At 43.8% G+C, this 72,089-nt stretch overlaps 1 long non-coding RNA gene and 1 pseudogene across 1 annotated transcript; both read right to left on the bottom strand.

The window, feature by feature from the left end:
• Positions 1 to 13,987: 13,987 nt before the first annotated feature.
• LOC106608609 (pre-mRNA-splicing factor ATP-dependent RNA helicase DHX15-like) lies at positions 13,988 to 56,308 on the bottom strand (annotated as a pseudogene).
• LOC106608617 (uncharacterized) lies at positions 45,600 to 49,759 on the bottom strand. Its single transcript, XR_006770576.1, has 3 exons — positions 49,341 to 49,759; positions 48,033 to 49,014; positions 45,600 to 46,061 (listed from the first exon to the last, which is right to left on the bottom strand). It is a non-coding gene; the product is annotated as an uncharacterized lncRNA (long non-coding RNA).
• Positions 56,309 to 72,089: the final 15,781 nt, after the last annotated feature.

Raw genomic sequence — 72,089 nt, 5'->3', positions numbered from 1 at the left:
AGTATACTTGGGGTCATTGTCCATTTTGGAAGACCCATTTGCGACTAAGCTTTAACTTCCTGACTGATGTCTTGAGATGTTGCTTTAATATATCCACATAATTTTCCATCCTCATTATGCCATCTATTTTGTGAAGTGCACCAGTCTCTCCTGTGGAAAAGCACCCCCACAACACAATGCTGCCACCCCTGTGCCTCACAGTTGGGATGGTGTTCTTCAGCTTGCAAGCCACCCCCTTTTTCCTCCAAACATAACGATGGTCATTATGGCCAAACAGTTCTATTTTTGTTTCATCAGACCAGAGGACATTTCTCCAAAAAGTACGATCTTTGTCCTCATGTGCAGTTGCAAACCGTAGTCTGGATTTTTTATGGCAGTTTTGGAGCAGTGGCTTCTTCCTTGCTGAGCGGCCTTTCAGGTTATGTCAATATAGGACTCGTTTTACTGTGAATATAGATACCTTTGTACCTGTTTCCTCCAGCATCTTCACAAGGTAATTTGCTGTTGTTCTGGGATTGATTTGCACTTTTTGCACCAAAGTACGTTCATCTTTAGGAGACAAAATGCGTCTCCTTCCTGAGCGGTATGATGGCTGCGTGGTCCCATGGTGTTTATACTTACGTACTATTGTTTGTACAGATGACGTGGTACCTTCAGGCATTTGGAAATTGCTCCCAAGGATGAACCAGACTTGTGGAGGTCTACAAAAAAATTTTGAGGTCTTGACTGATTTCTTTTGATTTTCCTATGATGTCAAGCAAAGAGGCACTGAGTTTGAAGGTAGGCCTTGAAATACATCCACAGGTACACCTCCAATTGACTCAAATTATGTCAATTAGCCTATCAGAAGCTTCTAAAGCCATGACATCATTTTCTGGAATTTTCCAAGCTGTTTAAAGGCACAGTCAACTTAGTGTATGTAAACTTCTGACCCACTGGAATTGTGATACACTGAATTATAAGTGAAATAATCTGTCTGTAAACAATTGTTGGAAAAATTACTTGTGTCATGCACAATGTCGATGTCCTAACCGACTTGCCAAAACTATAGTTTGTTAACAAGAAATTTGTGGAGTGGTTGAAAAACGAGTTTTAATGACTCCAACATAAGTGTATGTAAACTTCCGACTTCAACTGTATGTGTATGTATGTATGTATGTATGTATGTATGTATGCCTGTATGCCTGTATGCATGCATCTCTTACATTTTTTTTTATTGGGGTGTGGATCAGAACCAGTCAGTATCTAGTGTGACCATTTGCCTCATGCAGCGTGACACATCTCCTTTGCATAGAGTTGATCAGGTTGTTGATTGTGGCCTGGGAATGTTGTCCCACTCTTCTCAATGGCTGTGCGACGTTACTGGATATTGACGGAAACTGGAACACACTGTTGTACACGTCGATCCAGAGCATCCCAAACATGAGGTGATGGCAGTGGATGAATGTTACGACAATGGTCCTCAGGATCTCTTCACAGTATCTCTGTGCATTCAAATTGCCATCGATTTAAAATACAATTGTGTTTGTTGTCCGTAGCTTATGCCTGCCCATACTATAACCCCACCGCCACCATGTGGGCACTCTGTTCACAATGTTGACATCAGCAAATTGCTCACCCACACAACGCCATACACGTGGTCTGCGGGTGTGAGGCCGGTTTGACGTACTGCCAAATTCTGTAAAATTATGTTGGAGGTGGCTTATGGTAGAGAAAGGAACATTCAATTCTCTGGCAACCGCTTGGTGGACATTCCTGCAGTCAGCAAGTCAGTTGCACGCTCCCTCAACTTGAGACATCAGTGGCATTGTGTTGTGTGACAAAACTGCACATTTTAGAGTGGCCTGTTATTGTCCCCTGCACAAGGTGAGCCTGTGTAATGATCATGATATTTTAATCATCTTCTTAATATGCCACACCTGTCAGGTGGATGGATTATCTTGGCAAAGGAGAAATGGTCACTAACAGGCATGTAAACAAATTTGTGCACAACATTTGAGAGAAGCTTTTTGTGTGTATGGAAAAATCATTTATTTTTGATCGGTGTAGTTTGTTAACCAATTCAGTGGTAAAAGGTTATACGGACACTCCTGACCTGCAAACCAATATTTAATTTCAGAATTTGTTAAAATTAGGTTATGGTAAGGTTGAAGGATTGGTTAGGGTCAGTTTTAGATTTTGGTTAGTCGTTTTGCAGGTCAGCAGTGGCCTTGTCTATCCCAATTCAGTGTCTTAGAAGTAAAGAGGCCTCGATGAAAGAAGAGAGGGGTAAAAAGAGTGATGCAAGCGAAATGAACACTGGGGGGAGAGTGGTTTGTTCTTTAGCTCTGTCTCAATCTCCATGATCTGTCCTCTACTGTAGATTCATTTAAAGATTGCGGCGCACCGTGCATTTGCACGGGGAGCTGCACAGAGAGAAATCACGATAGTCTGAGCAAGCTTTTTCAAAACAAATGGTGTACTATACCACTCGCTACCTACACTTCAGTGTCCATTGGTATACTGAATATTTGCTTTCTGTGATCTGTCTAATTCTAGGGACATATTTGTTTTTCAGAGAATCGTATTGACAGGTTGTAATATTCCACGGTGACAATGTAGCGATCATGTGCGTTTTCAATAATTCCCATGGTTTTTCCATAAGTGGATCACACCAGTGAACAAGCGTAGATATCCTGATATCACCTATCTATGGAGGAAATAAAAAAATATATATATTTTCCTGCCAGCACAGATCTTTCTGCACAGATCCCTCTGTGAACATACTTTGGATGGTGTATCAATACACCCAGTGACTGCAAAGATACAGGCGCTCTTCCAAACTCAGTTGCTGGAGAGGAAGGAAACCGCTCAGGAATTTCAACATGAAGCCAACAGTGATTTTAAAACAGTTCGTTTAATGGCTGTGATAACTGAGGATGGATCAACAACATTGTAGTTACTGCACAATACTAACATACCTGTAAATTACAGTGAAAAAAAGGAAGCCTGTGCAGAATAAAAAACTATTCCAAAACATGCATCCTGTTTAAGTCACTAAAGGAATACTGCTACAGATGTGACAAAGAAATAAACTTTTTGTCCTGAATACATGCAGGAAGCCTAGTGGTTAGAGTGTTGGGCCAGTAACCGAAACGTTGCTGGATCGAATCCCCAAGCTGACAAGGGACAAAGTTAACCCACTGTTCCCCGGTAGGCCATCATTGTAAATAAGAATTTGTTCTTAACTGACTTGTCTAGTTAAATAAAGGTTACATTTAAAATGTAAATTAATTTTTGGGGGAAAATCCAACAACACATCACTGAGTACCACTCTTCATATTTTCAAGCATGGTGTAAGCTGCATCATGTTATGTGTATGCTTGTCATCGGCAATGACTAGGGAGTTTTTAGGATAAAAAAACAAAAACAGAATAGAGCTAAGCACAAGAAAAATCCTAGAGGAAAACTTGGTTCAGTCTGCTTTCCAACAGACCCTGGGACACGTTCACCTTTCAGCAGGACAATTATCTAAAACACAAGGCCAAATATACGCTGGAGTTGCTTACCTCGACAACAGTGAATGCTCCCGAGTGGCCTAGTTACAGATTTGACTTAAATCGGCTTGAAAATCTGTGGCAAGACTTGAATATGTCTGTCTGGCAATGATCAACAACCAACTTGAGAGCTTAAAGATTTTTTTAAAGAATGTACAAATATTGTACAATCCAGGTGTGCAAAGCTCGTAAACTTTACCCAGAAAGACTCACAGCTGTAATCGCTGCCAAAGGTAATTCTAACATGTATTGACTCAGCGGTGTGTATACTTATCTAATCAAAACATACTACTGTTTTCCATTAATAAAAGTTAGATTTTTTTTCTACTTTGACAGAGTATTTTGTGTAGATCATTGACAAAAAATGACAACTCCATTTCAATCCCACTTTGTAACACAACAAAATGTGGAAAAAGTCAAGAGGTGTGAATACTTTCTGAAGACACTAGCCAATCTCAGGCCTAACACAGTGGTTCATGCATATATATATGTATGTGTGTATATATATATATCACAGAAAAGGCTGGCAAGCGACTGTCAGATGGCATGATTGAATTGTTCCGTCTCACTGTCACCAGAGAGGCTATTACTTCAAATTAGCATACACATTCAAACCAGAACAGATGGATTTGTCACATTCCAGTCGCCATCTTCCTGTGAGATTGGCTGCTCTTGTGCTGCGTGATGGAGATAAGACACCTGTCCGGGAGGAAAGGCTAGTGGAAAATACCCCCCTCCCAGCCCCGCCCGCCGCCCAACGCCCAAACTGATGAGGCCTCCATCCAGCGCCCCATGGGAGGTCCAGAAAAGCAGTCGTTCCCATACAAACTGGTGATTTGTGTGCCGATTGGCTAGTGGGGAACAAAGCCATTCCATCAGTACATTTGTCTCAGAGTTTGTGATTTTGGGAAGTTATGTTTGAAGACAGCTCTTGAACGGTGCCTGTCCTCTGTCACATTCAAAAGGGGGCACATCAGCAAAGGCTGAGAATGACTGTGTCAGCAGGTGAGGGTTGGGTGAACAGTGATGCCCAGGCAATCTCCTTCCTCTACATAATAATGCATCCATGGCTTCTTATCACCCAGGACTCAAGGTTAAGCCTCTAAAAAATGCATTTGCTGAAATTATACAACTCCTTTTCTATTTAAACATGAGATTACTGAACTTCGATCATGCATAAATGCCTAGGCATAGATTTATGTGATTTTATTTTTTGTTGTTGAAAATATCAGCTAGTACGTGGACGGGCCATGTTGTCATGCAATTACAATTCAGACACAATCATTGAAAACATCTGTGTTTACCTAAAACACATTTCACCATTGGAATGAACTGTACACGCCATTGTCTTCCGATTTGATGGCGTCATTCTAACGCAACAAACGTCTGACTGACGTAAGACAATGCTGTACACACTAGAAAAAGGACATACGGTGAATGGGTCTAAAAAGGAAATTGGTTAAATATGTTTTGCTTTCACTGTGATTCATTAGCCACTCACTAATAAAATGATTTTTAGATTTTTCTTTTGTAATTATGTATGACAGAATGGATCAATTGGAAATATTGAGAATGAAAAATGCTCTTAGCTACCCCAGGATCAATACCATATAATTTCCAGATCAGCTTAAACTAATGGCTTTTCTATTGGCTTCAGTTAGGGGTGCTAATCTCCCTGGCACCATTTTCATGGTTACATTTACTTTCCTTTGCAAAAAGCAGCCTATTTAAAGACTGAACCGCTTGCCTCCCAACAGTCTGAAAATATCAAAATAAACATGCTAATCTCCTGCCTTGCATATTGCGCAAGCCATAGCAACTCCCTCAGTCATATATAGGAAGCCATATTCCTCTCCTCTCGCTAATAAAGACAGCTCAGAGAACACTTCAACTGCTCCTCCCCACTTAGTTGACTTCGCTTTGAAATGTCAAATCGGGGCAAATGCTAAGGGCCGGTTATGAAGTTCCCATGTCTTTCTCAGTCATGCCTCATCGTACAAGACTCATCCCTTCTCGGGCACGCACGGCTGAGATGTATATTATGCCAAAGGTGGTCCTCATCTACGATTAATGGATCAACATGGAACTAAAACAAAAAGACCCCCTGGGTGCCCTGGCAAACCGTGTTCTCGTACAGTCCGCTGCATAAACATCAACTGTGACGCTGCAAACGCTTATGTTTTTGCCCAGCAACACAAGACACAAAGGCAGATTTTTAATATTTTTTTAAACAAATGGACAAAGTAACTGAAATGGCAGAGGTGAGCCGGTGGAAACTAGACCACCTACGCAGACCAACTGAGAATATGCAATGAGGGACAGGAAGATAAATGTCACAAGCGAAATGTCCCGCAATGGCCAGTTTATAAAGCACCATATTCGAAAATAAGCAGTAAATTTCAAAGACCATATCCACAACCATTGACATTTTTCTTAAAGCAAAATCCACCATGGGGGGACTAAAACGCTAAAGTTCATATAACTGTCAGGAGGCTTTAACTCTGAATAATACTGAGATTTTATGGAAGTCAACGAGCTCAGACAGAGCCAGTCGAAGCTGCCTTGAACACACGCTGTGAAACGCCCCTAACCCAAAGCAACCATGAGGGAGCCTTCAGGGGTGAAAGGACCCAAGATGCTCTCCCAGTTGGACTAGCCTTATTTGGGACCTGGGCTGACCTCAGCCTGTGGGACAGCCCCGGCTTCATGGCTGTCTTCACTGAGGAGTCCTCCTGACGCCCAATTCCTTGTGGCTTTATGCTCTGCCTCACACTGCAGCGTGCTTTATTTGGGCTCCTGACCCATAGGATGACAGGGGAGCTCTCGAAGAAACTTCTCCAGGGCTTATCCAACTTCCTTGAATAGGGAAGTAAAGAAATGTTTGGTTCATTTCTGTTCAAAGTTTGATCATAAGAACTAGTTGTCCAATCCTGATGACGAATTAGGAAGTGTACTGAAGAATGTTTAGGGAATGTTTATGGGTCCTGTTTAATGATTATGCAGCCTCGTCAGTGGCTTGCCAAAAACGTGAAACATTTTATGCATCCTATGATCCTACCACTCCAAGAGAGATAAAAATACATTTTCATATCGATTTCGCTCTCAAACATTTTTAATTAACCAATCTCTGATTACTTTCAAACTAACAACGATATCTGGAATTATCTGAAAGAATCTCATTATAATGATTCAGGAAGATATTGTTATTCACTAGGGATAATGTCTTAGCCAGATAATTCAATCAAAAATGTATAATTTTGGTATATAATTCTGGAAGTTTTGTTTGAATAAATCCTCTTAAGGATCCACCCTTTTTTAACCCAATTTTCGCCTGAAATTACATACTTTAGTCTAACTGCCTGTAGCTCAGGCCCTGAAGCAAGGATATGCATGTTATAGACTGATCCAATGAACTATTGCATTTCCATTCAAAGTTTTGTATCAAGACTGCCCAAACATACCTAATTTGTTTATTAATAACTTTTTATGTTCAAAATTGTGCACTCTCCTCAAACAATAGCATGGTATTATTTCACTGTCATAGCTACTGTAAATTGGACAGTGCAGTTAGATTAACAAGAATTTAAGCTTTCTGCCAATATCAGATACAGTTTAAGTCGGAAGTTTACATACACCTTAGCCAAATACATTTAAACTCAGTTTTTCACAATTCCTGACATTTAATCCTAGTAAAAATTCCCTGTCTTAGGTCAGTTAGGATCACCACTATTTCAAGAATGCGAAATGTCAGAATAATAGTAGAGAGAATGATTTATTTCAGCTTTTATTTCTTTCATCACATTCCCAGTGGGTCAGAAGTTTACATACACTCAATTAGTATTTGGTAGCATTGCCTTTAAATTGTTTAACTTGGGTCAAACGTTTTGGATAGCCTTCCACAAGCTTCCCACAATAAGTTGGGTGAGTTTTGGGCCATTCCTCCTGACAGAGCTGGTGTAACTGAGTCAGGTTTGTAGGCCTCCTTGCTCGCACACACTTTTTCAGTTCTGCCCACACATTTTCTATAGGATTGAAGTCAGGGCTTTGTGATGGTCACTCCAATACCTTGACTTGTTGTCCTTAAGCCATTTTGCCACAACTTTGGAAGTATGCTTGGGGTCATTGTCCATTTGGAAGACCCATTTGCAACCAAGCTTTAACTTCCTGAATGACGTCTTGAGATGTTGCTTCAATATAGCCACATCATTTTCCATCCTCATGATGCCATCGTTTTTGTGAAGTGCACCAGTCCCTCCTGCAGCAAAGCACCCCCACAACATGATGCTGCCACCCCCGTGCTTCACGGTTGGGATGGTGTTTTTAGGCTTGCAAGCATCCCCCTTTTTCCTCCAAACATAACGATGGTCATTATGGCCAAACAGTTCTATTTTTGTTTCATCAGACCAGAGGACATTTCTCCAAAAAGTACAATCTTTGTTCCCATGTGCAGTTGCAAACCGTAGTCTGGATTGTTTATGGCGGTTTTGGAGCAGTGGCTTCTTCCTTTCTGAGCAGCCTTTCAAGTTATGTCGATATAGGACTCGTTTTACTGTGGATATAGATACTTTTGTACCTGTTTCCTCCAGCAACTTCACAAGGTCCTTTGCTGTTGTTCTGGGATTGATTTGCACTTTTCGCACAAAAGTACGTTCATCTCTAGGGGACAGAACGCGTCTCCTTCCTGAGCGGTATGATGGCTGCGTGGTCCCATGGTGTTTATACTTGCGTACTATTGTTTTTACAAATGAATGTGGTACCTTCAGGCGTTTGGAAATTGCTCCCAAGGATGAACCAGACTTGTGGAGGTCTACAATATTATTTTCTGATGTCTTGGCTGATTTCTTTTGATTTTCCTATGATGTCAAGCAAAGAGGCACTGAGTTTGAAGGTAGGCCTTGAAATACATCCACAGGTACACCTCCAATTGACTCAAATTATGTCAATTAGCCTATCAGAAGCTTCTAAAGCCGTGACATAATTTTCTGGAATTGTCCAAGCTGTTTAAAGGCACAGCCAACTTAGTGTATGTAAACATCTGACCCACTGGAATTGTGATACAGTGAATAAGTGAAATCATCTGTCTGTAACCAATTGTTGGAAAAATTACTTGTGTCATGCACAAAGTAGATGTACTAACCCGACTTGCCAGAACTCTAGTTTGTTAACAAGACATTTGTGGAGTGGTTGAAAAATGAGTTTTAAAGACTCCAACCTAAGTGTATGTAAACTTCCGACTTCAACTGTATGTCCTGGGAAATTTCCCGTGGAAGGGACACTGATCCCGAAGAAGGTAAAATATTTGGCAACAAGAATAAAAATAAAAAAACACAATTTCAATGGTCTTGTTATTGCAATAGTAACATTCCTTCATGTTGAAAAAAACATGGGTAGTGTTCATAATGGTAAATAAGTATTCTGCAAGATTTTCCCAAAATTCGGACACAAATTTACATTCAAAGAACAAGTGAAAACACATGTCATCAATAGCCACAAATTTGGACAACATAGGATATATCAATGTAATTCTATGTAGAATTTTAAAGTGCACTTCCTTAAATTTGTTTGATATACAATATTTGTAAGGCCTTAACCAAGCTTTTTTTCCAGACAATGTCAGGAATAAACATGTTCCCGAAAATGTTTCCTCTAGGCGTAAGTTGGTTCCGTGAATGGAGAATTTGTTTTATATATTACAACAAGATTTCTCAAGTAAGCCCACGCCTTCCAAACTGAGTTCTGAATAAGCTTTGTGATCATCAACAAAGCTAAAATGAGTTTTCATTAGTGTAGTTAGACCACTGGGAATGGCTTTGATCACAGAAATAAACTCTCTGAAAGGTATTGGAAACTCATTCAATGTTATAAATTGTTCCTATGTACGAATATCACCCCTGTTGTCAAAAACCTCAAGAACAAAGTCAATATTCCTCTCAGGATAGCTGGGGTAGAACAATGACTTATTCCTTGGAGTTACGTCTGAATTATTCCACAAAAGAGCTTTCATTTTCCAGGACATTAAAGCTTGTTGGTGAAACCTAGCCAATTTAGCAGGTAATCTTTCAGGAATATAATTACATTACAGTACAAATCTAAGACCTCCCAACTTATTAAACACATTATTGGGAATGAAATACCATATTGAGCAAACATCCTTTCAACCAGTTGATCTTGAAAGTGTTATTTATGTCAACAAAATCCAACACTTCCAGACTGCCTTCAGCTCTTTTATTAGAGAGGCCTGACTTGTTTAGTTTGACTTATTTTCCAGATGAAGTCAAGAGTCTCGTTGATCTCTTTACACATAGAAGGATTTACAAATAAAGATAATGAGGGGTACACAAAGTGAGACAGTCCCTCTGCCTTGGACAGAAGAACTCTCCCAAGTATAGAAAGATCCCGTTGTAGCCAATTATTAAATATATTTTTGGTTTTCTTAATTTAAGGAGAGAAATTCACATGTTGTCTGACTAAGTGGTTTTTTGACAGAAGTATTCCTAAATATTTAACACAGTCCTTTTATAGGAATACTTTCTACTTCATCAGACTCAAACTCAACAAAAATAGAAACGTCCTCTCACTGTCAACTGCGTTTTATTTTCAGCAAACTTAACATGTGTAAATATTTGTATGAACATAAGATTCAACAACTGAGATATAAACTGAACAAGTTCCAGAGACATGTGACTAACAGAAATTGAATAATGTGTCCCTGAACAAAGGAGGGGTCAAAATCAAAAGTAACAGTCGGTATCTGGTGTGGCCACCAGCTGCATTAAGTACTGCAGTGCATCTCCTCCTCATGGACTGTACCAGATTTGCCAGTTCTTGCTGTGAGACGTTACTCCACTCTTCCACCAATGCACCTGCAAGGTCCCGGACATTTCTGGGGGGAATGGTCCTAGCCCTCACCCTCCGATCCAACAGGTCCCAGACGTGGTCAATGGGATTGAGATCCGGGCTCTTCGATGGCCATGGCAGAACTTTGACATTCCTGTCTTGCAGGAAATCATGCACAGAACGAGCAGTATGGCTGGTGGGATTGTCATGCTGGAGGGTCATGTCAGGATGAGCCTGCAGGAGGATGTCTTCCCTGTAACACACAGCGTTAAGATTGCCTGCAAACAAGCTCAGTCCGATGATGTGACACACCGCCCCAGACCATGACGGACCCTCCACCTCCAAATCGATCCCACTCCAACTCTCATTCCTTCGACGATAAACGCGAATCCAACCATCACCCCTGGTTAGACGAAACCGTGACTCGTCAGTGAAGAGCACTTTTTGCCAGTCCTGTCTGGTCCAGCGACGTTGGGTTTGTGCACATAGGCGACGTTGTTGCTGGTGATGTCTGGTGAGGACCTGCCTTACAACAGCCTACAAGCCCTGAGTCCAGCCTCTCTCAGCCTATTGCGGACAGTCTGAGCACTGATGGAGGGATTGTGCGTTCCTGGTGTAACTCAGGCAGTTGTTGTTGCCTGTACCTGTCCCACAGGTGTGATGTTCTGATGTACCGATCCTGTGCAGGTGTTGTTACACGTGGTCTGCCATTGCGAGGATGATCAGCTGTCCATCCTGTCTCCCTGTAGCACTGTCTTAGGCGTCTCACAGTACGGAAATTGAAATGTATTACCTTGGCCACATCTGCAGTCCTCATGCCTCCTTGCAGCATGCCTAAGGCACGTTCATGCAGATGAGCAGGGACCCTGGGCATCTTTCTTTTGGTGTTTTTCAGAGTCAGTAGGAAGGCCTCTTTAGTGTCCTAAGTTTTCATAACTGTGACCTTAATTGCCTACTGTCTGTAAGCTGTTAGTGTCTTAACGACCGTTCCACAGGTGCATGATCATTAATTGTTTATGGTTCATCGAACAAGCATGGGAAACCAGTGTTTAAACCCTTTACAATGAAGATCTGTGTAGTTATTTGGATTTTCAAATTATCTTTGAAAGACCGGGTCCTGAAAAAGGGACGTTTCTTTTTTTGCTGAGTTTATAAACATAAGATTTCACATAGAAACATTCCGTTTTAATCCTGATGCAATAGAGAATGCAGTGATATCGTTAAGGGCATGGGCGACCTGGTCTTTGTCTATTAAAAAAGAGCAGTATCATCAGGCAGTTGGGAAATGTTGATTTCTTTGTTAAAAATGGTTATGACATGCAGATTTGCATTATTCAGAAAATCTAGAGATAGACGTTCCATAACCAAAATGAATAAAAATGGCGAAAATGGGCATCCCTGTCGTACACTTCTGTTGATAGTGAATCTTTTGGATGTATTAAGGTTTAGAAACACAGAACTATTTATATCTTTGTAAAACATGCGAATGACTTTGATAAACTTTTTGGTTTCAGTGAAAATTGTAAGTGACCTAAGAGAAATTCATGTTCAATTGTGTCAGGCTTTACAGAAGTCCAAAAATAAGACAACCGCATCTGAATTAATTGCATCTGAATAATCTAGAAGGTCCGAGACTAAACGAATGTTAGAGCTTATGTGACGGCCCTTCATAAATCCTGTTTGAGTCTCATTTATAATGGTATCTATTCCATTCTTTAATCTTTTGGCATAAACAAGAGCAGTCGATTTGTAGTCAGTATTTAATTTAAAGTAATTGGTCTCCAATTGTCAGAGAAGGGTCTTTATTGGGCTTCGGAATCACTGAAATAATAAGGCCCTGTTTCATAGTGGAGACCATTTCCCCATTTTTAAAGCAATCTTGAAACATCTTAAAAATAGGGTCTTCTAGTAACTCCCAAAACTGCCTATAGAATTCAACTGACAGGCCATCTAGGCCAGGAGATTTCCCATTTTTTCATTGAATCCAGAGCCTCTAATTTCTTCAATTGACATAGGTGAATTGCAAACTGAATGGAAATCATCAATTACAGGGACATAATTCTGAATGTGGCAAATGTAGCTTTCACAACTATCTTCCTGAAATTGTGAGTTGTAAAGGTTTTCATAAAAGGAATTGAAAAATGTAGATTGTAATGGGATCTTTGCATTACGTATCCTTCATTTTGAGTGCAGTTAGACTTTCTTTTGTAGTTTCTCTTTTCAAGTGCAAAAAAGTAACTAGTGTTTCTTCCCTCTTCAATCCATTTAGCTCTTGATCTGACAAAGGCATCCTTTGCCAGATCTGTGTAAAGCTGTTCTAAATCTAGTTGTAAAGATTTAAATACAGACTCTTCTTGAGATAGATTATCTTTCTTTAGAAAACTGTCAAGCGTGCTGATCAACTCTCTTTCTCTAAGTTTCTTTAAGTGCATCAGCTCTTTGGCATATTTAATGGCTACAACTCTGACTTTATATTAGAAAAATTCCCAAGTCTTTTCTTGCAACAATATCTTTGGCTAACGATTTGATGTTTCCAATAAGAATAGGATCTTTAAGAAGTGTGTTGTTTAATTTCCAATATCCTCAAGTACCTTTTATTTTTTTTAGTAGCTTGTAAATTCAGGGAAATCAAGTGATGATCAGAAAAGGGAGCTTTATAACTGAATCCGTTCGTCCCCTCAACTCTCGCTGTGCGACTTACGTCATAAATGTTGGTCACCAGGCGTGTCCATATAGCCTCCCCCTTGCGGAAACAAGCAAGATGTTGTAGCAAACAAGTCTTTGGTTGCCTAGGCAACACCTCCCACAATGCAGCAGTAGCATACATTGAAATAGAATGGCTTGGAACCTCTAATCCTGACAATTTGACTGATAAACTCATGGGTACACTTGCAATGACTGCCTGGTATTGTGACGCAATCATTTCCATGGTAATGTAGAAGGTTCATTTAAAATATGCTAACTGCTGCCGCTCATGCAATGGAGGGTGCGTTTGTAAATTCGCTCTGGCTATCTACTCCGATTTCAGAGCACTCTCGCCTGAGTTTGCCAGAGTGCAGAATAACTGATTTAATGAATTTACGAATGCTCAACACCGGGTGAATATGGCCAGTGTCAGTAAACATCGACAAAAAAGTGTAATTAAATTGTTGCCAGCAGCACAGTTAGTCACCAAGGATCTGCATAACATAAAAACAGCCTAACCATCTCTGCTAGGGTGAGTAAAATTGTCAGAGTCAGCTGTTCTCTAATTTGTGCCTGGAAGTAGCTAGCCAACATTAGCCAGTTAGCTTGAGTGCTTGACTACCGCTGCGAGGTCAGAATGCTTGGGTCAACCCTACTCCTCGACCAGAGTGTCCAGTGTGCGCTCTGAGAGCGAAATGCTCTGAATTTATGAACGGGCAATCTGACAAAGCTCTGAATTTACGAACGCCCAGAGCGCACTCTCTGGTACTCCAGATTTAATTTATGAACACACCTGGAATGTATTTTTTTGTAATGTCATTTGGGTTGAATCATACGATCAAAGCCGATATTGATGGGTACACTTCCTGCTTTGCTGCTATTAAAATATATTTAATATTTCAACCTTCTGAGCTCCCCCCCCTCTTGTCTGGACAAGCAAGACGGTGGGTTCTAAACCGTCAAAGCTGAGATGTATTTTTTCCTTTAATTGATATCAACGTTTGTTCAACGAATTAGCATGGACATTCTGTACCTAAGTACATTTTGGTAAGAGTTGACACGTTCTGAAGAGGAATGTCAACATCTACATAAATGGTCATGCTTTAACATGGTCAATGACGGTAATGGTGTTGACCGCTCACTCCCAACCCGGATCAACCGCAATGCCAACCACCTGTTAATCACAATGACCACAGGTGGTTAAAAAAAAACGACATTAAACAAATCAGAAAATTGAAGGCTCAGATGAAGAGTTCCTGAGTGCTGGTGGTGATGGTATTGTTCTCATGCACACTATAGTGTTAGTACAGAGTATTCCTTGGTTGAGAGTTTAGCGACGATGCGCTCCAACTGTCTCTTGGCTTCACAGTTGGGGAAGTTATCCATCTCTTAGTACTGCGGGGCGATTTTCACCAGCCTGGGAAAGGAGACAAGTAAACATATTAGTCATGACGTGTGTGTGTGTGTGTGTGTGTGTGTGTGTGTGTGTGTGTGTGTGTGTGTGTGTGTGTGTGTGAGAGAGAGAGAGAGAGAGAGAAGGCTTTCTCTCCCGCGTTCGGACACAGAGATTGCCGCAGACACTTCATCCGAAACATAAATGCGCAAGCACACACAGACAGATGAACAAACACCCACGTAATCCAACAATGTGCACACTGTCTCTCTCTCTCTCTCACACACACACACACACACACACACACACACACACACACACACACACACACACACACACACACACACACACACACACACAAGGAGCAGGCTGACTGCTTGTTCACACACGTGTACACACACATTCTCACAGGTCTAGAGGAATATCGGAGCAGGCAGGTTGACTGCAGGCAAGCACATAGACACACACCTAGCAGAATCTAGGAGAGGACTGACTATAGGCCTGCACACACTCACTAGACAAGATGGATATAGGGCTAGGCAGCCCGTAAGCTGCTGACAGCTTACCAAATCTAATTTTATTGGTCGCGTACACGTATTTTACAGAGAGGTGCAGCGAAATGCTTATGTTTCTAGCTCCAACAGTGCAGTATACCTAACAATGCAAACAATACACATATGTTTTCTAAATACCACTCTGGTTTGATGTCGGTGCAGGTGCGGATGTAGTTCTTGGTGGTCAGCACAAACTCATTGTATATCACCAACTCCGGCTTGTGGTCGCGCACAGGACTGGTGCAGCTGGACCACCTGGTTGTCCTTCACCGTCAGGTAGTGGCCTGTGTGCTCCAAATGGGCTACCTGGTAGACACACAGACAGACAGGAAAAAGTAGGCTAGATATGAGCCAGACAGGGCACACAAGACTAACTACAGTACATGTCAAGATCACTTCCACAGACCTGTATTATCAAAATCCAACCCATACAGTATATCATAAAGTCCATACGCATTTAACACGTTTCCTGACCGAGCGATCCTGCTCTGTAGGTTTGTTTTCTAGCCTGAAGTGATGCAACAATCGAACAGTTATTACCATGTAGGATACTTGATGCCAAATAGGACAAGCACGGTTGAACAACACTGACCTCATGGAATGTAGTGCCTACCTTGATGTACAATGAACACAATCAATTCCACAGAAAAGGGGGGGAAAGCGCCAGCTCTGGGCGTAGGCGATTTAAACTTTGCCAAGTTAAGAGGGCGGTGAGTTTTCTTGTTTCCTTTCGTGGTACTTTAATATGCAGACGACGGCTGTTGCGATTAACCAGGGCAATCAGTCTCAATAAAGCCCTCTCGGAACAAAGACGCGCGTTCAAACGCCCCTAAACTGCAACATGAGCTACAAATTTGTCTTTGTGATAAAGGTTAATGTTGACAAATATTTAAATATTAATGTCGTAATTCAACTTGTCAGGTCGCATGTTTTCAGGTTCCCTCCGGAAATGGACTTTCAACAAAATGTCATTTATTTTCCCTGAGTGGGCAGCAAATTGACTTGATTTCTTATTATGTGTTTAACTGGTAGCGCCTGTGTGTGTACACCTAGGGGAGGCTATCCATTACAATAAGTATCTTGACTTGTTGTGTTACAACGACTGATATGCATTTTTTTTGCAGGCCGATACAGATTCAAAAAATATATATATATAAAAAATGGGGGTGGGGGTCAAGGAGGCCGATGTCTGTCTATTTTATGCCGATATTCAATAGCATTACAATAGAACACTTTGATGACAACAGTTGGTCCAGAGATTATTCCATTTTTTAATAAACCAAATGGAACTTTGTTTTAACTAATATAACAACATAATGGTAATAATTTGATTTCAATGGTAAATCTCTATTGATAAACTTGGTAAATCAAGATGTACAGTGTCGAAGGAAAGTATTCAGACCCCCTTGACTTTTCCCACATTTTGTTACGTTACAAAATTGCTTTTTCCCTCAATCTACACACAATACCCCATACTGATAAAGCAAAAACAGGTTTTAATTTTTTTTTGCTCATTTATTAAAAATAAAACTCATGTCACATTTACATAAGCATTTAGACCCTTTACTCAGTACTTTGTTGAAGCACCTTTGGCAGCGATTACAGCCTTGAGTCTTCTTGGGTATGACGCTAAAAGCTTGGCACACCTGTGTTTGGGGAGTTTCTCCAATTCTTCTCTGCAGATCCTCTCAAGCTCTGTCAGGTTGTGTGGGGAGCGTTGCGGCACAGCTATTTTCAAGTCTCTCCAGAGATGTTCGATCGTGTTCAAGTCCGGGCTCTGGCTGGGCCACTCATTGGACATTCAGACACTTGTCCCGAAGCCACTCCTGCATAGTCTTGGCTGTGTGCTCAGGGTCATTGTCCTGTTGTAAGGTGAACCTTCGCCCCGGTCTGAGGCCCTGAGTGCTCTGGAGCTCTCTGTACTTTGCTCCATTCATCTTTCCCTCGATCTTGACTAGTCTCCCAGTCCCGACTGCTGAAGAACATCCCCACAGCATGATGCTACCACCACCATACTTCACCGTAGGGATGGTGCCAGGTTTCCTCCAGACGTGATGTTTGGCATTCAGGCCAAGGAGTTCAATCTTGATTTCATCAGACCAGATAATCTACACTTAGTTTCTCATGGTTTGAGAGTCTTTAGGTGCCTTTTGGCAAACTTCAAGCAGGTTGTCATGTGCCTTTTACTGAGGAGTGGCTTCCGTCTGGCCACTCTACCATAAAGGCCTGATTGGTGGGATGCTGCAGAGATGGTTGTTCTTCTGGAAGGTTCTCCCATCTCCACAGATTAACTCTAGAGCTCTGTCAGAGTGACCATCAGGCACTTGGTCACCTCCCTGACTAATGCTCTTCTCCCCCGATTGCTCAGTTTGGCCGGGGGGCCAGCTCTAGGAAGAATCTTGGAGGTTCCAAACATCTTCCATTTAAGAATGGACCCTCAATGCTGTAGAAATGTTTTGGTACCCTTCCCCAGATCTGTGCCTCGGGGCTCAACGAACAATTCCCTTGACCTCATGGCTTGGTTTTTGCTCTGACATGCACTGTCAACTGTGGGACCTTAGACAGGTGTGTGACTTAACAAATCATGTCCAATCATTTACCATAGGTGGACTCCAAGTTGTAGATGCATCTCAAGGATGATCAATGGAAACAGGATGCACCTGAGCTCAATTTCGAGTCTCATAGCAAAGGGTCTGAATACTTATGTAAATAAGGTGTTTCAGTTTTTTATTTTTTATAGATTTGCAAAGATTTCTAAACCTGTTGTCGATTTGTCATTATGGGATATTGTGTGTATATTGCTTTAAGACTGGTTGCAGACTTCACTCTCAAGACACTCCTCTCACATGCAACAGTTTGTCAAGAAAGTGAAATACCAGTCATGTAACCCAGTTAATGTTTTTGCAGCCAATCAGCATACTTTGCGTTATGGTTTGCATTAAACAAATAAAGTTTTAGGGTGAAGTGATAAGCTAGCTAGCAAAGTTAGCTTTTTGTGACTGAATGTAACCTATTTAACTTACTTCATACTGGATGCAGATACATAAAAATGGTATCCATGAGTTCATCTTACTCTGGGGAAGTAGATAAAGGGCTTCATTGCCAAAATTCTGAAGTATCCGGTATCTTGTTTTGGAAAGTGCTATAGCCTGTATATGGGCATATTTGTTTTTCACCAAACAGTACATTTAATGAACACTGTGTCTACATGGTGTGTGTCATTATTCCGGTGTTCATAAGCTTAACTAGACGCACCGGCTAGTTTATTAGATTCACTACACCGTTCACGAAAATGGATCACTTCTACAGTCAGTGAGTCATGTGGCCATGGCTTGCAATATAAAGCTGGCAGACAGGCATCGAGGCATTCAGTTACAGTTCGATTGAACATTAAAATGGACAAGAAGAGTGACCTAAGTGACGTTGAGCGTGGTATGATCGTCGTTGCCAGGCACGCCGGATCCAGAAACGTCCACCCTCCTGGGACAATTGAGGAGTGGAAAAACATCGCCTGGAACATGACATCGAGTTCAGTTTACTTGGGTGGCCTGGTCAGTCCCCAGACCTCAACCCAATAGACCATCTTTGGGATGAGATGGAACAGGCTGTTCACAGCATGAATGTATTGCCCTCCAATCTGCAGCAACTGCATGATGCCATCCCGTCTGCATGGACCAACATCCCTGTGGAACGTTTCTGACACCTTGTTGAATGCCCTGAAGAATTCCGGCTGTTCTGGAGGCAAAGGGGGGTCCGACCCAGTACTAAACAGGTGTACCTAATAAACTGAATGCGTCTCTAACAGGATGCAGTCTCCAGCCAGAGGTTCCTCATCAGCTTGCAACAGTTTGTGACAAGAGGCAAGGGCACTCGTACTACAAGTTGTCGAAAGCATTCCACAGGGATATTGGCCCATGTTGACTCCAATGCTTCCCACAGTTATGTCAAGTTGGCTGGATGTCCTTTGGGGTGTGGATCATTCTTGATAGACATAGGAAACTGTTGACCATGAAAAACCCAGCAGCTTTGCAGTTTTTGACACACTCAAACCAGTATGCCTAGCACCTACAACCAGAACCATTCAAAGGAACTTCAATCTTTTGTCTTGTCCATTCACCCTCTGAATGGCACACCAACACAATCCATGTCTCAATTGTCTCAAGGCTTAAAAATCTTTATTTAACCTGTCTCCTCCCATTCATCTACACTGATTTTGAAGTGGATTTAACTGGTGACATCAACAAGGGATCGTAGCTTTCACCTGGATTCACTTGGTCAGTCTGTAATGGAAAAAACATGTTTTGCACACTCATTGACTAGGGCTGTGTTCGAATACCCAGACTAATATACTACATACTTAATGAGTGTATACAGTATCTACTATTTACTATTAGTTAATTTTAGTATATTGTAAACAAACAGTATCCTTTCAGTTGAGCATACTAGCGCTATGCTTGTCTACCGGAACTTGATTCTGTTGCTATGCAACCTCTTGCTAGCATAACAAATTACTAGCTAGTCATTTTTGTGTTGGTAAATTCAATCTTGAGTGTCAGAGTGTGCTCTGGGCATTCTTAAATTCAGAGCGTTGTCAGATTGTCCATTCGTAAATTCTGAGCGTTTCCCCTCTCGGAGCGTTCAGTGCGCACACTGGCCGAGAGGGTAGGGTTGAGCCGAGCGTTCTGACCATCACAACTGCACTGAAGTCAAGCACACAAGCTAACTGGCTAGCTACTTTCAGACACAAATGACAAAATACCTCACTCTGACCATTTTACTCACCATAGCAGATCTGGTTAGGCTGTTTCCACGTTATCCAGAGCCTTGGTCACTGTAACTGTGCTGCTGGCAACAATTTAATTATGCTTTTTTTGCTGAAGTTTACTGACACCGGCCATATTAAACGGGTGTTGAGCGTTTCTTCATCAGTTATTCTGCGCTCTGGCACACTCAGACGAGAGTGCTCTGAAATTGGAGTAGATAGCCAGAGCAAATTTATGTCCATTGAACGCACAACGACTATACCACTGAGCTAAGAATGACATGAATAATCAAGTCAATAAACGTTGGATAGCTAGTTAGATAGCATATAGTTAATATACTGGCAAGTTCAATGTATTATTAGCCAACTAACGAGGTAGCTAGCTAACATACCAGTAGTACCTACTGCTGTAATGATATGCTATGCGGTTCGTGAGGATGAGCATACAGCACATTGTCAGCCAACATAACGTGTAGCGTAACTTATTTGAAAAGTAATTACTTTATTACATTGCTCAACATTTTCTTAACATTTGTCATAATTAGTTAAAGCAATTCATTTGTATCCGCTCGTCGGACTTCGGCTGCATATTTTCTTCAAATCTGGAAATATTGTGAAGCTGTGCCCATTTCCTGAAGAATTGCATTATGGGCCCTAAAAGTACAGAAATACTGTCCACTGTGTGTATACTTCATATTTTGGTGAATTTAGTACGACATCCGGGAACTTTTTGCATACAAACTCAATCCATACTATGACCAGTAAGCATACTACATACTCAATTTAAGTCACAAATAGTACGGCTAGTGCGGTTAGTATGAGTATTTGGACACAGCTATGGTGTAGCTGACTAATCTACATACTCTGGTCTGTGATGTTTTGGGAACAAGGTACTTCTGCCTAAAGGTCAAAACCAAGTGCTGTGTTGTTGGGGAACATGATGGCACCGTCAAGCAAGATGACACATACTGAGACAGAACCCTCTGGGCCCTTTCTCTGTTTGGCCGGTGAGCACTGACCTGCATGAAGAATCCAGTGACCAGTGCTCTGTGAATGTTGATATAGTAGTGTCTGATGGTGAACTCTGTGCTGCAGCGGGGAAGGTTGAAGAGGTCCATGATCCGGGACAGCTGCTGGTGCACGTTTGTCAGCGACCGGTAGTTCACAAAGTTGTCGTAGCACCACTGCGTCAACTCGTGGTCTCTGAGAGGCGAGAGATTTATGTCAGGTGACATTAAGGTTGGTTTACCGGAGACAGATTTTAGTCTAGTCCTGGGTTACATGGACATTTTAGTGAAGGACACATACACTGTTTGAAGGTGTGATAGACGTTGAGGAGGGTCAGGTGATTTTCATCAATGTGGGTGAACCTTCTCTTTGACTCCTCGGCCGCCTTCCTAGCCTCCGTGGGTCACACGAAACACTGTGGGACTAAACGAAGTTGGTATGGACTCCAACACAACCACCCATAGGTACGATTTAATCAGTTCCCACAGAGAGGAACAAGGTCCGAGAGAGCACTTCACAGGGCATATAGGTGCATATTGGAACAGGAGGTGAAGGGAGGTGGGAGAGTGTGAAGGAGGGATGGCTTTCTGCTTTGCGCAGGACTGAGTTTGGCTATTTGATGAGCTGTGTACTGCATAACTGAAAGTCAACCAAAGGGATGAGAGGAGGGGCATGGAAAGGGGCTGCAACCCCCCCCAAAAAAGTATATTTACTCAAACTTGTTGGCAAAAGGGCATCTATGAAACTAGCCTGCATCTGACTCAAACTCTTTAAGCGGTGGTGCAGAAAGAGACCAAAGGCAAAGTGTCCTCCTAACCACTCAATCTGGGCCTGAGTAATTAAGAGAGGGAAAGCCCTGGTCTTGCACCCAAGCGGAAAAGCACTCGTACATCAAGACTGCATCAAACACCTCCCGCCCTCCCACAACTTGCTCGGAGCCGCCTCACGTCAAAGCGTGCTCCGTCATGGACTTAACTGGTGAAAGTTGAGTGTTTAACGAACCCCTGCACTTGGTTGCCTGTGCGACGCTAGGCCTAGGTTCCACTGCTGACTCAATTGGCATAGCGCACTTTTCTCCCTGACTACTACCCATTATAAATGTGTGGTGTGTCCAAACAGCTAGCTAGTTAAATTCCCTTTCCCCCCATTCAAAAGTATCGGATTCATCTCAATGAGGAGCATTCTGCTATGGCAAGCCTAAAGTGCAATTACTGCCACAGCACATTGGTCCTGCTGAGACTAGCCTATAAACTCATTAATTTACTGTAGACACAAATGTTTCCTGCCTGACAAATATTAACTGACTGACACCTCCAGCTCCTTTTGCTATCCCTCTTTTTTTCAATAGTGCCTTGCAAAAGTATTCACCCCCCTTGGCGTTTTTCCTATTTTGTTGCATTACAACCTGTAATTTAAATGGATTTTAATTTGGATTTCATGTAATGGACATTCACAAAATAGTCCAAATTGGTGAAATGAAATGGGGAAAAATAACATGATTAAATTATAGATTTTTTTAAACAGAAAAGTGGTGCGTGCATATGTATTCACCCCCTTTGCTATGAAGCCCCTAAAAAGATCTGGTGCAACCAATTACCTTCAGAAGTCACATAATTAGTTAAATAAAGTCCACATGTGTGCAATCTAAGTGTCACATGATCTCAGTGTGTATATATACACCTGTTCTGAAAGGCCCCAGAGTCTGCAAAACCACTACGCAAGGGGCACCACCAAGCAAGTGGCACCATGAAGACCAAGGAGCTCTCCAAACAGGTCAGGGACAAAGTTGTGGAGAAGTACAGATCAGGCTTGGGTTATAAAAAATATCCAAAACTTTGAACATCCCACGGAGCACCATTTAAATCCGTTATTGAAAAAATGGAAAGAATATGGCAACACAGCAAACCTGCCAAGAGAGGGCCGCCCACCAAAACTCACAGACCAGGCAAGAAGGGCATTTAATCAGAGATGCAACAAAGAGACCAAAGATAACCCTAAAGGAGCTGCAAAGCTCCAAAGGACCACTTTAAGCTTGTACACTCCACAGAGCTGGGCTTTACGGAAGAGTGGACAGAAAAAAGCCCTTGCTTAAAGAAACAAATAAGCAAACACGTTTGGTGTTTGCCAAAAGGCATGTGGGAGACTCCCCAAACATATGGAATAAGGTACGTGGCATCGTGCTGTGGGGATGTTTTTCATCGGCAGGGACTGGGAAACTGGTCAGAATTGAAGAAGTGATAGATGGCGCTAAATACAGGGAAATCCTTGAGGGAAACCTGTTTCAGTCTTCCAGAGATTTGAGGCTGGGACAGAGGTTCACCTTCCAGCAGGACAATGACCCTAAGCATGCTGCTAAAGCAACACTCGAGTGGTTTAAGGGGAAACATTTAAATGTCTTGGAATGGCCTAGTCAAAGCCCAGACCTCAATCCAATTGAGAATCTGTGGTATGACTTAAAGATTGCTGTACACCAGCAGGAACGCATCCAACTTGAAGGAGCTGGAGCAGTTTTGCCTTGAATGGGCAGAAATCCCAGTGGCTTGATGTGCCAAGCTTATAGAGACATACCCCAAGAGACTTGTAGCTGTAATTGCTGCAAAAGGTGGCTCTACAAAGTGTTGTTTTTTTTGTCTTATTTCTTGTTTGTTTCACAAATATTTAGCATCTTCAAAGTGTTAGGCATGTTATGTAAATCAAATGATTCCCACCCCCCCTAACTATTTTAATTCCAGGTTGTAAGGCAACAAAATAGGAAAAATGCCAAGGGGGGTGAATACTTTCGCAAGGCACTGTACATCACTGTGCCCAGTGGGGTCGTGGGTGAGCCTTCATGCCCTCTCCCGTCTACATGTAGGGAGCAAAGACTAGTCTGTCTGTAGTAGGCAGATCTAAATCACCATGAGATTACATTTGCTATCAGCCGCAGTCAAATCACATTCATCAACATCGTTTCTGAGATTACACCTCCTTTACACAGCTCTTGTTGGAGCTCATTGTAGTCTCAGTGCTAGAGAGATGGCATTGCTACACTGACAAAGAGGCATGGTTTTACGATCTTTCCCGGACAAATATATGTTTTTCTAAGGAAACAGCTGGTGTGAAATGGACCAGCTCTAGACACCATACAAACACATTTAGTGTCAACAAATGTTGTCTGCAAACTGAAGCACATCAAAATCTTGGGTTTCAGGAGAAGTTCATTACTTGAACATATCATCTAATTATCTCCAAAAAACTGTCTGGTCAAATAGACTAAACAAGAAAGGGGTCAAGTTTGAAAGGGAGCATCATCTAGACAACTAAGGGGAAAAGTAGCAACAGGTGCAGTTCACTGAATCTATATTTTGTGGGGGATGGAAGGCAAATTTGCCATGAATATACGTTGTCTTGTGAAAAGTTGTATCGCCTACAATAGTGACGGAGGCTTGTGATTGGCATAGCGCACTTTTCTCCCTGACTACTACCTGACAGCATGGCTGTGATGGACAGGATCTCGTTGGAGCAGTTGAATACATTTTGAAATTGGAGAGAAAACAAGGAAGAATAAGGGATGGCAGAGGAGGTAAAGAAGAACAGAAGGAAAGCACCTGTGTGTGTGTGTGTGTGTGTGTGTGTGTGTGTGTGTGTGTGTGTGTGTGTGTGTGTGTGTGTGTGTGTGTGTGTGTGTGTGTGTGTGTGTGTGTGTGTGTGTGAGAGAGAGAGATGGCAGTTACCCTGGACGCCAATTTTGTAACCGTGGCGGAGAGCCTCATTTTTAATCCTCCGCTCCCCCGATTCAAAACAACTAATGCAATTACAGGGGAAGCCTTAACTTAATGCATCAACACAAGGCTCCCAATGTTTGGTTAAAAGATTTTCCCCCAAGATGCAATTATTGACCTTTGGCTCGGGAGAATTGAAGCCTAATGACCAGTTGCATGTTAACTGAAAATTAGCTTCAGCTGAGGGCCGTGTTGTTCGCTTTCATCTCTCTCAAATAAGGAAGAAAAAAGCCTCTTTCAAAATGCAAGGGGGTATATTCTTATGATGAACAAATGTCGATTTGGGGCATCAACCCTACTTTTTATACTAAAGTGAGAGCTAGCCGCATCACTTCCCACTGGGCACAGACATCAATTCAACGTCTATTCCATGTTGGTTCAATTTAATCAAATTGCTTTTATCAGTTAAGAACAAATTCTTATTTACAATAATGGCCTACCGGCCAACGCTGGGCCAATTGTGCACCGCCCTATGGGAATCCCAATCACACCCGGATGTGATGCAGCCTGGATTTGAACCAGGTACTGCAGTGACGCCTCTTGCACTGAGATGCAGTGTCTTAGACCACTGCGCCACTCGGGAGCTAATATGAGTTTAATGATGTTGATTCAACCATGTTGAGGCCAGTGTGTTACTACACCGATGGCTTGTGGCTCACCCACTCCTTGTGGACGAAAATCAGATTTTACAGATTGTGTGGAAATGCAATCTATGGCTCACCTCATCAGAAAGAAACTATTGACCGCCTCAATACACGAGAATCCGATATATTAACCAAGGGCCAAATCAATGGGACTAAAGGCTAAAAGGTACATTAAACTCACATTGGCTTTGAAATGTACTACTCTTCAAATGTCACGAAGCATATTAATCCCACCCAGGGCCAGCCCTTCCCAGGGCTGGCCCTTCCTGGCTGGCCCTTCTCTTAGATTTTCCATATGGGTTCACGCCACGGTACTTATTGAGCGTGGAGCGAGGCAGGTCAACAGAGAAATAGACAGGCTGTTCGTGTGCTCCCTGGTTACAACGAAGAAACTCAATTTCCACCCTAAGATTCAGGCCTAACTCCAATCTAGCCTAACATAGACTAAAGGCCAATGGCCTTCATGCCTGGGTTCTTTGATAACCCTTGATAATCCTAGCCCACTCCTAGGTATCAGCCTGCCTGTTCCGTTTCATGAAATACAGCCACAATGGACAGCAGCTCCATGACAATATTCCCACTTTGTCTTAATAACAGTAGCACAAACCCAAGTCACGATTTAAATCATTTTAATGTGCCCAAATTAATGACAAATAAAAACAAAAGGCTAATGTGAAGCATCCCCCCACACCATTATCGAGCAACAGAGGTTTTCAATTGTCTCAAGGAAGCATTTCATCTCTCAAGTCCTTTGTTGAGCAGACGCTTTGTTTTTTGTGTGTGTGTGTGTGTGTGTGTGTGTGTGTGTGTGTGTGTGTGTGTGTGTGTGTGTGTGTGTGTGTGTGTGTGTGTGTGTGTGTGTGTGTGTGTGTGTGTGTGTTCCCATGTCTCCTAATGAAGCGAACACCCGGACAATCAAACCGGCTAAGGAGAAAAACATGTTCCAATCATGCCCCTCTACCTGGAGATCCAATACCATGGCTCTCTTTAACCAGGTCCAGAGATTCACTTGGCTGAACCCACAACTCCGGCGTAGCCATCTAGGGAGTGGTTCTTCTGCACCGCATGTCAAATTGACCTGTGTGCCAGCGAGATACAAAGGCTTTTCTTGGAGGAGAAGCTTTGCAGTGCGTTGGAGCGATGGCACAGCCTCCGCCTCCACTGACAGCGTGTACAACTTCCATATATTCCAAAATATAAATGCAACGTGTAAAGTGTTGGTTTCACGAGCTGAAATAAAAAAAATCCCAGACATTTTCCATACGCACAAAAAGCTTATTTCTGAGGACTATTTATGTCTGTAAAAAAAAAAAACATTCTGATTGGCTGGGCCTGGCCCCCCAGTGGGTGGGCCTAAGCCCTCCAATAGAAAGTCATGTGAAATCAATAGATTAGGGCCTAATGAATTTATTTCAATTGACTGATTTGCTTTTATGAACTGTAACTCGGTAAAAAAAAAAAGTTGCATTTTATATATATTTTTCAGTATAGATGAATAAGGTCATCATTCCTTCGCCTCATTTCCAATTAGACTTAATGGACAGGGCTTGAGTGGGCCGGCGGGGGCTAAAGCTTGCGTGCTGGGAGACGCATAGCAGTGGATGAGTGGGTGAGGGGGGTGGGTGGCGGAGGTAGGGAGAGTAGGTCAGTCACGTTTCATTGGCGGAATATAAAGAGAAGGCAATAGCCAAGGTGATACCGGGGCTATTGATGTAACCAATTTCATTCTCAAAATGGCGTTTGCCGCAGCGGATGGGGAGAGATGGGTTTAATCTCGGAGGGGAGATGAAAACTGTATTAAGGTGGAGAGAGAGAGGGGGAGTGTGTGTGGGCTTGAGGCTAGGTAGAGAGAGGCCGAGGGAAGGGGGGTTCTCCTTGGGGAGAGTAAGAACACACACGGCACATTGGCTCTAGGGCTGCTGGGAAGGGAAGGAAGTTAGTGGCCTGGCTTAGTGTCTCTCGAGTGTGACATTGGGATGAGACAAAGTGCCTCTGTGTGTTCTGTCCAGGCTCCAGCCCAGTACGGATGAACAGGGGGAGCGCTTGGAGAAGTAGTAGCCCAAACACAACGACTGACCAGCCACAGACTACACCATGTACCCACAGAGTGGATAGAAACAGACTTGTTTTGACACTGGAGTTTAACCACCTATTCTGACAAAAGAGCAAAGAACCACAAGGTCCAATCTGACCATTCTGCTCAACTTCCAAGACTGCTAAATTATTATTAACTACTCCAGAATGTGATTGATTTAAAAAATATATATATTTAAGCTCTCAAGTGACATAGCTGATCCAGATTGGTTGTCATACATCAAACATCTACAGTTAAACAAAAGGTTTTGTGGACTTCAGAGCAACAGTTTCTACCGGTCTATGTCTGTTCATTAGATCTTAACAGATGGTTCTCTGATCAGTGAGACAAATTCACCATGATGTTATTTATCAAAGCCCACAATATACAACTTGGGGCCCTATTCAATCAATCGTAACAGGGTTTCCAGGATGAGTCAAGAACATTCACCTTTTTTTCTGTGAAAGAAATGCATGTTTGGCTTTGTGATTTACACTGTGAAACAAACTGTCAGCAACGTATACAATCACACTGTATACACACGCAATGCGCAGCAAGAATGTTCATTTAGCCTCGACTGAGATTGACTGGATAGGGCCCCTAGTATCACAAAAACAAAATGGATCCCTTTTGTCAAAATGCAATATAAGACCTCTTACCTGGTGGGTCCATGAAGTTGAAATGTACCAAGTCGTCGGTACCTAGCTTCTTGAGCTGCAGCACGACCGAATCCAGGTTGGACCTCAAAATATCTGGATACGTTTTGTCCTGTCAGAGAGTAAGAAGAGGGGAAACCGGAGGGGTCCAAATCAAAACGAATTAGTCAGGGTGCCGATTATCTCGTACGTCAAAGTGAACAGAAAATGGAAGTCTGGGGCTGTTTTGAAGGGCTATTTAACTTGTTTTCAAATCCCTCTGCCAGTCGGCGTGACGTGAAAGAATTACCCTGTTAAAGTGGAGGACTGGGTCTTTCACGTGTTCATTTGTCACGGGGGGGGGGGGGTCCATGTCACTGGCGCAGGTTATTAAAAAGGCTGTGGGTGATTGGTGGGGAAACCAGATCTCCGAGTGAAAAGGGCTGAATAAAGAAAAGGCGACTTTTAGTTCTGGGTGGAAATACTGGATAACTGAGATATTTCTATGTACATAGGCTTTTTCTCTGTATAGCCTAGAGGTACAAGTGCACTACGCTTATATGAATCACGGATGTGAGTAAGCGATAAATGAAGACTGGAAATAATGTACGATGTAGGTATGGCTAAACCACCGGATATTAGCATGCCCATGCCTTAAGCTTTGAAGAATCAATCGGTTGTAGACATCAATTCGTCTGGGAACAATGTGATTCTTCTAGCTGTGCCATGACGAACCTGCATCTCGGTCTTGTAGGCCTTCTCTGTGTTGGGCCGATGCTTTGCTGATGGCCGTCACCAGGAGGGACTCCGCTCAGATATGAGGATTATACACCTGGCAAGAACAGCAAGGCAGACAGGTGCGGCATAGACTGGATTCAAATCACTCTTTCATAAACACCCAGGTAGGGAGGGTAGCAGAAATCTGGGAAATAAATTCCCTGGTTTAACAGAAATCCTGGTTGGATAATTCTGGATTTTCTGCTTATTCCATCCTGATTCCAGGAATCCTCCAACCGGGATTTTGGGGAAAACCAGGGAATTATTTTGCAACCCAAAACACAGGTACACTAACATCTAGAAAAGGGATGCGGCATAGGGGGCATCAAGGTTACGAGGTGGAGAAATAGACCAGCGTTTGTGTGCAGGTTACAGGGGCAATTTTCACACACAGAGAACGAGACACTAACACACATTCCCAAATCACATACGCACACACACAAACGTGCACACACACACACACACACAATCCGCCGGGTGCATATATCATCTCTGATTGAGTCACATGTATGACTTGGCTCCGTGCTGGAGAAATGTCAGCAGAATTAATAACTGGCTTTTCTATCTCTGCCGCTGTCAGGTGCAGCGCTGCTCTGTTTATCTGGGGATTTTCAGGCAACAGAGGCAGACGATCGGAGGAGATTAGGCTGGGGAGGGTGGATGGAGGGGAGGGGGGGGCAGCAGAGGTGGGACGGCAAATCCGAGATCAATAACAAACACCATGCCGTCGATGGTCAGGGAAGTCTCTGTGATGTTTGTCGACACCACGTCCTGCGGAAATGAGCACAGCTGGGTGTAGTCAGTTGTTAGGGGAGGGGTTGTAGAAGAGAGAGTGTAACATGGGTTGAGGCCCTGCAATGGAATGGCACTATTCACTCAGACAGTATCTTATAATGAGATGGAGAGAGCAAAAAACATTTTCTAATAAAAGGAAGAAAGATCATTTGTGGCCCTATACATATCACCCTTTAGTGGATAGGTGACTTGAAGCACTGCTCAACACTAGTCACTAGACACTACACTTCCGCAGCGAGCAAGCTGCAACATCTGAATGAATTAAGTCCTGCAGATACCGCTGTGGTCTATCGCAGACTCACTGTTTAATAGATCCAACAGGAGAGGACCGTAACAGTTGCTGCAATCAAGTCGAATGAGGCATCTGCAAACTGCGGCAGGCTGCCTCGCCGCGGAGTGTCCCTTCCGCATGCATTAGCGCTGCCCGTTTTGGAGGGGGTGCCGCTGTCGGCTCGCAGCATGCTACCCGTCTCCACGAGATGTCATCCTCTCTCTTCTAAAAAGCCCTTCCCACAGGTCTTCAAAATTAGAACAAATAATTTATGTAATAGTTCCTTTTCCAGCAGGTGGTCTGCATTTAAAGTGCAGTCCTTTCAGAATCACTGTGTGCGTTCATCCTCCGTGATGATAGTTTGACAAGACTGGAGGAATTTCTTTTAGGTGAAAAAAAATGAAAGGAAATTCAATTCTGCTTCGCTTGTGAGTAACCGTGCCTGTCGACTTCGACAAACAAAGCAAAACACGCGGATGATTCATGCGCCCCAAGGTGCAGGCATCGTGTGTCAGAGCGAGAGCGCCCACCAAATTAAAATCCCTGACAGAGGAGTGCTCCAAACCCACCTCGAAATAGGAGTTAAGTTGCATTAAAATTAATAAGCTTGGAGGATTGCTGCAATTATGTTTTGAGTCACAATAAAATGAGTCACGGCAAATGAGGCTCTAAACTAGAGTGGGTGACGCGAGCAGAGGGTTTGTTTTCAGCTGCCTCAAAGACAAGGAGGAGACTTGTTTCCTACATCTTGTTCTATGAATCACCATTTCCGAGTATAATTTTGGAAACATTACTTCTGAAAGTAGCATTCACAAGCCAAAAGTGCACATAATGTGCAGATGTGTGCACCACGTTCACTCGGTCTGTCTGTCTGTCTCTCTCGGTCTGTCGGTCTCTCTCTCTCTTGCCCTGCCCTGCAACCTCATTGGATAACACTGGGCAGGCCTCTTGCTAGCTGTCACTCAAATTCGAGGGGCTGAAGCTCATTGGCTAGAACTCTAATTGCTAAGGGGCTGGCCCACGTCGGGGGAAATGTCGGGAAAATGGCCCGGCACAGCTTCAAGAAAACAGTCGCTTTCAAACTAGGGATTTTGTGGCTAATTTAGGCACTTCTGCTCATAGATTATACATGTATGAACTACACATTGACACATTCAGCCCAAAAAGTGGTAGGTTTAAAAAATACTTTCTTAGTTGCCAAAGTACCAGAGCATGTCTTTAAGAGAGATTCACCAGAGACAGCACATAGTAATACAGAGCTGACAAGAAGCTGAGGGGAGACGAGGAAGAAAAAAAGCCCACTCCTCAGCTGTCAGAAAGGTGGGTCGGTCGATCCAAGCATCATGGCCGGCTGCAACATTCATTTTTCCCTCAAATGTAATAGGGCCTAGACAAATAGTGCGTAAGGGATGAGAAATTAAAAGCTGTTTGGGTTGTGGGAGCGACGTGAGCCGGGAAGCTGCTGTGGAGTCGCGCATCTCCCAGTCCCATATCTTTTTCTATTACAATTATCCCCTGTAGCAAGGCTGTCTATGAGAAATGACAGCTGAATCAGAGCACCCGAAATAATAAAATGAGTCATATCACCCTATGGGTCTCTGTCAGCATTTACACAAACGGAGGAGAGGGAGGAAGACAGATCTGCAGCTGCTCTCATGTGAGCCTTGACCGCCGCGGGGGAGGGGGGGGTTTCTCGTTATGTAACGGCGGAGCCTGATTGGCCCCAGAAACCATCGGAGTACGTTGTGCACCATGACACTGTCGGACAGTCTGAATCCTGCTGTAGTGGGAACTTCCACTCCAATGTCTCAGCATAATGTAAAGGGGTGTTAATAAAACTGCCTCATCACTGTCCCTTACATATATAGAAAAGCAAGACCAATACAACTGCAAGCACAGGAAAAATGCAAATGAAGGTAGCTATTTGTATTACATCTGCAAAAGCGTTGAACAGACACACTTCCTTGCAAAGGAAGGATAGGCGTGAGAAACATTCTCCAAAGGAAAAAAAAAAGACTATCCCTTTTCTGTAACAAAAGTGATCACAAAAGTGATAGTATTTTTCCTTGTGAAAAATATGCAAAATTCACACACACAAAATTCACTTTGATCTCTTAATCAAAACACTTCTCTGTGAGTCGTCATCCATCGATACATGTCCAGAACAGATTCTGAGCACCGGCATAGCTCTGTTTCTATTGGCTGTCTAAAGCTGTGAGCTTCAAAGGCTTTTTAAAATCCTACCTTTTTAAGTGTGGATTTCTCTCCAGCCAAAGAATACCTGACTGTTTTTAGTTATTAATGCCTTGGGAGTTTTATTTCTGCTCAGCCCTTGGCCTTGTGTAATTCTGCCATCAGATGTAGAACCATTCTGTTTTGTATTCATGCTGAGGAGCGAGGCAGCAGTCAAAGACGGCCCATTTCAAACCTGTCAACGGGCAGCCTGCCCAAGCCAACGGTCGCTTTGATTATAGGGCCGGGATGACACCGGTATCGCAGCATTTTCTTTATTTTCATGGCAAAAATGAAAACACGAAGCAGACCAAACTCTTTGTTCCTTTAAAAACCTCCTGTATGTAAAATAGTTTGCTATAGCTTGTATCGCGGTAACGAGTATCGTAACGTCCCGGCCATAGTTGATTTGTATACACCTCCCCCTCGGGAAGGATGTACATCTTGATCTGAGTGAACACTAGAGTTGTCGTCCAACAACATGTTTGAGTGGATCCCTTTAAACTAAGAGAATCAATCACCTATTACAAAAAGGTACAAATGTAAACGCTGAGAACCAAAGCAACTCTGGAATTAAACCAAAGCCAATTGCTTGGCAAAATGTTCAGAACATTAAGAATGCTCAGCCACACTCAGTGTCCCGTAGGTGTTTCTGGAACAAAGATGGCTAGCCTAGCAGATACAGGCAGCTTGGGCCATCGCTCAGAAAATGTCTGCCAACATTTTCCCCAAGAGGAACGGTTGGCAAGGAGCAGCTCATGTCCTGTTCAAAGGGAGCTGGGAAAGGTTCAAGGGGGTGAGTCCTAGTGATGGGGGCAATATTATTTTTGGACCCAATATTATATCAATACTTTGACTCCCAAGTAAAACATTTGTTTTTGCTAGGTAGCGTTAGCTTGCGCCAGTTGGATGTAGCTGATGCTAAAACGCAGGTATTTTTCATCCTATAGCTTGTTTTCCATCTTTTTTTAATAGTGAGCCAACATGTTTTCAGCACTTTTTTTTTCTTCCCCATGACTGATCAAAGCAAATTTTCTCATTCTCTCTTGTCTCTCTGCAGCAGACATTGTGATCAATATGTTTGGAACATTATCACAATAAAATCACAGTATCGAATCATAATACATATAGAATCGTGAGAATCACAATACATATCGTAGCGTGAGGTCCCTGGCGATTCCCAGCCAATAACCTGTATGTCAGGATTCAGTCAATGTCCTAGCAGCTGCCAGAGTAGCTAGCCTGCCTCCTCACACTTCATAACCATATAGGAGGGCCTCTCATTGACTGCATTGATTCAGAAAGTGTCTGGAGGCTGGGACCCGTTACACAGATGAGCGCAGGCCTGGCTCCTTCCTGTCTGTCTGCCGGCTGTATAGAGCGTTCCAGACTTTTCATCAGTAATATCATTAGAGCATCATCTCTGCGCATTATTTCTGAGTTATTAACCGGCAGGGGGGCAAGCACTGTGGCTAACAGGGGCCATATTTCACTCCAACCCTCTGGGAGGAGCTGCCTGTTGACAAATAAAGCATTCCTCTGATTGGTAGAAATGGAGGGCACCTCGAACAATTTGGGCCTGGCCACATCAGCGGCTCACTGCTATGTTCAAGACCCTTGGCCAATTGAGCTTAGTGAGGGACCAGAATTGATGGTATTCATGAACCTGGCCATTGAGTGAAGGCAAGTCATATGGGGTTCAAGAATCGTTGTGACCAACAGGGTCATTCTAGCCTCATCTCCCTGTTTGTAATGTAGGGTTGAGACACCGACACCTCAAGCTCACCTCTGAGACAATTGGGTTAAATGCGGAAGACACATTTGAATGACACATTGAATTCAGTTGAATGCATTCAGTTGTACAACTGACTAGGTATCCCCCTTTCCCTTTTCAGGCCAGGCAGTCGGACTAGATAAAAAGGATACATGAGAGGTACCATGCAATTCAGACACAGTCTGTAATCACCAGATAGGAGAGAGCTAGCATGTTGGGGAGAGGTCCAGTGTTAGGACTTCAGAGAATTGTTGAATGCAAATTTATAGCCGCTTACCGGTCCTCTCAACCACGCAAAACACCCTGTCCCAATCTATCAAGATGTGGAGGTGGCGTCTGCTGGGACCAGGCGGTGTCCAAACAGCTCCCTGTGATACCCGTGCCCCTCTTTCATGTCAACATCCCTTTGAACAGCGAGAGCAAACATGGGGATCATGTTTGAACTTTGGAAAAGATCCCCGGCCCGGCTTAGGCTAATCAAACTGTTGAGAATGTTGAGCCTCCTTTAAACACTCACTCACACACCACACACAGCGTTAGAGGAGAGAGATGAAATGCTGCCAGACTGGGAGAGAGAGGGAGGGAGGTAGAGCGAGGGAGGCCGAAGTGAGCATTTCACCCGCTCGTCACGTACAACAGGAAAAGAGGGGCCTGTCAAAACGCTGTGGATCAAACCACAGTGGTAAAAAGAAGGGTGAGACAGCAGCCTGGCTAGACTAGGCATTAAACATTGTGAGAAAAAAAATGATATAAAAAAAAAAAAACTCTCGGGCTGCGACTTCATTATTCCAAATAAGTCATCAATAATCTTTCTGGGCTCCATAGAGGCAGCACACGATGAGTCATTCATCAAATCCCTGTCAGATGTTGAGGCAAATGTTTGCAAATTTACTGGCGGTGTGACGAGGTTTTGATATTCCGTCAGATTCCTTGCCAACGCCGTGGCCATCCAGGTGGTTCCACTGCTGTGATTATAGTGCGCCTGTTTGAACGCCGAGCTATAAACAAAACGCTGGACGCGTTTGCGGTCCGTATTAATAACAGAAACACGAAGACGAAGGGGCGTACATTGCTGTGTGGGACCAGTTCAGGACAAGGGAACAAGCGGAGAGGAATGTTCACACATTCTATAGACAAGTTGGTTGTTTAGCAATAAAACCGACGCTTGCGCGGCTATGGAGCAGAACAGACCGGGTTGGCTTAAATCAGTGTTTCCCAACTCCGGTCCCCAAGTACCTCCAACAGTAAATATTTTTCTTGTGGCAGCAGACAAGCACACCCGATTCTACTTGTCAACTAATCGTCGGGCCCTTGACAAGTTGAATCATGTTTTTTTTCTCCGTGGCAACAACAAAAATGTGTTCTGTTGGGGATACTAGCTAATCGGAGTTGGGAAACGCTGGCTTACATTGTTGACATGTCAACTACATTTAGTCTCGAAATGTTTATTGAAAACAAATACAGTTGAAGTCAGAAGTTTACATTCACTTAGGTTGCAGTCATTAAAACTTGTTTTTCAACCACTCCACAAATTTCTTGTTAACAAACTATAGTTTTGGCAAGTCGGTTAGGACAAACCTGACTCAGTTCCACCAGCTCTGTTAGGAGGAATGGGCCAAAACTCACCCAACTTATTGTGGGAAGCTTGTGGAAGGCTACCCAAAACGTCTGACCCAAGTTAAACATTTTAAAAGCAATGTTACCAAACACTAATTGAGTGTATGTAAACTTCTGACCCACTGGGAATGTGATGAAAGAAATAAAAGCTGAAATAAATCACTCTACTATTATTCTGACATGTCACATTCTTAAAATAAAATGGTGATCCTAACTGACTTAAGACAGGGAATTTTTACTAGGATTAAATGTCAGGAATTGTGAAAAACAGTTTAAATGTATTTGGCTAAGGTGTATGTAAACTTCCGACTTCAACTGTAAATGTGCACAATGAACACTTGTCTCTCAAATACATTGTTACAGTTGTTGTTTGGTAGATATTTTTGCCATATTAGCATAGACATGACGGTCAAAACACCTCAAAACAGACATGGTATGAAGAAGATTTAAAAAACTAGCTGAAACGAGCCACCTATGATTCCCCACATGGCAGCTTCTTGCCATTATTGCTAGCTATCTGGCCATCCAGAATCACAACAACAATTAAAGGATGCGCATCGTTTTCATGACGTTGTCAGCTAACCCATCTATTGTAGCTGAGAAACCGTTTTTCCCCCCTGCTCTGGTAACGCATGCTGCCTTACCCTGGCACTGAGAAGACCAGATGACTGTAACCTCTGTTTTCAGAGAGTGCGAGAGAGGCTGTGCAAACCAATAGAGGGGAAGAGGTGAAAAGACAGTGGTACCGGTGCCTTACGTGCGGAGGGCATGAGTAATATCCACACCAGTTATAATTTAGAGCAGGGAATCGTATGATGACAAAAGCAGCATATGGTGTGTGAGTCAGTTCTGCACCAAAGCTGAAAAAAAAAACATTTCTACCCCCCCAACCCTCTCCATATCCACCCCCCCCCCAACCCTCTCCATATCCATCCACCCCTCCAACCCTCTTCATATCCACCCCCCAACCCTCTCCATATCCACCCCCCCAACCCTCTCCATATCCACCCCCCAACCCTCTCCATATCCATCCACCCCTCCATATCCATCCACCCCCAACCCTCTCCATATCCATCCACCCCCCCAACCCTCTCCATATCATCCATCCCCCAACCCTCTCCATATCCATCCACCCCTCCAACCCTCTCCATATCCATCCAACCCTCTCCATATCCATCCAACCCTCCAACCCTCTCCATCCACCCCCCAACCCTCTCCATATCCACCCCCCAACCCTCTCCATATCCACCCCCCCAACATCCATCCACCCCTCCATATCCATCCCCCCAACCCTCTCCATATCCATCCACCCCCCAACCCTCTCCATATCCACCCCCAACCCTCTCCATATCCATCCACCCCTCCAACCCTCTCCATATCCATCCAACCCTCTCCATATCCATCCACCCCTCCAACCCTCTCCATATCCATCCAACCCTCTCCATATCCATCCACCCCTCCAACCCTCTCCATATCCACCCCCCAACCCTCTCCATATCCATCCACCCCTCCAACCCTCTCCATATCCATCCAACCCTCTCCATATCCATCCAACCCTCCAACCCTCTCCATCCACCCCCCCAACCCTCTCCATATCCACCCCCCCAACCCTCTCCATATCCACCCCCCCAACCCTCTCCATATCCACCCCCCCAACATCCATCCACCCCTCCATATCCATCCCCCCAACCCTCTCCATATCCATCCACCCCCCAACCCTCTCCATATCCACCCCCAACCCTCTCCATATCCATCCACCCCTCCAACCCTCTCCATATCCATCCAACCCTCTCCATATCCATCCACCCCTCCAACCCTCTCCATATCCACCCCCCAACCCTCTCCATATCCACCCCCCCAACCCTCTCCATATCCATCCCTCCAACCCTCTCCATATCCATCCAACCCTCTCCATATCCACCCCCCAACCCTCTCCATATCCATCCAAACCTCTCCATATCCACCCCCCCAACCCTCTCCATATCATCCACCCCCCAACCCTCTCCATATCATCCACCCCTCCAACCCTCTCCATATCATCCACCCCTCCAACCCTCTCCATATCATCCACCCCTCCAACCCTCTCCATATCATCCAACCCTCTCCATATCCACCCCCCCAACCCTCTCCATATCCATCCAACCCTCTCCATATCCACCCACATACTTCCCTGTCAAGTCTCTCTGCATCTCTCCATTTCTCGCTTTCTTTAGCCCTCCTGCTTTCTAACTCTCACTCTCTCCTCTCTGAAAGAGAACTATTGAGTTGCTGGGATGCTCTGTGCTTCTCAAGAGTGATTTGAGCAGTGACGGCATTTACCTTCCTCCCAATAGCTCCGTTGGGCTTGTGTGGGTGGGGGCGGCTCAAAGACCCTCTGCTGCTGCTGGGGCAGCAGCGTCGAGTACAGCGGGATGATTTTGATGTCCCCCACATCGTGTCCCAGGTCGTCGATTTCCCTCTTGATGCGCTTGCAGGCCTTGTCGATTTCCTGAAAGATGAAGCGGAACCATTGAAAAAGGGCAGGCAGGTGATGGAAGGCTGCCGAACAGCAGCGTTTGGGCGCACAAACAGTCACCTGGGGCTTGGTCTGAATAACACCAGGAGAGAATGGGGAGAAGAATGTCTGAAGAGTAGAGGAGGGGTAGAAAGGAGAAAGGGCCAGGGAGATGATGGTTCCCGCCACAGTACATTTGTTCTGCCTATCACTCCATCTGACTGAGGAAATTAAACCTGGACTGCCGCGTGCTTGGGTGAGCTCCCCATGGCTCCGTTGTCAAATGCAGCAATCAGAAACACACACACACACACACACACACACACACACACACGGTTCGTTATTCCATACCGCAATATTGTAGGAGAAATGTGAAATGAGGATGCTGCACTGATGCATAAACCAGAGGCAAATCATGGCAGATCAGTTTAGTGGAGCTGAACATTATAGAGCCAGTGGGCTCTGACAGAGGAGAGGAGGACCTGAGCAGCCAGGGAAATATGAAAACATGACAGTAGACAAGGCTTGGTCTCCGACTGAACTAGCCAGCCTGAACATAACGGACTACCATAATGTGACATTTGCAAATGCTACATATCAACTCGGTAAACGGCCCATGTATATTTAAGACAATTACATTGCTATCGACCATGTCCACGGGACCCCTAAGTGACTAGTCTACATTCTAGCCTGATAATTGTCTAGAATTCCTGGAATCTCTACACTAAATGACCACGCTTGACTTTTTTTCCATCTCCAGACATTGGACAATGTTAGCTATGAAAAGACCAGAAAAGGTACTGAAGCGATAACCGCTGCCTGATTAAGTCCATGTTTATGTCCTACTTAAACAAGTAGCCTAAGCCAACGTGTGAAAGGCCACAGCCTATGTTGTTGCACCACCTTCAGGCCCAAGTGAGCAATGCAGCTCCTTCTATAGATTGGCTGGGAGTGTCATGTGACGCATACATTTACACTCAGTCATTCCATGGAGGGCCTAGTGTCTGTGGGTTTTTGGTTTTTCCTTTCAATTTAAGACCTAGACAAAGAGGGGAGCTCTTTACTAATTAGTGACCTTAATTCAATCAATTAAGGAAGGAGCAAAAACCCACAGACACGTGACTTACAGCTTAAAATCATGTTTTATTGGAGTGCAAAGGGGGCTGGGACAGAAAGGGGTATTGGCTTGGCGTATTCTGAAATGAAGGGAACCACTTTTGATACGGTCATGTCAAGGGCACAATGTGACACTGACTGCAACCTACAGCTACCCAGCAGAACGACTGCCCTCCTTTGTCCCGGAGCATTTCCTCTTGACGTGGTATTTACTTTACTCGGGGTATGAATTGGCAAGGCTTTGCCTTAGTTGAATACAGCACAAAAACATAAGCAACCTCTGTGTGTTTGCAGACAGTAATGTATTCCCAGACCAATTTTGTGTTCACTCACTGCACAACACTAGCGGGGGTGGGGGCAGTGCCCCTGTGACAACAATTTTGGACCCCCTTGTGGCCCCCCTAAATGTGGATTATGAAATAATTTTTACATAACACATTTTTGCTATCGTTCTTTTTTTACATCCGTTATTAGACAGTGGCAGCGAGGAAAACTAATTTAACCCACACATTTTCTAGAGGGACGGCTTTAGGCGGAACACAACAGTATCGTACCACATGCAAAACGATATGACAACAATAACGTCTAATGTAACTGGCCCCTCTAACAGTACAACTGGCCCCAGCTTGGCCCCCCCAGTTGAAATGGTCTAGAACCGCCACTGCTGCACAAGTCAAATCCATTCCACCGATGGCTATGTACCTCATAATCAACACGTTGACAAGTTAGAGTGGAAAATAGTAAATATGAATGGATTGATACAATTAGCCTGGTTATTAATAGACCATCAACCCTCTGGATACAACAGCTGTCATGAAAAATGGACGTCGTTGCCAAGGTGAGCTGGTGCGCCTGTGTCTGAAGGGAAATGGAGCACGTGCACAGCGGGGCAGGCGGCCAATGGTGGGAGCCTGTCCACCAGCCGGCCCCCGCGACCCCAGGAGTGATGCGGTTGGGCGCCAGGCACCAAACCAGATGCAATGAGGCACTCTCCTCGGTCCACTTAATTAGCTGAGGCCTGGGCGTATATCTTTACGTTTTGAAGTGAACCGCTGAAGGGCAGCTTAAATGGTAAGGCTTATCAGGGCGAGGCAGCGGTGATAAGCCTTGCCTCTCTTTTTTGGGGGAGTTTGTGTCTGTTTGTTTTTAATGGTTTGTGGCAGGGAAATATCCCCCAAATACTTGAGGGAGGGTAAGAATCCCACCCCCTTCGCTTTTCATTTGTCATGAATTAAAAATGGCTTAATCTCAAAGCCATATAAAAATGGTCCGCGCTTCGCAGCAGATCTGCGTCCCCGATCATTAGTCGACATTCAAAGTTGCGGGGACACTAGAGAGGTTAAGATACGCTCCTTTGAACGCCCAGCTCCTCCAGACCAACCTCACATTAACTTCTTTCACCCAATTAGGAGTGTTAATGAAGTCGCCCTGGGAGTGTTCTCTGACTTTACTGTTTTGCCTCGGCAGCTTGACATTCAGAATTATCGAACTGGGAGGTGAGAAGGGAGGGGCATGCTCATCAAAAGACGTCCACTTCCAAACAATGTTTAACACAAGCTTCTCATCTCTGCACATTCAAATAGAAGAGGCGAACGTTGTTCCCTGGCCGTCAGTGACTGGAAGGAGACCACTTCAAATACAATGCTCCTCTGGGACTTCATCCCTTCCCGAACCAGCCGGGCATCGGCGAATGAAAACAGATGTAAGTGCGCGGCGGCGCCGTCCCACCCGCCCGCTGAATGACGAATGACCACCGTTAATGAATAGGCTAATTTGGTGGGTATTAGACGGATTTGATTTTGAAGATGGCTATGCTGTATGGCGACTCGGCTCTAACGCGAGGGAGAAGCGCAAGGGGGCTTCTGGACCAAAATCCATACATTCAAAATGAAAAGCTCCAGGCACATTAACAGTCAAGCTCGGTCTTAAACTCAGTCTAGGGTTGCGTTCATAGTTTCCATGGCACAACCGTAAGCTACACAAACTGTTACATTACATAGGGAGAGAATGGTGAGAATAGTAGTGTGGTGCTGCAGCAGTGCTGAGTCCTTAGACCGGCTGCCTCTCCTACTCATGATCTGAGAGGCCGGCAGACGTTTCTGGGGGAAGGCAGGCAGACGTTTCTGGGGGAAGGCCGGCAGACGTTTCTGGGGGAAGGCCGGCAGACGTTTCTGGGGGAAGGCCGGCAGACGTTTCTGGGGGAAGGCAGGCAGACGTTTCTGGGGGAAGGCAGGCAGACGTTTCTGGGGAAGGCAGGCAGACGTTTCTGGGGGAAGGCAGGCAGACGTTTCTGGGGAAGGCAGGCAGACGTTTCTGGGGAAGGCAGGCAGACGTTTCTGGGGGAAGGCAGGCAGACGTTTCTGGGGGAAGGCAGGCAGACGTTTCTGGGGGAAGGCAGGCAGACGTTTCTGGGGGAAGGCAGGGAGACGTTTCTGGGGGAAGGCAGGGAGACGTTTCTGGGGGAAGGCAGACAGACGTTTCTGGGGGAAGGCAGACAGAAGTGTGCCGCCCGGCTGTGATTAACCTAAGGTTGATGTCCGTGCCCCCGCGTAAATCTAATTAGCAGAATACAAAAATCCACATCTATATCAGTCAGATTAAGCAAGAGAGATCTTTTGCATTGGATACGTCTCAATACACCGCATCCGTCGATGTCGCACTTCTGCGTCTGCAGTGAAAGGTGACAGAGCTAGAGAGGTGTTTGTCAGATCATGAGACATCCCGGAAACCGGTCTTCTCGTCTGTAGTGTCTGAACGGTTTGGCCTACAAACTATTGTGCCCCCTCTATGGAAAGATGAGACGCTCACGAACACGATGGTGTTATCCGTTTTGCTCTACGACCCCCACAAGCCGATCTGCCAGATTCTGACTGTAGCGTCCAAACCGTTTGGGCTACACACTAATACCACTCTGTGCAAAAGTGAGACTCTCACGAACATATACAGTACCAGTCAAAAGTTTGGACACATCTACTCACTCCAGGGTTTTTCTTTATTTTTACTATTTTCTACATTGTAGAATAATAGTGAAGACATCAAAACTATGAAATAACACATCTGGAATCATGTAGTAACCAACAATGTGTTAAACAAATCAAAATAGATTTTAAATATTTGAGATTCTTTCAATTAACAAGGTACACCTGTTAATTTAAGTGAATTCCAGTTTACTTCCTCATGAAGCTGGTTGAGAGAATGCCAAGAGTGTGCAAAGCTGTCATCAAGGCAAAGAGTGGCTACTTTGAAGAATCTCAAATATATAAAATATATTTTGATTTGTTTAACACTTTTTTTAGTTACTACATATTTCCTTATGTGTTATTTCATAGTTTTGATGTCTTCATTATTATTTTACAATGTAGAAAATAAGAAAAATAAAGAAAAACCCTTGAATGAGTAGGTCTGTCCAAACTTTTGACTGGTACTGTACATGTCGGATGTTTTGCTCAAGGACGCCCACAGGTCTCACAACAATCGTCTGAAGGTCTCCCGGTACCAGTTAAAAAGATTTATGGAAGTATATATGGAGACTGTTTAATGCCAAAAATATGGGGTTAAATACATGTAAATTTTTTTTAATAATAATAATTAAATCCTGATCTTTCTTATATCTCTCAGATATAGGATAGGCACTTCAGAACAAACTTGGTTTTTTATATTTTTTGGGGACTATCTGTTCCATGTAGTGAATCTGTTATTCAATGCATTTGTATGGGCTAATCGCAGGCCCAAAATAATTTATAAAATATTTATTTATTCAAATAGGTCATACCAAGGATAATTTAGCTTTCTTAAAACAATTCCATATAGCTTAGTAGAACCCCTCCCCTCGCTTAGACAGGGTTTAGACTCTGATGGGTTAAATTAATCATTTTGGGCATGAACCTCGCCCTCCATTACACATCAGTGGACAACATTTGCAGGATCGAAACAAATAATAAATTACTTAATTTCAGGGATTCATGAGGGCAGAATCTGGGTCACTTGGTCTTTTTTCCCCTCCAACCTGGTAGGTTCCAAACAGGCAAGCCCACATGCATGAAATATCTATTAATCTAAGCATTGATCGTCTTGGTTGTGTGTGTGTGTGTGTCTCTTTGAAAATCTGGAATAGTGACAATGAGTACAATGTGTGAGTACAGCACAATAGGACAAGATGGGTGAGTTTGTGTGTGCACGTCATGAGCTCTACACACAATGTTTATGTGCATTTGTATAGTACTGCTACCTAACGGTATTCCGTACATCAGTGTTCTGTACACTTGACCTAATTTTTGCACCAAAAAAAAAAAGTTATTCTTCCAGGTCAACTGTACTATTAATACCATTGTAAAGCACAATTTCTCCCCTTTCCAGCCAAATCAACAATGAGACCTCCCCCCTGCCCGTCTCTGCATGATTGAAGTAGGCAATGGAGCTTCGCTCGATCTTTTTAAAATGACAGAGCGGGAAGCGAAGGCTGCTGAGCGATAGTGAAAGGGGAAGACATGTCAACAGCTTTTATCACCTCTAAAATGTCAATAAAACACTGCATGATTGATTTGAAGGTTTGTGTTAAATATCAATATGGGTTTTAGGGAGGCGCTAAAGTTAACTGCAGCTGTCACGGCTTTTGAGAGTCATGATGACTCGCAGTGATGACGCGAAAAATTAACTATTGAATAACTCACAAGTAATTCACTTTACACTCACCATTGATAATGTCTTAATGAATAAATATTGTTAAATATGAGTTACACAAAGTAGGGAACTTTATTTTCAGGGTCGATGGATGTCATTCTGTTCAAAGTGAGAGATGAAGGAAAATGTTAATGAACAAAGCGTGAGAATGATTAGGGTTAATATTATAACTTCATCAGCACGAGAAATACTTTTACAAACTACTTAACGTTACTAAATTACTGTATAAAGCAACAATATTCATATAAAAAAATAAATCTAACAGCTGTAACAACGACTCACCTCTTGTCCTCTCACTCCATCATATACAGTGTGTGTACATGAACACCTGCTCTTTCCATGAAATATACAATAATGTTATGTTGGATTACACAGAAATTATATCCACATTTGTGAGTGCATTTCCTTGGAACTATCTTAAAATGTTGCATACTTTTTTAAAATGTATTATAATAATTGAATTATGACAGGAAATGTCTGGAAAGGGAAAGACCCAACGAGAGCCCAAGAAACGGAGCCTCTAAACCCGTGAACAGCTACAGGCTGCTAACGAGGAAGTGAATGCAGGGAGGAGCCTGAGGGAGCTGGCTCATGCCTCCTGTCAGTACTTGTTTACAGGGAAGCCAATGGTCCAAAAAACATTCCACATAGTTCATAAGTATTTCAGTTTGGTAACAAGCTGTCTTTTAGGGAGTCCTGTTCATCTTCTTCACCTGGGCACAATCAAGAGCAGTGAGAGAGGCACGCAGGGAGGTTGCGTCTCAATTTGGGTTAGGGCATGTAATTTGCAAACAAGTTGAATTGATTGCACACGTAAGAAATGTAGGATATACGTTATTGGCATGTGTTGTTGCACACAATGTATTAAACACAGAGCTCTCGTGAATCGGTTGGCACAGCAAAGGTATTTCAAAACGTCAACGTGGCAAACGTGAGAGCAAGAAAACACAAGCTCTGTCAGCAGGTGTCGGGTTTGCTTGTGTAAATGCAGATCAGCGGTCGGAGCAGTGGAATTCTTTTTAAGATTCTGCACATCAAAGTCTTACGCAATTAATTATTGATTGATTCAGTGTTTTTTTTATTGATGACCACATTGCTATTAACACCCAACTCATGAAAAATGTGTTTAATATCAGCCATAATAATATTAATACTAATGCTCATTTAAATGAAAATCATGAATAATTAAGGTTTCTTACAAGTGTATTTGGTTAAGTATGTTTTTAATCTGCGAGAGAAGCACTACCCCTGATGGGAAGACGCTGTACGGCATAATGCTTGCCGTATGTTATGTCGTGACACGGCACGATGTAACGTACAGTGTCGGAGGGGTGCGTTTTTTCATATTTTCTCGAATACTATTGGTCCATTAAATCAAATTTTATTTGTCACATTCGCCGAATACAACAGGTGAAATGCTTACTTACTTAAATGCTTACAGTGAAATGCTTACTTACAAGCCCTTAACCAACAATGCAGTTTTAAGAAAATGCCTAATAAAAGTAATAGATAAAAGAACAACAAATAATTAAACAGCAGCGGTAAATAACAAAAGCGGGGCTATATACATGGGGTACCGGTACAGAGTCAATGTGCAGGGGCACCGGTGTTGAGGTAATTGTGGTAATATGTACATGTAGGTAGAGTTATTAAAGTGACTATGCATAGATAATAAACAGGGAGTAGCAGCAGCATAGAAGGGGGGGGGCAATGCAAAAAGTCTGGGTAGCCATTTGATTTGATGTTCAGGAGTCTTATGGCTTGGGGGTAGAAGCTGTTTAGAAGCCTTTTGGACCTTGACTTGGTGCTCCGGTACTGCTTGCCATGCGGTAGCAGATTGAACAGTCTATGACTAGGGTGGCTGGAGTCTGACAATTTTTAGGGCCTTCCTCTAACACCGCCTGGTATAGAGGTCCCGGATGGCAGGAAGCTTGACCCCAGTGATGTACTGGGCCGTACGCACTACCCTCTGTAGTGCCTTGCGGTCGGAGGCCAAGTAGTTGCCATACCAGGCAGTGATGCAACCTGTCAGGATGCTCTCGGTGGTGCAGCTGGACCATGTCAACGTAGCTAACACCCCAGATTTTGATGCCAACACAGTTGCTACATTCCCATTCGTTTTCATTGCAGCCTCGTTTAAATGCTCCAGTTACGCAAAATGTGTACGGAACACCGTTAGGTACCAGTAGAAACACACTGTTTATGAGTATATTACTTTGCATCATGATTCCTGCTAAATACAAACTAATTGTAAAAAGTGTAAAATCGGCCAACCTCGTGTTTGTTGAGGAAGATTCGGATGACCGTGCGGATGGCTGCCTCCAGGTAGTCCTTCTCTCAGGCTGGTCAGCAGCGGACAGCTGTCTAAGTACACCTAGAACTTGTCGGCGTCCAGCGTGACGCTCATGACGATGACCTAACCAGACGAGACGAGGGAACAAAGAGAGAAGACAGTGAGACGTGGACTGGGAAGAGAAAATGGCTGCCGATGGGGTTATAGGATAAATCTAGTTCTTGATTGTAGTTCGCTCCTAGTGGTTCAGGTAAGGATTAGTTCATCTTAGATCGGTGCCTAAGGGCCAATCAGAAACAGCAGCTCAGAGCAGGAGAGAAGAGCTGACAGATAGGCATGGGAAAGTGACGTTAGGATAGTGCAGGTAGAAGTGCAAGTAGATGAGGTATTTAGAAGTTGGAGAATGGTATGGTCTGGTGTAGTCTCACCACAGGGTTGTTAAGAGTGACAGCCGATGCAGGTGACAGATGAAATAGATCATTATAAACTGGGTGGTTCGAGCCCTGAATGCTGATTGGCTGACAGCCATGGAATATCATAAATATATCATGTATTTTTACTGCTCTAATTATGTTGGTAACCAGTTTATAATAGCAATAAGGCACCTTGGGGATTCGTGGTATATGGCCAATATACCACGGCTAAGGGCTGTATCCAGGCACTCCGCGTTGCGTCGTGCGTAAGAACTGCCCTTAGACGTGGTATATTGGTCACATACCACACCTCCTCGGGCCTTATTGCTATTATAAACTGGTAACCAACGTAATTAGAGCAGTAAAAATACATGTTGTCATACCCATGGAACAGATCATAGATAGCATGAGCCAGAAAGAGGGTGTAGATTGGACACTGGCCAAGTGAGAGGAGCCAACATGGTGGATATATCACAGGAGGACAGAACCCCTGACACATGAGGATCATGGCGCTCAACGTCTGAATAAGTCTCTGGGCATACCATGTTCTCCCCAGGGCCCATTAGATCAGAAGCACATTAGGATTCTGACGGGAGGCGGCGCGCCTCTCTGCTCTTCCATTTTCGCTCAAATACTTCGGCCCAGCGTCTCGCCAACATTTCGCTTTATGCACTGCGAGACATAATTGCTCTTAATCAAGGCAAATTAAACTTCAAATTTGGGAGAGGGGGACGTGAGCGGGGTCGGGCCAGGAGGATGGTTGCCAGTAACCTAGACCTTATTTAACAGTCCCTTATGTCATGTATAACCTTCGATGCCATCCCTGACAACAACTAGTCATTACCCATCTGCTTTATGAGAATTGTGTCCGGCACATTCGGCCTATAAAAAACTGCATGCCTCTGGTCTCCTCCCACTCCCAACCCCCTCCCATCCTTGGCTGATTGCCTCAAAATGGGCTGACCCGGGGAGCAATCTCGGTGCTGCTGCAGAGGGGACTCGCTGTGCATTTCTGAGCTGAATGGCTGCCGTTTGTCTTTTCCTCAATAGACACGCAGCTGTCAGCCCGTGGAGAGACCGTCAGCAAAAGGTGAAAAGATGAGAAAAGGAGAGGAGGAAAAAATGGGGAGGGAAACAAACACGGTCTGCCATCAAAGATTTTTTTAGAGGGGGGAAGTAATAATTGGGAGTGTGTGTGTGTGTGTACGCAAGTAGGAATGTGCACGCAGAGAAGCAGGCTCTCGTATAGGATAGAGCAGGAGTACCTAGTGGAAGGTAGTAGAGTCTAGGAGAGTGGACAAAGGAAAGATGCACTGGTATGGTAACATGTAGCAAAGGCAAGAGAGAAGCCAGTAGGATCAGACAGTACAGACAGAAGCAGTAAAGAACACCGTATGACTCTATGAGATGATGTGGAATGTAGACTGGCAAGTGGGAACTGTTGGCAAGGCCAGGGTTCCATTCAGCAAGCACGTGCGTGAAAGCCCAGATCGCTTTCAGTGGGGCACAAAGTTACGAAATGTTCAGATAGAAATACCACGTAGAACTGACATGTTCCTCTGACAATTAGAAATCAGGTCTGCTCTATTCAGGACATTTCTACCAACAACGCTCAGTACATTGCACCCGGGGGTATGGAGGTTTGACATGTACCTTGAGGTCGGACTTCTGCCGGACCCACCTCTTTGAGGATGTCTGTGGCCTGTGTTCATGAGGATGTCTGTGGCCCGTGTTCATGAGGATGTCTGTGGCCCGTGTTCATGAGGATGTCTGTGGCCCGTGTTGATGAGGACGTCTGTGGCCCGTGTTGATGAGGACGTCTGTGGCCCGTGTTGATGAGGACGTCTGTGGCCCGTGTTGATGAGGACGTCTGTGGCCCGTGTTGATGAGGACGTCTGTGGCCCGTGTTGATGAGGACGTCTGTGGCCCGTGTTGATGAGGACGTCTGTGGCCCGTGTTGATGAGGACGTCTGTGGCCCGTGTTGATGAGGACGTCTGTGGCCCGTGTTGATGAGGACGTCTGTGGCCCGTGTTGATGAGGACGTCTGTGGCCCGTGTTGATGAGGACGTCTGTGGCCCGTGTTGATGAGGACGTCTGTGGCCCGTGTTGATGAGGACGTCTGTGGCCCGTGTTGATGAGGACGTCTGTGGCCCGTGTTCATGAGGACGTCTGTGGCCCGTGTTCATGAGGACGTCTGTGGCCCGTGTTCATGAGGACGTCTGTGGCCCGTGTTCATGAGGACGTCTGTTGCCCGTGTTCATGAGGAAGTCTGTGGCCCGTGTTCATGAGGAAGTCTGTGGCCCGTGTTCATGAGGATGTCTGTGGCCCGTGTTCATGAGGATGTCTGTGGCCCGTGTTCATGAGGATGTCTGTGGCCCGTGTTCATGAGGAAGTCTGTGGCCCGTGTTCATGAGGAAGTCTGTGGCCCGTGTTCATGAGGAAGTCTGTGGCCCGTGTTCATGAGGAAGTCTGTGGCCCGTGTTCATGAGGAAGTCTGTGGCCCGTGTTCATGAGGAAGTCTGCGGCCCGTGTTCATGAGGAAGTCTGCGGCCCGTGTTCATGAGGAAGTCTGTGGCCCGTGTTCTCCTGTGGGCCTCGTCCAGGATGACGCCGTAGCGCGCCAGCAGGGGGTCGTTCACGGCCTCCCACAGCAACATACCATCTGTCATGTGCGTGCACCAAGGGAGAAAACAAAACGGAGAGGTCTTTAAAGTGGACATTTTAATCAAACAACTGAAATACTGTGTCCTGCTATGTTAACCAGGTCTATCTTGTTAAGGATATTTAGAATCCAACTTTTTTTTCTAACAGAGAGACAAGACAGGGAAGTGTTATCTGAACTTCTCCAATAAGAATGCTCATTTTGGTTTTCCGTTGAAAAATGTTATTGCCACTGAACAAGCCCAGTTTTTGGCTTCAGTAGACTAGCCCTTACTTGAGGAAGGTCTTGGCCGAGCTGCAGTCCTTAAATCTAATTGAGTAACCCACCTCCTTGCCCAGCATGACGTGCATCTCGTCTGCCACCCCATGGGCCACGCTCATGGCTGCCTCCCTAATGGGCTGGGTACAGGTCACTGCCTTCTTAGAGCCGCCCAAGAACTTCACCTTCTGAGGAGGGGGGAGAAGGGAGAGGGAGAAAAGGAGATGGAGAGAGGAAGAGGTCATTCAAGCACACTCATTTGTACTCTCACTTTACCTTCCCCACCTTCCACAAATCAGGAGCCAAACCAATACCATTCAAAAGCACTTTACAAAATGATACTGACGATAGCGTTGAGTAAGAAACACAGACGTTTTGAAAGCACAGATGTTTTGAAGAGCAAAGCATTAATAAACTACCATTTACTGTCTGTAAACCCCATGGCAGCATCCCCGATCGCCCCCCCCTCCTATAAAATAGACAGCGAGCTCCAGAGATGCTGCGATGATAGCTTGTATTAGACAGAGTCTGACAGCTCTCTACTGATGTGCACGCCCGGTGGGGATCCCCTCTACTCGCTGTTCAAAACACGAGGAGACCTAAAGTTAGAAACGGTTCCTTCCGCTGGATTAGCCTTGGGCTCGGATGAGTTTTCCGTTAGTAGCAACCAACCTCTTTGCCACGTTTAGGGAAAACACACACTCTGCATTTAACATGTCAACAAATCAAGATGGGGGGAAAGGAGATGGGTTTCAGTGGCAGGATGAGTCTGCAGTAAATAAAGAGTGGGAGAGTTTGTGAGGACACCCAGGCTTCTCATTATTGAGTTATCAGTTGGCTTTTCTTAGCTGTGTTACGGTATACAGGGCATTCGGTAAGTGTTCAGAACCCTTGACTTTTTCCACATTTTGTTACGTTACAGCCATACTCTAAAATGCATTAAGTACATTTTTTCCTTATCAATCTACACACAACACCCCATATCGACAAAGTGAAAACCGTTTTTTAGAAATTGTTCAAATTAATAAAAATAAAAAACTGAAATACCTTATTTACATACATATTCAAACCTTTTGGTATGAGATTTGAAATTGAGCTCAGGTGCATCCTGTTTCCATTAATCATCCTTGATGTTTCTGCAACTTTATTGGAGTCCACCTTTGGTAAATTCTATTAATTGGACACGATTTGGAAAGGCACACACCTGTCTATATAAGGTCCCACAGCTGACAGTGCATGTCAGAGCAAAAACCAAGCCATGAGGTCGAAGGAATTGTCCGTAGAGCTCCGAGACAGGATTGTGTCGAGGCACAGATCTGGGGAAGGGTACCAAAACATATCTGCAGCATTGAGGTCCCCAAGAACACAGTGGCCTCCATCATTCTTAAATGGAAAAAGTTTGGAACCACCAAGACTCTTCCTAGAGCTGGCTGCCCAGCCAAACTGAGCAATCGGGGGAGAAGGGCCTTTATCAGTGTCAAATCAAATCAAATGTATTTGTCACATACACATGGTTAGCAGGTGTTAATGCAAGTGTAGCGAAATGCTTGTGCTTCTAGTTCCGACCATGCAGTAATATCTAACAAGTAATATAACCTAACAATTCCACAACTACCTTGTACACACAAGTGTAAAGGAATGAATACGAATATGTACATAAAAATATATAAATGAGTGATGGCCGAACAGCATAGGCAAGATGCAGTAGATGGTATGGAGTACAGTATATACATATGAGATGAGTAATGTAGGGTATGAAAACATATAAAGCGGCATTGTTTAAGGTGGATAGTGATACATTACATCAGGATGGCAAGATGCAGTAGATGGTATAGCGTACAGTATATACATATGAGATGAATAATGTAGGTTATGAAAACATATAAAGCGGCATTGTTTAAGGTGGATAGTGATACATTACATCAGGATGGCAAGATGCAGTAGATGGTATAGCGTACAGTATATACATATGAGATGAATAATGTAGGTTATGTAAACATTATATAATATAAAGTGGCTAGTGAAACTGATTACATCAATTTTCTCATTATTAAAGTGGCTTGAGTTGAGTCTGTATGTTGGCAGCAGCCACTCAATGTTAGTGATGGCTGTTTAACAGTCTGATGGCCTTGAGATAGAAGCTGTTTTTCAGTCTCTCGGTTCCAGCTTTGATGCACCTGTACTGACCTCGCCTTCTGGATGATAGCGGGGTAAACAGGCAGTGGCTCGGGTGGTTGCTGTCCTTGATGATCTTTTTGGCCTTCCTGTGACATCGGGTGGTGTAGGTGTCCTGGAGGGCAGGTAGTTTGCACCCGGTGATGCGTTGTGCAGACCTCACCACCCTCTGGAGAGCCTTCCGGTTATGGGCGGAGCAGCTGCCGTACCAGCGTGTCACGCTGTATAATGATAGGAGACAGGCGCAGGAATACATAATAGGTTTTTTTCATTCTCCACCAAAAATAAAGTACATTATGAAAACGATGGGGACGAAGACAAACAAACATGTATAAACACTACCATTCAAAAGTTTGGGGTCACTTAGAAATGTCCTTGTTTTTGAAAGAAAAGCAAAAAATGTTGTCCATTAAAATAACATCAAATTGATCAGAAATACAGTGTAGACATTGTTAATGTTGTAAATGACTATTGTAGCTGGAAATGGCAGATTTTTTATGGAATATCTATCTACATAGGCGTACAGAGGCCCATTATCAGCAACCATCACTCATGTGTTCCAATGGCACGTTGTGTTAGCTAATCCAAGTTTATCATTTTAAAAGGCTAATTGATCATTAGAAAACCCTTTTGCAATTATGTTAGCACAGCTTAAAACTGTTGTCCTAATTAAAGAAGCAATAAAACTGGCCTTCTTTAAACTAGTTGAGTATTTGGAGCATCAGCATTTGTGTGTTCGATTACAGGCTCAAAATGGCCAGAAACAAAGAACTTACTTCTGAAACTCAGTCTATTCTTGTTCTGAGAAATGTTGACTATTCCATGAGATAAATTGACAAGAAACTGAAGATCTCATACAACGCTGTTTACTACTCCCTTCACAGGACAGCGCAAACTGTCTCTAACTAGAATAGAAAGAGGAGTGGGAGGCCCCGGTGCACAACTGAGCAAGAGGACAAGTACATTAGAGTGTCTAGTTTGAGAAACTGACGCCTCACATGACCTCAACTGGCAGCTTCATTAAATATTACCCGCAAAACACCAGTCTCAACGTCAACAGTGAAGAGGGCGAGTCGGGGATGCTGGCCTTCTAGGCACCAAATACAGGTGTATTTATTTATCAGTATGTTACTACACTAAAGATCAATGACAAGTGATTGAATTTGAAATATTTTTTTATTAATAGCAAGGCAAGCTTACAGAATTGTACATTAAATTGGTAGTAAATGCTTTAGCTAGCTAGCTGGCTAGGTTCTTCACATCCACTTGGTTTCAAAAGATGACAGCCTGGTTTGCTGGTTTTCTCGGGAGTCCCTAAAACATTAAACAACACGAATTACAATTTATACAAATGTCAAATGCCCAAATGGCAAGCTAAATGTATAGCTTGTTGGCTAATTTTAGCTAATCAGCTGGCTTGTTAAAGTTGCACTATGTAGAAATCGTTCCTCCATTTCCTGATTGCTAAAATTCTAATAGTTCGCCTAATTTCAGTTTATGTGACAAAACAAGCAAGTATCGTGTAGAGACACAGGAGGTTAGTGGCACCTTAATTGGGGATTACGGGCTCATGGTAATAGCTGGAGCGGAATCAGTGGAATGGTATCAAATACATCAAACACATGGTTTCCATGTATTTGATGCATTCTATTCGCGCCGTTCTAGCCATTATTATGAGCCATCCTCCCCTCAGCAGCCTCCACTGGTAGAGAATTATTGTACCATCTAAACCACTGCGAAATATATTTTCCATAACCAAAGATATTGTATTTTCAGCTGTTTGAAGCTGGTGTACAAAACCGAAAGTAAAAGATGCAAAAACAAAACTTAACAGGAAGCATAGAAATAGTGATCTACTGCTTCTTAAGACTTGCTTTCAATGAGAATGACAGATCTATAACTCACAATTCTATGTGAATTTGGTCAGGTCGCCCAAAAAGTTACATATTGCAGTTTTAAATCGCAACTTTCGTAGATTAAAGTTTTGACCCAAAAATATGCAGAATCGTTTTTTTCTCTAGTTACATTAACATATTCCTCTTAACTGTACTTTTTTTGTTGTTGCATGATTCATTATGAAGTTCTAATTACTTACAATTGCTTCCATCCTAGTATTTTTGGCAGCCATCTTTCTGAAGCAATTTGGGTCGCCGAGCTTTATGGGAGTTTTGCTAACCACTCGATAGGAAGTCTGCAAGTCTAGTCTGCATGTCTAGGGCCAACTAGAGGGCTGAAAAGGAACTACCCCACGTTCAGAGTTGAATTGGAACACCACTTCGGATGCAGGATTGTGCAAAACGGAGGGGGAGGGCTACAACTCATTTTATTTTATTTGAAGTAACTAAGTAAAAGACTGAGTGTGTGTGTGTGTGTACCCCCATGCACGAGTCTACCCCTTTCCCTGCTTACCTGTGTGGTCTTGCCGGAGCCTGTTTCTCTGATGAACACGGAGCTCTGGTGGTGTGCCAGGACGTCTTTGAATTGCTCCTTGTACTCCCACATGGGCAGCTGCAGCCTCTTCTTCAGGATCTCATAGTAGCATGCTGTGTAGGGCAGGTTGGTGAACGGGTTGATCTGCTGCTGTATGGCTGTCTGCTTGATGGAGAGAAGGCCCGCAGTGCCGCCACAGACTGCTGGGTTCAGGGCCATGCCAAAGTGCTTGACGTCCCGGTCTCAGTCCCTGACCTTCGACCGCTAGTCTCGGCCCCTGTCGCGGTCTCACCTGTGGTGGAGGTTACATGGTAGTAGTGTGTCAGACAAGACAAAGCTTTTTTATAATCAGCCAGGCCCCATTCCCTTGTCTTTTCCCATCTCCTATGTCTTACATGTTGTCAGGGCTAGGGGCTAGAGTAAGGGGTATGGAACAAAATGGAATGACGCCAACACAGAAATAGAACAACTTAGATCCAAGAGGGTAAAAGTGCACCGCGGTTCGGCTATGACGTGTCCTTTTCCTCAAATAACATGAAAAGGTTACTGCGCATTTCCCTTTCACGCTACAGAAGAATGTAATCAAGTGTAGCATTCAAAGGTCACATTAATGAAGAAATTAACAGTCTAAAATATAAGTAAAATGGTTAACACTTTCCTTTCACAAATGGGCGATATCTTTATTTCCTTTTTATCAAGCTACAATGCATGTCTGCACCCAAGAACCCAAGTCTTGAATTTCCTTCTTTGACAAGACCACTGTTGAAAACAGAGTGATGCTGACACTCAGATTTGTTCCTTTAAAATGTATGCCAAACAAAAACCAATGACCGCAAACCATACCAATTTGTTCAAAAACACATTTTGTTGAAGAACAGTGCAGATGCAGTTTGGTAACAGAATGATGGGTTGAGCTGTTAGTTCCCATTTTGTTACCAAACTTTGCATCTGCACTGTTCTTCAAGCAAATGTGTTTTTGTAAAACACGTGCAGTGTAAATTGTTAAAAGTAGTCTTTGTTCAGAGTTAAATGGTTTGTTAACTTGGCAATCATTGGTATTTGCTTGAAATACATTTTAAATGGAAAATCTGAGTCATGCTGTTAAAATGGAATTGCCCCCAATGTAGCCTATGTCATGTCTCTTGAGCAATGCACTATTTCCTATAGCTACAGAATTGTAAAGGGAAATGTGATGCTCCCGTGCAGTTTAGCTAGTGTAAAGCATCAGAAGAGATTTTTCAACTAACTTGTTCTTGGCTAACCTTCTTCGTTCTCGATTTGGAAGAAAAGTGTATCTTATAAAATGGCCGTCTACAGTTGCAGGTGGTTCTCCAAAAACCGGAGAATATTCAGAAAGATATTAAATCCACGTTTTGTATCGAGTGAGAAATGTGTGTAGATCATTGTTTTGGTCGCACTGTGTGACCCGCTGTCATCTACTTCTACACGTGTTTGCGGCCGCGTCGCATAGAAACGATTAGTTCCTGCAAAGATGTTGGAAAATACAAGATGTCTAGCGGCTAAGACGGCAGGGGAACTCCTCACTCGATTAAAAAAAATATTTGGATTTGATAACTTTCTGAATATTCTCTGGTTTTCGGTGAACCACCTGCAACTGGACAATTATAAGATACACTCATTCCGAATCGAGAACGTATCACGTAGAACAGGTTAGTCGAAATGTTCCTTCTGAGGCTTTACACTAACATAGCTAACTGTAACGGATAATGGAGCATCACGTATCCCGTCACTGCAGCTAACTAGATATATTTCCTAGGAACATCAGCAGACCACCGTGTTGTCTTGGGTACACCAGAACTCATGTCCTTATGGGCCTAGAATGTTGGCATGACAGTCGGTACCCAATTCCGTGGAAGGATTAAGAATGTCTGTTCTGCCAACCAAGTTGGCCACGGGTTTCAGCACCGCGTCGACGTTCACTGACTGAATCATTGGGGTGACATAAAAATGACACTTCTCTTAGGGAATTGGTTATTCTCCTTTTCAGTTGCAGAACGTTAATGATAACGTTGTGACTTAGCTAGCTAGCTATCGAGCCAATTCGTTAGCTAACTAGCTCGTAGTATCTACAGAACAGAGCCAGCTTCAGATAGTTTCAATGAACTAGTAATGATCTAGCTAGCTAGCATGCTAACGTTAGTTGCAGCCAAAAATCTCCTGCGCTGTAGTGCCGACGAAACACAAATACAAAGGATCCTCTCTCCATATTATCCCATATACATAACCATTAGAAGACGTTCTCGTTTAACTCGATGAATAATCATCTTCCAAATCCAACTAATGTCGTTTAGACATCTTTTTTTTTGTACACGTACATAACTGTCCAAAATAAGGAACAAACGTAGGTCGATTATGATTTATGCCATGCAATTTCTGCACCGTGCTGCTAAGCGCCACAAATATGGCGACCGGAAGCACTTACCTCAATCATTGTTATCTCTGCGAAAATGACAGAAAAACAGCAATTTAACGTGAGTTTTGTCGAGCCAGATATATTCAATATTTGCGCCACCTGAACTGTAAAGGACAGCTGCTACCGTGGAGTCGGTGGTTGGCTGTCTGGGGACGTTCTGGCTGACCAAATGCAGCCTCCCCCTAATAAAAAAAAGAGGGTCGATGTGTAATACTAAATTGACCTATGGTGATAACATAGACAAGATAAACTGAGTTGTAGAATCCATCCCAAAGCCAAAAATGTGAGAACTCACATTTGTTTATAAATGACATGGATATGATAAATACGTATTTGAAGAGGGCTGTAATTTTTTTTTTTGTTATTCCAAAATGTGGATGTCATTTCAAGCCATGTCAATCTTTCAAGAACATATGAAAAACCCTATCCACAAGAGAAATGTTCAGTGGTGACATCGCTTCCAAGAGATTTCTTGAATGTTTCAACCTATAAGATTATGTAGTGATGAATCAGCTGGCACTGGAAACAATCATTGTCATCGACAGAGGTAATTACACAGCTTGGGCATTGTTAACAAGCATCATAATGGCAAATGGCTCATTGCTTGTAACCAGGGATTGATGGCGATGGGGAAGGAGAGGTCAACGTTACAACAAAGCCTCACTAATGCTCTATATCCAAGGCGAATTTAAAATACCAGGCTTTTTTCTCCCTTTCTTTCACAGGCAATTAAATAACAGTCCAATTGTGTGTGAAATAGGCCTGCCAAGCAGAGCTGCTGACAGACATAGAGAAGACCAATACCACACTGACACAGAGAGGAATAGCCCTTTTATTTAACTGTGAAAAGGGACAATAGCCTGCTACCTGAATGGAAAATCCTCTCAATAATATCAAGATGTGAGGATTGCAGGGCTGCACTGTAAACATCAAGTAACTGTATAATAATTGACAATAAAACTGGAATTGTTCAAAATAGTTATTTCAACAGATTTGCAAGATCTACGGTGTATTTTTATTTGTTTTGCACCACAGCTGTTCCGGTCACCAAAATGATCATTGACATCTTAGAGTAGAATCAATATAACTTAAGTAGACAAGGTATTGAATACATGTTTATCTGGTTCTAAATATTGATTATTATTATTGTTATTATCATTGTGTCTGGAAAAATGACAGAAGATAGCATTTTACTATAAAGATCATCAAGCCAGTTACAGAAATCTACTTACAAACTATTCCTAATTATTCCTTATCTAATGCGGGTCTCATGTTTGAGTTCATTGCAGTAGAGATTCTCCTCCAAAACACTCCCACTCCATTTGGTTGCTTAAATTCTGTAATTCAAGCAACTCCAGTGGTTATCTCTTCAGGCAATTCACTTCTTTTAGCACTGTATTCTTACATGTGCGGTGGTAGGAATGTTACTTTTTGTGTCCTTTGTCGAATATCATGTTACTTCATTTCAAATAACCAAGCTACTTTCTCAATGTTGTGAAACTATTCCATGGAAAATATTTAACACCACTTAAAACAATCTATGTAGGCCCTTTGTGCTATTAGACAATTATGATCAATTATACTTTTGATCCAAAAATCTGCAAGAAGCAATGGTTGTAGACATTTTCCATTTGTGTTGCTATTGTGCTGATGCACAGATGTAACCAATGCACCTACCCTTTCCAATAATATTACATATATTTACATATGCCATTCCGTTACAGGGTTAACAAAAATGGAACACAATACGCCCTTCTATCTGTTGTTAGTTGTGTTAGTGGTGAGACAGTGTACTGTGCCAGGAGGCAGACTCAAAAACTGAGGACAAAATTCCTGAGGTCAATGACTTAAATGGCACCCTCTACGCTACCTGTGATGTTAAACCTAGCCACACGTCCTCTTCAAGCAGTCCTACCCAGACTGCCAACTGCCGATAATGGTCTACCTAAAGGGTTTTCCCAACAAGAATTTGGGGTTCCCCATCAATGTGGAAAGTGCCATCCACATCCACCGCTACAGGGACCTGAATGAGAGTTGTGATTCCGCCGGCCCCCACTTCAACCCCCAGGGGGGCGAACCATCCCAACTACCCGGGAGACCTGGGTAACTTTGGCTCAGAGTGAGGACAGATCTGCATTCTGCCCAAAGCCCCTGCCACACTGTTTGCCTGCTGTGTCATGGGAGTGAGCAGTCCTACTCTTTGGGATGAGACAGTCGAGCAGGACTGGGAAAAGCCCATTAACTGGAATCATGCCCTAACAGAGAGTCAACTACAGACAGTGAGAAGTGTTGGATCATGATACGGCATGAACGTTTGAATGAATCACTTAACTCATTCTTACCTTACACAATTGATGTGATTTCGTGACAAAAGTTGCCCCTTTCAAGGAAATGGATGTCTTTTTGATATTTTGAAATTGATTCTACAGAAACTGAGATCTGTGAAAATGTAAAATCTGCAAATAATTTTTGAAATAAACATTTATTTAAGGTAAACATATAGTAATTTGTTAATGTATAGTCCTGATATGTTTGTTTAGTATCTGAACACATTCATACACTCTAAGAAACAACAAAATATCAGCATAATATACAATTAAATAACAAGAACATTATCACAGTACCACTGAAGAAGACAGACATCTTTGAGAAAAAACTCACAGATCACAGTTTAAACTGCATTGCTTTGTGAGCTACTCACTTTACAATAAATGGATTTATTGTACCTAGGGTTAGTTAAAGCACATCTTTAGCCAAACATAAGTTATAAACATTTAATAAGGCCAATCACTGTGGAAAATAAGTCACCGTTTGCCCATACACGAATCACACCATTATTTGATAAAGTGGCAGCAATATTTAGATCCATGGTTTAATCACAAAATTAGACACATTTGGAATGTTAAAGATCAGTGCTGATGAGCACCTTAGATGGGGAAAGCACAGAAATATCCAAACTGTAAATTAGGATTTTCACCCCTTACCCTTTCAGATCCAGATAGAACAGGTTTGTTTTATATGGTGGTGTCCCGACTCCCCTCATTATAATTATAGACACACACACAGTGATGCTATAAGTGAGCTAAAGCTGGTTGACTCATATACATTCACTGCTTCTCTCTCTCGGCAACTGTGTGGTCTGGAATGATGTGGCCGCTCAATGTGTCGCCCCCTAACCTGCTTTTAAAGGCTTAATGCTCATGCAGGTGTGTCATTTCAATCAATAGAAATAGCTCAACCATTACTCACGGTTGAATAATAATAATATTTTCCCTGTAACATTTAGCTTAAGCTTTAGTTATCCAAGTCTTTTTTTCCCTATGGGATAACAAAGCGAGTGACTAACCAGGTTGTTGGATAGCTCATTTTGCCTGAGTGAGACAGCGGTGCATTGATCAAGAGGGAGTGTGTGGGAGTTCGAGATGACAAAGCTGGCAGTTTCTAAAGATGGTTGTCACACACTGGAGTAATGGGGGCCCTGCAGGTAGTGATGCCCTGAGGTGATGCACTGGAGCAGCCAACTCCAACTTGAAACGCTCTTGACGACAATGTGCATGATGGGACTTCTCCCAGCAAGGAGAGGCACACAAACAAGCACAATTCACCATTTCAATAGTTACGCCAAAGATTGGGTAGGAGTGTTGGGGGAAGCTCCATCTAACAACACGTCAATAGACTATCATGTAAACACTTTAAACATTTGAATACATTTTTTTTACTTGAAGATGACCTCATTACTATCCAGACCTGGGTCGAATGCATATTGTGTACTTGACGTGTGCTTGATTTAGCATGTCAGGCACAATGGAACCAATAGAATAGTCCCAAAACTGCATACTCCAGGAGAGCATTATCAACAACTGCACAATGCCAGGTGAGCTAAATCAAGAGCACTTTAAGTATTTGAAAGAAAATAAAATACGTATTTGACCCAAGTCTGTTACCATCCAGGAGAGGGCCGGTCCAGGACAGTGATGTCTATCCCCTTACTGCATATATCAGTGGGTCCTGTCTCTTCTTATCTCTCTGGCCCACCCTGTTATCTTAATAGAGATCACACTGTACACCTCGACAGTGTGCTGACCCCGGCGTGGCCTCTGCTTATCGGCCCACCACAACTCTCCATCCCTCCCTCCACAACATCATCTGACGCCGGCCTCACAAGGGTGCCTCGGGAGCCATTTTGGTGCAGCGGTAGATCGTTTCCTCAAAGGAAAAGCGGAAACTGTGAGATACACTCTTAGAAAAAAAGGTGCTATCTTGAACCTAAAAGGGTTCTTCAGCTGTCTCCATAGGAGAACCCTTTGAAGAACCATTTTGAGTTCCATGTAGAACCCTTTACACAGAGGGTTCTACAGTACACGGAACCCTGAAGAGTTCTACCTGGAACCAAAAAGGGTACTCCTATGGGGACAGCCGAATAACTCTTTTGGAACCCTTTTTTCTAAGAGTGTAGGTCACAACGGACAAAGAACCATCGACAAATTAGAAGAGTGACGCAGATGTACGTGTCTGAACTCGACTCGACGTGAGTAGCTACTCAACTTGGGTGATTTTACACCAAGTATTTGCATAACTGCCCACGGATTCTCCACCTCAATTCCCTGTGCATAAACAAATCAAATGGAATATAAATAAGGCCATAAAAAGCAACAACCCGAGTGGTTCCGCATGTTGTTTCCCCCGGGACTTTGCCCTTGTGGGGAAGCACAACACATGTAATTGGCCGTAGTAAATAACAGTGAAGAGATGTAACTCTACAGTATATCTAGGACCTTTGTGGAGAGGAGAGGTTGTTTGATGTTTGCTGTTGGGTTCGAGTGATTGATACTAACGCTAATGCTAGCGGGCGGCAGCTTTATTTGCTTCTTTAATCAAAGATAGTATCATCAAAAACATTGCACTGACATATGGGGATCTGAACGTATAGACACAATGCAATAATCACAGCATCATTCAGTAAGCAGACGCTCGCACAAGGGTGGGAAGGAGTTGAATGGCTCATCCATGCGTGGGTGTCAAACAAACAGGAAACATGATATCCGACAAGACATTTCACACTGTTTTTTTTTTTTACCCTCCCCATCAGACATAATGACAGACCTGTCATCCACTGAGCAGAAAGTTACACTTTCAAATCACAACACCAGGCAACGACCCCGTGGGCTCGCTCGGTGCACTCTGATTGGCTCCCTCACCCAGGGATTGCTGATAGAAGTCAGGTAACGTAAAGAAGAGAGAACTGAATGAGACGTGGGACACAGACACACTGCCATTGGCCATCAGTGGCCAGGGCACCTGGCTGGTAAAGTAATTAACCCCGCCGAGTGGTTGGCATGGAAACCGCTGACTCCAAGTGTCCCCCCCCACCCTCTGCTCTCCCCCTAGTTCCCTGGCGATGATGGAGTGTCAAATCCCACCACATCCAGCTGCCTCCTGCCTCCTCCAATCACACCTATTAGAGCTGGCAGGCTCCGTGGTGACCCGGCTGGGCCACTGTGTCTGTTTTTCCAGGGTACTGTGTGTGTCGGTGTGTGTGTGTGTGTCTGTCCAGGGTAGGAGAGTAGGGGGGGCTAGGCTGAAGTGTTTGGAGCAAAGCATCTCACTGCCGCTCCCTATGTGAGAATGTGATTATATTGTAGTGCTGCCAAAATCCCCACACTGGATCTCAAAACAAATTCACTGACAGGTACATATAATAAGGCACAACTGTACACACACACACAATTTTTAACAAATAGTATTTTAAAAACTACGAAACTATTCTAAACAATTTCATACTTACATAAGAACCCAGGCAGACTCACAAACTGACACCCACACATGAACACACACACATCCTTTCTCACACACACACACACACACACACACACACAGTGTAGTGGAGTGTATACGCAGGTTTACGCCATATACCCACATGTTTTTCAGTGGGCATTGCCTATACTCACTTCTTAATCCCCAGGATGCATATCAAAGTAGTCTAGTGGAGGTATCCTCCGTATCAATTAATAAGGCTGATGGAACAGATCAGAATGCTTAAAATGTTGATAAACTATTATTTCTTCACATTCTACGCACAGCAATGTGCCATAGGGCGGTAGGCCTACGCGTGAATGTTCAAAAATGCAATTAGCTGGAAAACACCTTTCTAAAATGCATATCGCACATGCAAGCGGTTTTATGGACAGAGATGGATATATCTGTTCGAAATGTAGAAAGAGAGGAGCTCTAAAGATGCAACAACTATCATGGGTTGCTAATATAATTAGTATAATGTCTTTGGCTGCTAGACCATGAAAGAAAGAAAACCAATCGAAAAGGAGAACGCATATGAGGAAGTCTTTATAAAACAATTGCCTCCACGTTTCTATGGTGAGGTTTTGGCTATAGGCTACTTTGAAGCAAGGTAAGACATGATCATAATATGAAGTAAAATGTCCAGCGTTCAAACAATTAAGGAACAGGAAAAATATAGCCATGCTAATGATAGGCCTAACCGTACTCTGGTAGATGGAAAGGCTTTCCCAAAAACCTTCTCAATTAAATGTTCACTAGCTACAAAGTAGCCTATACCTACCTGGCAGAACGATATCATGATTATTTGCATCAATCCAGTGGCCATCTGTTTAGCAAACTCCATCTCATGTACTACAGAAACACCCCTAACCAAACAACAGTAATAGGTGCCTGTACTACAGAAACACCCCTAACCAAACAAAAGTGCTAGGTGCCTGTACTACAGAAACACCCCTAACCAATCAACAGTAGTAGGTGCCTGTACTCCAGAAACACCCCTAACCAATCAACAGTGCTAGGTGCCTGTGCACTTGAATTAAAGGGTAACTACATCTCTGAGATTTTTCCCAGACCTCAACAGTTGTCTCCTGATGTGGTTTAAGCGTTGTTATGGACTTAGAACATCCAATGTTGTTTTTCTATTAAAAAAGCAAAAACCTGAAAAATATTGGGAAAATTAGAAACCTGTGAATTTCTGACTCAGTTGACAGCCTCGTTTATCTGTTTCAATAGTAGGCCTACTATTAGACTACTTGCACAGCACAGCTTGGGTTGGTCTGACGGTGAAAGACCAATATGGGATTCAGCATTTTAGGTCATTCAGAGTGTTTCACAGTTTCTCATATCATTCTTCCCACAGGGAGCCTTTCCTTAGCCGAGACGGGCCGCTTGGAAAATTCTTGGCAAAATTAGAGTATACCCACTTCTCCAGGCACCACTACACCACTGCATACACACACGTTTTTTTTGTTGCTGGCTGGCGATTGGGTCGTGGATGTCTCTGTCAGAGATGTAGGGCTGAGATTAGTTTTGGCAGTGGTGACCGTGGCCTCATTTTACAACATGCCCATTCACAGGGGGCAATATCAAACTAGCCTGGTAGCTCTCTGCTCTGAGACCACCACCTGGCAACCACCTGACAACTAATGGGAGTCTCCTAGGTAACCCTGTCACAGAGAGTGGAGGAAGAGCAACATGTCATTGGCCAGCAGGTTTTTGCTCTAACATACCTGATTTAGCTGCAGAACATTGATTAGCTAAATCAGGTGTGTAAAAGCAGGGCTGGAGCAAAAGCCTGCATACCGGTTAGCTTATTTACAATAACGTATCTGTCAGAAGGGGGAAGGGGGGGGGACAAAAAAAGTGAAATGTCATCTTCAATCCATGTCACAACTCGAGTAACCCCATGAGAGCTGCTGACATTGCTCACTTCTTCAATGCCCAGCCGGCTGGGCACAGACGCCAATTCAACATCTATTCCACGTTGGGTCAATGTCATTTCATTTAAATTACATGGAAACGACGTTGATTCAACAAGTGTGTGCCCAGATGGAGGTCTCTCTGAGCGGCATTCAGTTTGGTTGACTTGCACAGGGCAGGGCTCACATTGTAGGCTAGCATCTCACTTCTAGAACAAGACAACAATCAACTCTACGCCACTGCCCTGAATTGAACGAAAATGCTAGTTTAAACTTTTTTCTGTCCATTTGTTCATTTCAAACAGACACATAGAAAAATTCCAAATAGGCGAGACACCTGAGGATGTCATTAATACACCCCCTTATCGTGGCACGCTGTTCGGGCGTTTTGCTAAAGCCCAAGGCGCCACGTCGCTTCACAATTTCATTAGCGACAAATCCCATCTGCTTTATAAAGTCATCAGATTCCTCGAAACACCTCGCCAATATTCCAAATCAGCTGGCTGGCCGCGGGCCTACACTGTGTGTGTGTGTGTGTGTGTGTGTGTGTGTGTGTGTGTGTGTGTGTGTGTGTGTGTGTGTGTGTGTGTGTGTGTGTGTGTACACACCAAGGCTTCTATTTTGTGTCAAAGATTTAAAAATAGCAAGCAGCCTTCTGCAGAATAAGCACTTCATGGATTCTGGCTTTGATGGTATGCTTGCATGGAGAGGCCAGCTGCCCCCTGAATGTGGAGAGAACTGAATCAGAATACCGTAGCAGGGTCTGGACTTTGGTTTTAAGACAAGAGAGTGTGTGTGTGTGGTTATGCAGCCGGTATACAAAGCTTGTATAAGAATAGACAACTATGATAATTAGTTAATTGTGAAAACAAGGACTTTGACGTCCCTCGTGCAGCGCTGATGCCCATATTAATTACAAGTCTATGCTCCTACGCAACAAGTTGGACATGTGACATTGAAAGATAGTCATGCAGGTTCATTCAAACAACTTTCGCAAACGAAAAAAATACCGCATGTCACGTGTTGGTGTGTAAGGTACATGCAGTCACTTTCTATTTGTCGATTAGAGAAAATGATATGTAAATGGCACCATAGCTGATCTGTGACTGGAACTATCATCTATATACATAAAGATATCAATACAGAACAAATGCATTATTTTGTGTTTCCAAACTCTGGAACAATATCTTTCGCTGATTTCCATGCAAATCTAATATATTCATCACATTGGGGCTCCTCTATGTGGGGAATGGTAAAAAAATAAAAAAACATCTCTCATTTTATTAGCAACCCTTAGGAATAAGCAGGACGCAAACAGATGGGATTATCGTATGATGGGAGATGGTTTAGGGGGGGCTTTGTTATCTTTACTATTTTCTGTAGGGCATTAGGCTTGCAACTGGATTGATTTCAAGATTGCTCTTTTCAGAGCAACAGCACTGTTTAGATGCTCTGACTGTGAATGGGAGGCTGAGGGAGAGTTTTCTCTATCCATTCTATAGACTCACGCAGATAATGGTTGGGAACACAAACAGGGATGTGGTCTACGTTGCGGAAACGTCGCTAGTGAGTACTAAAGCAACTACCAAGATAAACATCACTTTTCAATGATTGAATTGACTCTCAATGAATCTTCTGAATTGCAATGAATATAGGGTCAACCCTTGTACCTGACTATGCCAAGCTGTTGCCATGGCCTGATTGACAGTGCAGGTCCCACCCCTCTCTGCCGCCCCAGTCTTGGGTCTTGAAAACGGAAGCTGGCTTAGAGGCATCTTCTGTCTCAGGTCGAATTACCCGCCTCATAGGTGTGGTCTATGGTAGCTGTGGGAGGTTAATCAAGTGTGACTCCTCCTCTAAGGGCGGGGTGTTAAGTGCCCTCTTCCTCCTCCACTGTGGAGCCCAGCTCATCATCCTCCACCACTTCCACCTCATGCCCCTCCTCCACAGGACTCTACCCCTCCTCGGACAGCGTCACAACCCCCCCCCGCTGCCTGTCACTCGGGCGGACGCAGTTAGTCTCCGCCTCTTTGTTGAACTCGGGGGCGCCCTCCCCGCTGCTGCCATCTGCGCCAAAGTCGCCGCCAGCTGTGGCCCGTTCCCACGACGACGCTCCTGAACTTCCCGTTCTGTCATCTGGTCACATTGGGAGAAGAGGTCATGGTGAGAGTGCACTTATAATTAAGCTGCAACTCCCTCTAAACCTCTGGAGTGGTCAACCGTCCTTCTGAAGAGCTACTTGGTGTGCAGGTTTTTACTCAAATACATTTGTATTCATACTCCTGCTCTGCTCTAACACAGCTGATTCAGCTAATCAAGGTTCTGATGAGCAGCTGAGGAATAGTCTAATCATAAGAATAATTGAATCAGGTGTGTTCGAGCAGGGCTGTAACAAAAGTTCCCCAAAGCCCATTGGTGAACTAGGTTGAGCTGTTCCTACTGCAGTGCCTATACCTGAACAGTCTCAGGCAGCTAGTGGTTACTTTTGTACAGGTTAAATGTCCAACTGATATTTGTATGTCGCAGGCAGCAATGCTTGATAGTGGTCAAAGACTCTCTCTCAATTTGTCTTTCTGCAATCTCCTCGCCTCCTTTCAATCGGATTGGAGGAGAAAGTCCAAGGTCCCTCCCCTCAGACCTTCTCATCCAATGCCTTTTGAGAAGGAGGTGAGGGTAAAGGATGGAAAAATGACTTGAGAAAGAGCCCCTGAGTCATGACCCAACCAAACTCCTGTTGATAGTTAAGCCACATGCTACATCCAAAACAGCTTCGGTGCATGTAGTGCTGTGTAAACAGATAACGTATCAGTGGAAGCTTTGAAAATCACTCAAGAAAAGTGAGTGAGTCAATTTGAATGTTACAGACATTCAAAACACAACTCCATATCATATCATTCTCTCTGAGCGTCTGTAAAAGTTCCTTGCTTAAATCCTCACTTTCAATTGAGAGAATGAGGATGACATTACAGCTTTGCGTAACTAACTACTTCTCTTTGGAGTTGGGGGCGGTGTCAGTCGACAAAGTTCTTTTGATTACTTATGTGACTGAAGCACTTCCATGGCAACAGGCTAAAAATAGTGTGGCGGTGATGAGCGCCCAGACAGGGGACAGGGAAGCGTGACGCCCCACTATCCCAGCGATGGCAACAGCTTAGTTCTGCCACCTCTCCAAAATATGCTCCCATTCCGCGGATTACTGACCCATATTTGTGAATGTTCATCTAAAAAGGTTAGAGACAGCACACAGAGTACACCTGCCCCACCCAAAATAGGAAAATAAAATTCACACTGGCATCCATATTTATGGGGCCCCTCCTTCCAAAAACACGCCCCAACTTTTTGAATGTCAGCAGGCGAGAATCGTGCACGCATTTCCAAAATGCCATGGCATTTGAGGAGCATCGGGTTCTTATTTGTCAGCACCAATGAGAGGCCAGGGCTGAGGGAGAGGCGGGAAAGGGGTCAATTGTAGAGGGGTGTGTGGGGGGAGGGGGGAGGAGCTAATTACCGCGTTTTAGCTGCTGGCCGAGGGCGCCGTTTAACAGTGAAACCCAGTTACACGATTACATACTTCCCTCTGGGTGGCTGTGTTGTGGCGTGAACGTGGGGCTGAGGCGGGCACGATGTGGCAGTGGACGAAAGGAGCTCGGGTCGCTGGCTCTCACTCAGCATAATGGTGTCTCTTTCTTCTTAACCAACAACCCCATTGGGAAGAAGAGTTACCTTCCACTAAGTTTTCCCCACAAAGTCACAAAATACAAATACACAACAGACACAGAAGCTAAAAACAGAATGACATGAGGGGGGTTTTCAGGCGTAAGCAGGTAAGGACGGAGTGTTCTCCTACACAGAGATAAAGTCATATTCATCCAAATGCGCGCACACGCACACACACACGCAGAACTGTGCTCACAGGAAGTGGCTGCAGTTCCCTGTCATCCGTCTTCATTAGTGATGGCTGCACGCCTCCTGGGCTGACGCCATATGCTACTCATAGGGGACCGTGCACCGTATACCAGACATCACACACGCACACACATTTATGTGCAGACAAACACACACAATCACTGGACGCAAGACAAAAACCACTTCCTGGTGCACTGAAGTGTGAAACACAAATAAAAACAGAAGAATGCAAAAATGGATGATGGCACGTTTCAATATTATGTTTCAATATCATGTTTCAGTATCATGTTCCAGTGGCACGTTTCAATATCATGTTTCAGTATCATGTTTCAATATCATGTTTCAGTATCATGTTCCAGTGGCACGTTTCAATATTATGTTTCAATGGCACATTTCAATATCATGTTCCAGTGGCACGTTTCAATATCATGTTTCAGTATCATGTTTCAATATCATGTTTCAGTATCATGTTCCAGTGGCACGTTTCAATATCATGTTTCAGTATCATGTTTCAATATCATGTTTCAGTATCATGTTCCAGTGGCACGTTTCAATATTATGTTTCAATGGCACATTTCAATATCATGTTTCAGTGGGACGTTTCAATATTATGTTTCAATGGCACATTTCAATATCAAGTTTCAGTGGCACGTTTCAATATTATGTTTCAATGGCACATTTCAATATCATGTTTCAATATCAAGTTTCAGTGGCACGTTTCAATATTATGTTTCAATGGCACATTTCAATATCATGTTTCAATATCGTGTTTCAATGGCACGTTTCAATATCATTTTTCAGTTTCATGAATGGCAACCAAACAGTTATGTTATGAATGCAGAGCACTGCTCATCTTTTCTGTAGTATATCAGGGGTTGGGGTCAATTCCACTTCAAATCAACCTGCTGTATGGCAATGGTTGCAGACAGTCCCTTGAATTTCTTGTACAGTTTACCCTTTTTCTTTCCTCTAACGTTGTTTATGGACAAAGACTCACCACAATCCCTTTTCTGTACACTCATTTCTCATGTTAGCATATTTGTCTTAAACACCCATTGGGATCCTTGTAATGGCAAGGCATATCCTACATTTGACATGTCATTTAAAAAGAAAAGGAATTTAGCAGACGTGCTTATCCTTAGCGACTTCAGAGTAGAGAGTACATACATTTTCATACTGGTCCCATGTGGGAATCGAACCCACAACCCTGGTGTTGGAAGCACCATGCTCTACAAACTGAACCACGTGCTAAAAACACCTCACCATTACAAACTTTTCTTGTGACAAAATCCCTTATAGTGGCTGAGAGATTTGCTCTCTCTGAGTTGAGAAGGCCTTTGGTGACTTGTAAGTTGTTCAGGATGCTTTTTAAATCAGTAATAAGGTGGTTATTATGTATGCAGAGCAAAGCCCGGGCTGAGCACAGCAGGTCTTCAGCACACGCCGTGCTCAGGAGGAGGTGTGGAGGACTGGCTTTATACCCTCCTGACAGCTGCCCATCCATCCGTCCATTCCTCCTCACACACACACACACACACACACACACACACACACACACTCTCGCATCTCGTACACACATACACAGGCACACTCACACACAGACACACACACACACTCTTGCATACAATCATATACACAAACACACCAGGCATGCAGGGACACACTGAGACAGATATCCCACCAGTACGCAGTATGCATCCAGATATGAATGTACACGCTCACAAAGTCGAGTGTCTACGCTGACACCGCATCCTACTTCTGCCCAAACATATCCTGCAGCACAAACAGGGATCTGTAAACACCCAGAGGCACCTTCTCCTGATACTGTATACAAACACATTCTAAAACAAAGACAGCAGAGAGGTAAGTACCACCTCCACAAATAGCCCTGTATCCACCTTTAAACTGACAACCAAATGATAAAACCCCATACTGTAAGCCTATATCCCTCGTATTTTGACAAGGTGGCAGGTCTGTCACAACCGAGACGCCGTCTTCATGAGACGCCGGCCCGCACCATCCCTGACGTTGATCCGCGGAGAGGTCGGCAGCAACGACAGGGTAGAGAGAGGGAGCGAAAAGAGAGGGAGCTCGGTTCAAATAGACCCTGGTAATGATATGTCTATCTATCAGGGCATTGGACCCTGTATCTTCTTCTCCAGTGTGGTAGGCTACGAGTCTCGCCCCGTTTTGCCGTCGAGTCTGGCTGATGTGCCCTGACAGGCTTTCAGTGTGTATTCCAGCGCTCATTCAACAGGGGATCGCTCCCAGGGGGGTTTTGGGTAGTCGAGTCAATCACAAGTCTATTTGAGTGAGTCGCAGTGTTTTTTTTCTCCTCCCTTTTTACTTGTCGTTCGGGAACAACGCACTGCACCTCTAATGTTTTGACTCAGGGCGTGCCCCCAATCGGCACCTCTTTCGTTTTTTATTTTCGCCCCGTCGTCTGTCCATCTTGACACGGCCACTGTCTCTTTTCCTCTCTTTCACTCGCTCTCTTTATCTCTCTCTCTCTGTCTCTTCATCTCTCTCGCCATCTCTCTCTCTCTCTCTCTCTCTCTCTCTCTCTCTCTCTCTCTCTCTCTCTGCCCCACGCCGACTGTGGTGGTGGACAGAGTCATGTGGCACTTTGAGCCTCGTCTCCAAATTCCCTAATAACAGCACATTCCCCTAAATGTGTTTGTAATGTGGGCAATCATTTTCAGTAATGGATGCTTGTCAGTTTTATGGCGGGGAGAATGACAGTCTCATGACAGGCGAGCTTCATCGAGCCGCAGCTCGCCACCTAAATCCCGCCAGTGCACTTTAAATACAGACCAACACCCCCCTCTGGTGCATGCTGGACGTACTGTCTTATAATCTCAGGTCTGGCTGCCTTATCTCTTAATGGCACTATGTATTACTTCCTTGAGAACAATTGTGTTAAACTAGTTCAGGTAGTAATCATGTTTTTAAGATTTAAGACGTTGGTATTTGAAATATTTAATGAGCAGCGGGAACGGCCCCTTCGACAGCCGTGACTTGATGCTGTTATGGGACGCGTCCTTACGGGGGAAATATCTCCCCAAATTACCTTTGCAATTCATCACAGGTAGTTTTGGAACGCATCCCGAAGTTACCCTAATGCATGAGACACGGACAAATGCAGAGTTCCACGGACCATCCATCCTTCCCATATAAGTGAATGGATCTAGAGATATCCTCTGTAAATCCTAACACACATGAAACACCTGTTGCTAGAGGCTAATCTGACATTCAATGATCATCAACACTGCTCTGACTGGGCAGGAGGTAGCATAGTGGTTAGGAGCATTGTATCAGTAACTGATAGGCCGCTGGTTCAAATCCCGGAGTCGACTCGGTGAAACATCTGCCGATGTGCCCTTGAGCAAAGCACTTAACTCTAATTGCTCTAGGGTCGCCATCAATAATAGCTGATCCCTGGCTCTGACCCAACTCTCAGGGGGAGTGGGATATGCAAAAAAAATACATTTCCAATTACCACGTGTGACATAGGACAAATGGAAGCACCCACCTAATTATCTATCTCAGCATATGGATCTGACTCATCCCAGTATTGGAGACTGTATTTGTACTTACATTGAAATATACACAAAAGATGGATTCCCCCTCTAATTTTGATAAAAGGGAGCAGTAAGTAGACTCTCGCGACAGACTGTTAACACAAATGTTATGTATTGAGTAGCCAAATTTAGTAGGTGGCCAGTGGGCATGATGATGTTGCTCTGGGTTCAGAGGTTAAGCAAGTGACTACATACAGCAGGTGAGAAGATCCCAAAAGTTGACGTGAATACACAAGGAGGCTGGAATGGAGCTGGTATCAGGACGGTGGGTATGAGCTGGCATCAGGACGGAGGGTATGAGCTGGCATTAGGACGATGGGTGGGAGCTGGCATCAGGACGGTGGGTATGAGCTGGCATCAACATGGTGGGTATGAGCTGGCATCAGGACGATGGGTGGGAGCTGGCATCAGGACGGTGGGTATGAGCTGGCACCAGGATGGTGGGTATGAGCTGGCATCAGGGCGGTGGGTATGAGCTGGCATCAACACGGTGGGTATGAGCTGGTATCAGGACGGTGGGTCGGAGCCGGCATCAGGACGGTGGGTATGAGCTGGCATCAGGACGGTGGGTATGAG

Source organism: Salmo salar, chromosome ssa07 (assembly GCF_905237065.1).
Source record: "Salmo salar chromosome ssa07, Ssal_v3.1, whole genome shotgun sequence".
Lineage (NCBI taxonomy): Eukaryota > Metazoa > Chordata > Actinopteri > Salmoniformes > Salmonidae > Salmo > Salmo salar.
Note: the sequence above shows the minus strand (reverse complement) of the source record. Positions and strands in the feature narration are given on the sequence as shown.